Source organism: Corvus cornix, chromosome 2 (genome assembly GCF_000738735.6).
Source record: "Corvus cornix cornix isolate S_Up_H32 chromosome 2, ASM73873v5, whole genome shotgun sequence".
NCBI classification, from domain to species: domain Eukaryota; kingdom Metazoa; phylum Chordata; class Aves; order Passeriformes; family Corvidae; genus Corvus; species Corvus cornix.
In genome coordinates this window covers 85,241,414-85,313,502 of record NC_046333.1, presented here as the reverse complement: position 1 = coordinate 85,313,502, position 72,089 = coordinate 85,241,414, and the positions used below count along the sequence as shown (strand labels likewise).

General features: G+C 37.0%; 1 protein-coding gene across 3 annotated transcripts; it reads right to left on the bottom strand.

The window, feature by feature from the left end:
- Positions 1-36,031: 36,031 nt before the first annotated feature.
- Positions 36,032-67,692, bottom strand: VSTM2A (V-set and transmembrane domain containing 2A). 3 transcript variants are annotated; one of them, XM_039549462.1, is made up of 5 exons: positions 67,148-67,690; positions 64,696-64,862; positions 63,736-63,786; positions 60,036-60,372; positions 36,032-44,666 (listed from the first exon to the last, which is right to left on the bottom strand). In XM_039549462.1, the coding sequence occupies exons 1-5, from the start codon at positions 67,224-67,226 to the stop codon at positions 44,590-44,592; spliced, it is 711 nt and encodes a 236-aa protein (XP_039405396.1). In that variant the 5' UTR covers positions 67,227-67,690; the 3' UTR covers positions 36,032-44,589. The 3 variants fall into 3 exon arrangements, with proteins under 3 accessions (XP_039405396.1, XP_039405395.1, XP_039405397.1); XM_039549461.1 differs by having other exon boundaries at positions 36,032-44,544; positions 67,148-67,689; XM_039549463.1 differs by lacking the exon at positions 36,032-44,666 and adding an exon at positions 44,673-44,804 and having other exon boundaries at positions 67,148-67,692.
- Positions 67,693-72,089: the final 4,397 nt, after the last annotated feature.

Below are 72,089 nucleotides of genomic sequence, written 5' to 3'. Positions count from 1 at the left end.
TTGGAAAGAATGACTGGTCTTATAAAGGGTTTTTCCTTTGATTAAAAGATTTCCTCTCCCTACTCCCTTTTCACTATGCATTTGACTGTTTTCTGATTGTTTATGTTGTGGAAAAAGCAATGGATTTGCTGCACCTACTTTCTCCATTCTCTTTTATGCCCATAGCAGGGAATAACTCACTCAGAAAAGTAACAGGTAATTATATTCCCCTATCGGTCTGGAAGTTAACCAGCTCACAGTGAAGTCCTTAAAGAAAGAGAGCAGTAACCTAAATGAGTTCTGTATTTAATTTTTACTTAGTCAGTCTCCGATTATGAGTGTATGTCAGGTTTTCCACAGCATCAAAGGAATACTGATCCATTTAACAATGCAATAGTCTATAAAGCAGCTGTCACAGCAGTAAAGACAACCATTTTAAAATCTAAGTTTGTGTATGCTGATTTGAGTCATTAGTCTTTCAGCCCATTTTGTATGGTTTAGTAAGTATGACCTCAAGTTATCTTTAATTGGTGAGACTGCAACTGTTCCTTATATTATGCTACCTCTCAAGAGCTTGCACGGATGCTTCATTTAATTGCTGACCTTGCTTTGTTCTCTTTTGGCACTCGTCCTCTCTCAGGAGCCAAGGGAAGGAATTAGAGTTTTCAGGACCTCAGAGGTTTGGGTGGTTCTTTCCATTCCCTGAATTTACCTTTTATTCCCTGGTAATGATGTTAGTGAGTAATGAATAGTCAGTGCAAAGCTGCTCTACCAAGCCAGTCTTACTGTGTTTTCCTTCTTAGTTGAGAAAGTATCAGTAACCAAATACCACACATGGAAAACAGCTGATCAGTCATGCTGTCTTCCTGCAAAAGTACAGCACAAGCTTTAGAGAGAACAGGAAGTTAACATGCATCTGGGAAAAGGTGTTATCCATTTTCACTGATCCAGAAAATATGTGTTGAATGGCTGAAGAAATGACAGAAAACATATCCCAGTGTTGTTTTCTCCCTGGCATCCTCCCTTTTTGCATCCAATTTAGCGAATACTATTTTCCTAAATTCTAATTCTTTGTTTCATTCATTTCATTTTTAGTAAGTACTAATTTGCTAAAAAAAAATTACACAGAATGTATCATCTCTACACATCATTGGGTAACTAGGGAGTTCTGATGTATTCTGGGACATTCTTAGGGAACTAAAAAAATGCTATGGGATTTCATGAAGAGAACATTATTATTAATACATTCATAATTTGGTCCCTGTTTGGTTTTAATCAGGACTGTATAGTTATTGTAGCATATTATATTAAATGAAAATCTCTTAGTTACTTCACATTATACTGCAGTGGGAAAATATTATCAATGTCATTAAATAGATTTTATTTTATTCATTAAACAACTAAGTAGTTTGCTTGGGTTTTTTGGTGTATTGCTTATTTATCAAATTTTCATCAGGACTTCAGGGATATCTTTTCATTACTGCACATTTTATTTAGAACAGAACTCTTTAGTTTTACTCCAGGGTAGGCTATTGCTAAACAGGACCAGATATAATGGGATATGTAATAGCAGGAATATTGCAGGTACTCTCAGGGCCTGGCCTCTTTGAGTAGAGTATCTCAAAATTACGTGTACAAAACAGGTTGAATGAAACCCGTGCACTTGCATGACCATGCGTATATGCAAAAAAAATTTCTTCAAATCACTAACAAGAGCAGGAGAGTTTGTAGCCAAAAAACAGTTTGTCACAAGCAGTACCTTGATATTGTTGCATCTGGTCTCAACAGACAAGCAATACCTGGTTCTGCAAATACTCGGTTGGGAAATCACTAGTACGTTTTGAACAAAATAGGGCTGTGATTGTGACTGAACAATTATTGAACATGGGACTGAACCAAAATTGTTGCATAGCTTTAGAGCTCAATTTGCTGCCTCTGTATCCAATACCCAGAAAACTGCAACAGATACTTATTACCGCAGGCCTGGTTCCTACGGTATATCACCGTGTCCCGCAGCCATAGGGAGGAGGAGGAGAGAAGATCTAGCAGGCAGGAATTGTGCAGCAAGATTGATTTATTTAATTATTTTACAAACTCTTTTATAGACTTTTTTCTTCATAGTCTAATTGGACAAAGGATCAGCCACCCCTTGGGGTGATTGGCTAAAATCCTAAAACATCCATTGTCAAAATATTTTTCTACTGTACCATAAACAAGACTTTTCAAGGTTGCAGGTGGCTTGGTTGTTTACATAACTCTGCTACCTCTTCTGCGAGAGAGAAAAGTCTCTCACGGACTTAGAAAATAGCAAGAAAATACTTGCTAGCAGCATTTTTCTATCTACAGATACTCTGTCTTTATTCAAATGATGTGAGCAGATGTAGTGGTTTGGTCTAAAATACTCATTACTGTTTATCTTTTGTGATATAAGAATTAGGAGAAACGCAAAGCAGGCATTGAAAGAATATAAAGGAGTTTAATAACAAACCTAAAAGAAGGAAAAAAAATCATACCACACCTTCAAAACTCTTCTCCTCCCCCCACCTTCCTCCCTTCTCCCACTGATAATGTCAAAAGACAACCCTCAAGATGTTCAGTCTGTTTACCACATCCATAATAACCTTGTTCTGTCCATTTAGGAAGAGGAGTCTCTCTTGCTCATGCTATGAAAACATTATCACAAGGAGACAGCCACCCACTTCCAAATAACTTTGTTCAGTCCATTTAGGAAGAGGAGTCTCTCTGCTCACATGTGAGTCCCTTCCCCCAACTTGCAGCTTTTCCCACAACTGCTTTCGAGGGTCCACTCTTGAAGTTTTTTGGGGTACAATTTTAAGGTTGAGCCGTTCAGAAACAAAAGTTCTCTTCACCCATCTCTGGGAGCATTTCATCTCTAAGAACAGAGGCTCTTCTCCTTCCCTGGGAGCAAAGGGTCTTCCTCATCTTCATCTTTAGGACTATCTCTGGGAGCATCTCTAGAACTGAGGTTTTCTCCTTTCCCATTTGGAGCAGAAGTCCTCATCGCTTCCATCTCTCCCTGTTCAAACTTCTCATGAAATTACAGCTGCATCAGCATCTGCCTATCTCAGCACAGGTGCTTTTGCTCACAAGTACAAGTTGAACGCTCCACCCCCCATGCCTTCATGAAATTACAACAGGTACTCTGATACATCATAGCTTTACAAGAGAATTTCAGTTTTAAGCATCTCCTCTTTCTCTTCCCTCAGGTTTTCAGCTCTTCACAGCACTAAAAGGGTTAATGTCACCTAGGCCTTGCAGCTTTGCAGCTGGAATGTTGCTTATCGCAGTGGAGGGGGGGAGCCGAGCTGCTCTGGCTGCCCACAGCAGGGCTGGGGGGGGGGGGGGGGGGGGTGGTTCCGCGGGTGGAACAGGGCCCATGGGCTCCAGGATGGCCCGGCCTAGCCTGGCCTGGCCCAAGCAGGGCCTGGGCCAGGCCCGCTGGCCCCTGCACGGGGCCTGCAGCCACCTGTCCCAGCGCCGGAAATGAGATGGAGAGACTCTGCCTTAGGGTTTCTACTCTTAAGTGTGGATCACAGAGGCAGACACAACTTTAAGTGGCTCAAAGAATTGTCCATATTCAAACTGGCCAGCTGATAGGTTCTGTTAGGTCACAGAGGAAACTGTAAGCACCCCTTAGCAAGGACATCCCTTCCGGGACTATGCTTGCTAACCCATGACAGCAGAATATGGTGGCAATAATGGAGATGGGTGCCATCAATTCCAGGTGACTTTCAGAGTTTTTAATTTGGACATTTGTTCTTTTATGTTGATTTGCTGCTTGATTCAGTTCTGTACCATTCTCTCCTTCAGGCTCTTTACACCATCAGCCCTCCATTTTCCCTATTTGCTTTCTTTCCATGTTTTCATAGGCCTTTTATGTCTTTTTCCTCAGTTATTTTCCCCCATTCTGACTTACCCTAATCAAATTCCTTCTACCCTTGTTGTAACTACTAGATTTAGCTTAGCAGGCTGGAGCTTCCTGAGAGCTCAGCGGGGATGCTTAGGGCAATGCAACCTGGTTGCATCCTGGAGTCCATTTTGGACAATTGTGACCTTGCTCTGGCAGATATCAGCGCTACAACCAGTGATGGCGAAGGAGGCGAGAAGGATCTTCCATGAGGGCTTTATTCACATCTTGTCCCCACAATCCCCAGAGGCAGAGAGACCTTGTGAGGTCTGGGCGTGGGGGGTTTTTGTCAGAGAGACCTCATGAGGTCTGGGCATGGGGGGTTTTTGTCAGGGGCTCAGGGGTGGTACATGGGTGGGGTTGGGGTAGAGAAATCAATAGGGAGAGCCTGAGGGAGTGGCCAAGGCTAAGGGCAAGGGAGAGCAAGAGAGGGAGCATGGTGTCACAAAAGCAGTGGGTTAACAGATTGCCACATGCCCTGACCAAATTTTCACCTCAGGAAATAAACACATGTGCACAGCTGCCAAAATAAAAACAAAACAAAAAAAAAGAAATCACACATTTCTGTGAGCATGTCAATCTTTGGCATGATTTATTCATGTGACAATAAAAAACAGGTGGTCATATTTTTTTCTGTGGGAATAGTGTTGTGCTATTGACAACTAAAACTCTGAGAAATGGAAATCCACTTATGATAAAGTGATATGCACAAAATGTGGTAAAGCACATTCTTGCTGAGATAAATTGAGTTCTTGGCAATTGTGTATTTTTTATGTGGTGGCATAGACTTAAATTTATAAGCAGTACCCAACTGCTAAAGAGTTAACATTTTCTACACAGTTTTGTTGCCTCCCAATACTTCCACTGTAGTGGTGGAATGGCAATTGAAAGTTAGCAAAGATTCTAACATACTTTTTCTTCAAGAAGTATACCAGCTGTTGATAAAATCAAATGGGTATCTGTTGGTTAAGTTTTTTTGGGGGAGGTATTCGGCAGATTAAAAGGGAGAGAGAAGACACCTGTATGCCAATAAAGCAATCTTCTGACTTTGAATAGGTTCTGCTGGTTTGGACCAGACAGAATTAGAGTTTTGTTTAATGACAGGAACTAACAGAGGTGGGCTGAGTTGGCTGAAACAATCTGACTCAGGGAACAGGCTTGAGCTCCCAAGTAAGCTCCATTAGCTAAAAAGTGACAAGAGTGAATGATGCAGCACTACGAATCAAGAGTCAATCTCTTTATTGTCAGAGAAGTAACATTCTCCAATGGCATCTTAGCATTCAGAATAACCTCCCAGCTGAGCCTCACTTAACTATAAAAACTTAAAATGTACTACCAAATATAGCTTTGTACATGCAAATAATCAAATGTGTTTCCTGTAATCTGAGAGTCAGATGCACAGCATGCTCTCTCAAGGGCTAGATATGTGTGCATATTTATTATGCATATAAACATTCAAGCATTTATTTTATTTATCTATACATATTCACATTTGTGCATCCATGTACAGAAATTGTTATTGAACAATACAAAAAGAGTGTGAAAAATCTAAGGATAATTCTTCATAAAAGACATATCAAAATAGTGCTATTGCCTTGTTTGATTTGAGTCCAATCCTCTGATCTCCTAATTTATAAATCATTGAATTAGTTTATGATATTTGATAGCAAGTAAATCTTCATAAACTTGTGCTATAGATCTGTGGCACTCAGAACTCCAGAAAATACAAGAATTTAACTCAAAACCATTATGAAGCTTGCATTAGAAAGCAACCTTTACCATGGTGGTGCATAATGACTAAAAAATGGTAGGTCTGGGAATCTGAAAATATACACACAAAACATACGTTCTTTTATATCTTAATCTTAAAGGGAAATAAACAACAACATTCCAGAGCGGAGTCCTTCGAGGGCTGCAAGATGGATATTTATTCCAGTGTGGTCAAGTACATGGGCTGCAGGGAAATAAATTGCTCCAGCAAGGGTTGCAAAGTATGCCATCCTCACACTCCTTGTAGGAGTATGCTTGTAGGATTGTTGCTTGATGCTTGTAGGATTGTTTCTCACACTCTCTCCTTTCTCCGCTCTCTTTAAATATGCTATCCCAGAGGAACTGCACAAATGGCCGACAACGTCCACTTTGCCCAGTTGTGGGTCCTTTGTGGAGAAGGCTGAAACCAGCTGTGTCTGGGACAAGACTCCTTCTGATCTCCTGCCAAAGAAGCCATCCCTGTAGCCCTCATGTTGCTCAAATCTTGCCACCTACACACAATACAAGTGGCATTTCAGAGATGTATTTAGTTTTTCAGGCTTTTTGCAGCCATTAGAATTTGGACATGCAAAGTCTTTGATAATGGAATCATAGAATGCTTTTGTTTGGAAGGGACCTTAAAGATCATCTCCTCCCAACCCCTCTGCTACAGGCAGGGAGAGTTTCCACTAGACCAGGTGTCTCAAATCCCTATCCAAGCTGGCCTTGAACACTTTCAGGAATGGGGCATCCACAGGTTTTCTAGGGAACCTGTTCCAGTACCCTCACAGTAATGTATTTCTTCCTAATATCTATCTAAACCTACTCTCTTTTAGTTTAAAGCCATCACCCCTTGTTTTATCACTACATGTCCTTGTGACAAGTCTCTCCATCCTTCTTGTAGGTTCCCTTTAGGTGCTGGAAGGTGCTGTATGGTCTCCTTGGAGCCTGCTCTTCTCCAGGCTGAACAACCCCAACTCCCTCAGCCTGTCCTCATAGATGAGGGGTTCCAGCCCTCTGATCATCTTTCATGGCCCGCCTCTGAACTCGCTTCAGCAGGTTCACATCCTTCTTTTGCTGGGAAACCCAGATCTGGATGCAGCGCTCCGGGTGGGGTCTCAGGAGAGCAGAGGAGAGGGAGAAGAACACCTCCCTCACCCATGCTAGCCATGCTAGCCATGCTACTGTTGATGCCACCATGAACATGTTTGGCTTTCTGGGCTGAAAACACATATTGCCAGCTCATATTGTGCTTCTCATCAACCAACACCCACAAGTCCTTCTTCTCTGGGCTTCACTCAATCCATCCATTCTCTGCCCAAACTCTATTTGAGCTTGGAATTTCTCCGATCCAAATGCAGCACCTTGCACTTGGCCTTGTTCAACTTCATGTGATTCCCATGGGCCCACCTCTGAAGCCTGTCAAGGCCCATCTGGATGGCAACCCTTCCCCGGTGTCAAACAGACCACACACCTTGGTGTCATCATCAAACTTGCACTCAATCCCACTCTCTGTGTTGCTGAAAAAGGTATTAAACAGCATGGGTCCCAATACTGATACCTGAGGAACAATGACTTCAAATTGCATGAAATTATGATAAGGGGAAGAACTTTGGAGGTATTCTCAGTCTCATCTGCATGGAGTGAGCAGTTTTCTTAAACTGAGTGAAGCTCTACCAGCTTATGCTATTCTATGGATGGATTCAGCGTTTTCAGAGATGGTCCAGTTTGCCCCCAAGTACTTTTCCAATATCCAAAGTTATGAAGACGTTTAAAAATAAGAATCAACTTCTCCTTTATGAGCATTTCAGATGGAGCATTTTCAGATTGAAAAATTGAGCAACTAACTCAGAATTGCTAGAATATGCTGTTGATATGTGGGAAAGTCTGGTACAAGCCCCAGCTCTAATTGCAGCAGGAAGCTGCCACAAGGCTATGGGCTATTTTGCAGTCTATGTCTTTCCTTCCTTTTTGTAGCTGTTCTACTTTTGTTAAAGATATATGCCTGTGTATGTATATAATCAAATAAAAGGAGAGACATATTTTCACAAGGTATTTAGAGAATTTATGCATTTACAGTGCTCTGTTATGATTTTGGGTACATGCCACTATCAGTAAAATGTATTTTAGTTTCTTCTTTATCATGCATACTGGTTTCACATAAATTCTAAGGAGAAAAATTGTCTTGAGCCTGAGGAAAAATCATTTATTGGACTTTGTTCATTTAATATTAAAAAAATGGACAATGGCCAGATCATTACATATAGGGAATGACCATTTTTAATGTCTGTAATTTTCAGAGACTTTGCCAGACTATTGGCAGCAATATAGAATGCTGTGAAGCAAGGCCACTATTAAAAATACAGTTGTTGGAAGCATTGGGTAGTCATTAGATTGTTACCAACGTTTTAAGCCTAAATGAAGGAGAAAATAAAATAATGAGATGAACAACCCTGAGAAAGGATTTCTTCCTAAGCTGAAATCCTTAAACTCTGAAACCTACCTTTTCAAGGTCCTTCATTGTAATCCATTATCTTTCATTCCCCTTTGTACTACAAAATTGTCAGTTTGATGATATATTACACATAACAATGTCATTACATTGGCATAACATGACAACTGGGACTCATTTGAACTTTTAAAAATTTCTAATCCCTAAAGTAAATTATGAACTGAAGACATTTCAGACATAGAAAATAAGTCACTTGTTAGAAAGAATAGGGTTCTCCATACGTTTTGGAGAATTACAATTTTCTGAGCCATTTTCTTTTTCCTTTTTTTCCCTTAATGCATATAATAAACTTACCAGGAAATATAATCCATAGATGTCCTTAGGCTTCTTGTCCTTAGGGTTACTGAAGTACTGAGTCCTCCTGTAGATGAAAACTCATCTACATCAAATCTCACCACATTTTAATTAAATTTCCTGTAACCAAAATTATAATTTTGCCATAATTTTGATCAGAAAAATTGTTAACTGATCTCCTAACTGTTCTTACATTAATTTATTTTCTTACCTTTAATTTTTTTTGGGGTACCCTTCCTCTCTTCCTCCTCTGCTGAACTGTCTTGATTCTTCATTTTGAGTATTCAGTGGAGCTTATAGCAGACAGGAAGTAGTAGACTAAGGGATTTGGGGTCGATTGAGACCAGATGTATGCAGCCTCATTGTTTCCAGCCTGCTCAGCTCTTGAGTATGCAAGCACAACCTTTGACATGTTTCAGCGTAACCATAGTGCCTTCTGGTCAGTCACAGCTTTCGGACCAACTATTTGCAGCAATGGAGGATGCTTATCTTGAATCTTCTAGACATATTTCCCTACTGAAGCAGAGCCTATTCAGGCAACACACAACTTCCAAGAAGAAAAGGCACGGAAGGGTTATCTCTTTGTACATTTAGTGAAGAAGGAATTCTGTGGATCAGCTTTAGGAGGAAGACAGGTCTCTGAATTGTTTTCTGAAGCAGTATCTTCAACCAGGATATCTTGTCTCTGGAGCTGTGCCTGGATGCTCTCTGACATTTAGAAGGCTGAGGGTGTTTATCAGTTTTTTTGCATGTTTTGAATGCTGCAGAACTTCTCTGGAGCCTGCTGGTTGCATGCACTACTCTGTTTTGGAACAGCACTTGAATGTGTTTGTGTAGCTTCTACCCCATTTATCCTCTTGTGAGAAAAGGTGATTGATGGGTTTCAGAAGGGTGGTAATATTTCCTGTTAATGTTCAGGCATTCTGGTTTATAGGAGATTGAAAACTGAATGTGAAGCTGAAAGTGCAATTGTAGATATTTTTAAGGTCCTCTGCAGCTAGAATTCTGATGCAAACAGTATACCTGTTTCTCTTACCTGCTACTTTTTAATGAAACATCTTGTGCATGTGTCTCGTACTGGAACACGAACATAATTAACAGCTCTATCAGGAAATGTGTGCTATCTGCACATTATAATAATGTGATATAAATGAAAGCCAATTCTATTCCAAATAGTTGTGACTGTACCTCATACTAGGTTTGGGTTTTAATTTTAAAGTTTTGATATTAGAATTCTTGCTCTGTAGTGTAAAGTTCAGCCGACATAAGTAATATTCAGATTTTTAGTCTCTTGGCTTTATGAATAAATATAAAATGTGTATTCATTTTGCAGCTAGTATTTTAAAGCTTCTCACAGATTTGCATGATGATTCAGCTCAGTTTTACCATTTTGCTGAATTAGCATAGCTAGTAAGGAAATAGCACTTGTTTCAATCAAACCCCATAGTCTTTCATATTTCCAGATCTGCTTGAAGTAGCTGTGATATGTGTGCGAAAAAGTGAAAATTAGTAGCTTTATGGATACCTTCAGCTTTGATATTTGTTACCTGGTGCTAAAATATCTGCAACCTACTCTGCCTATAGGCTGCTTGTCCTGTAGAAATATTTCCATGGGGAAACCATGTTCTATGTAGTCTCTTCTAATGTTTTTACTTACATGTTGCTGTTTTGCAGGTAGCAGCCCATATGTTCTGGTGATGTGTGGGGTATATACTCCTTTTTTTTTTTTTTTTTTTGGAAAGGGCATCTGCAAAATTTTGGCTAAAGGTATTTTCATTTGAGAAGGGATGATCCTTCTGAAGGATCTCAATATCACTCTGTTGTTGTAGCATGCACTTTGTGCTGATACATTGCCCACTTCACAGTTTAAGAAATATGTGTACAGATGCTCCAGATGGTAGCCTGAAGTATAATGCAGTCTTGTCAGAGCAGGTTGTTATAGAAATAAATGAATTATATCAAATAGTTTTCCCATTCTATGTTAATTGAAGCTGAAATTAAAAATGTTATTCAAATCATATTCTGTTAGGATTAAATATCTTAAAAGTGACAGACAACAAAGCATAAAAATCTTTTTTCTTCAAATGGCTGAACAAATCTATAGACCCCTATGGATTCTTTTTAAATTTAAAGGTTGGTACATACAAACAGGAAAATAGGGTATGTAGAAGGAAAAACAGTTTGTGGAAGACTGTGGGGGAAACTGTTCCAAATGAACATCAGGTTGCATGAGTTTGACTGAACTAGAAGGTTATTTCCTTGTGTTGAGACACTAAAAAAATCTTTCAGTACAATTTTTCAGGAGTCTAAATTTAAGTTTCTGTCTTCCTAAGGGCAAAAAGTAAACAAATCTTACATATGTAAAGCCAATAATTTTTCTTTGTGTAATTGAAATCTTAAATAGCTATTTAAAGAATATTCATTGCTTCAAATTTGTGACAGAAAAATAAAGAAAAAACAAATGCAGAAACCCTCCTGTATTGTAGAAAAATCAGTAATAGTAATAAAGTAAAATTATTAAGCATGGTCTTCTTTTTATCTACTTCTTTCCTTGCATTTATGTTCACCCTTCCACTGCTCCTTGGGTTCTTGCAGTTGACATCTTCAGTTGGATATGCAAGTTTTCAGGATCCTGAGTCCATTGACAAGAGCAATATGATGTTAATGGTAATTGCCTCCTCCTCACTGTAGGAGCTGCTTAGGGTCATTTTTACCTTCTTCTAACACATACTGCAAACTTTGCTCTTTCTTTGCAGGTCTGTAGGTCCACGTTAAAGCTGAATTTGCTATATACAAAGTATTTTGAATATGCTGGATACTTGTTATTGTTTTCCTTGTTACCCTGCATTCCTTTAATTGTCCATAGTTAAGTTTATAGGTCTGGGCTCTCTAGAGCCAATCCTGGGTCACTTCTCTTACCATCCCATGCCAGTGCTCCTCTACATTGCACGCAAAGTTTGCAACATGCTTTTAAAGCCTCCGCTGTCATACCAAGCCTGTGTTTCTCTACATTACACCATCACGCTAGAGCCATTAATATTTTGTTCTACACAGAATAACTACTTGTTGCAAGAGTTTGTACAGGATTACAGTTATACGATACAAAGTTATGCTAAAATAAAGCAAACTAGTCATAGCCACCTAGTCAGGCTGCTATAGCTAAACAAGCTAAAACAAAGTTCCAGGCAGGCCAAGAAAAGTACAGAGTAATCCTGACAAAGCTCAGGTCTGAGGCCTTGCAACATCAGTATAACACTTACGGCCTATTCTTAGCAATACTGTATTTAGTGGGCTATGGGGTAATATGGCCCTCTCTGTAGGGCAGCTGGAGGGAGAGAATGCAATTTCTGAATTCCAGCAAAGGATTCACAGGCTGCTCTTTTTATATTATGAAGAGACAGAACTCTTTTACACATTTTTAAAGCCTGTGGCTTGTTTTTGTTTGTCTGTTTGTTTGTCTTTTTGAAGTTTTCCTGAATTTCTTTTGTTGGGATGAAATAAATTTAGTACCAAGCAGGTTTTGTTTCCTTAGCAGTGGCATTCATATTCCTTACTTGCTTTCTGATAAAGGTGGCTCTTGAATTTATTAAACTGATATTTTTTGATATATTTCACATGTAAAACAGTCTTCTGGGGAATATTTGATACACCATAAAAGCCACAACGATGATTGCTTTTAGAAAATTTTCCTTATTTAAAACATCTTAAAAATAAATAAGGCAAAAACTATGAAGTTTTTCCTTTAAAACATGGAATTGACCAATCTGTATTTACAAGCCTGTGTATTTACTCTTACTGAAGTTTTAGTATTTTAATGATAGAAAAGCAGACACCATTTGGAACTCCTGTAATTAACATGAATTTTTTTTACAGTGTACGCACCAAATCATAATATTTCCAGTATTCTTCAAGTAAAATATATATAGGAAAAAAATTGTGTGTTTCTTATATTTGGCAAAGATTCATGCACAGCTGTAGTGATTTGAAGCTGAAAAGAAGCATTATAATTTTCTAACTCTTTCAATAATCAGTACTGAAATACACACTCTATAATCAGTATTGAAAATTCACTATTTTGCTTGTAATTCTACCCATAAGATTAAGAACGGTTTTAGTGGTCTTGGTCATCTATCTCTCTAAACAAGGTTTAGCCAGAGTAATTGCTGTAAGGGGAGATTGTTCTCAGCCCCAAACAGAAGAGCTGGACCTTTAGATAGAAATACCCCATTATTTATACTTTCAGGTTTATCTCAAAACATATGCTGCAATTAGATAATTAAAGACTAGACAATGTACTTTAAAACACCACAATCAGTACATGAGTTATGCTTGTAAGTAAGAAAGAAATGCCTTAATCTTGAAAGTTCATCTAGATTGCAGTACAGTGATGTGTAACCTGCTGATTCAGAGACTGGCTGTCTCTGCAGCACACCTTCCATACCCACCCAAGTCCTTGAATTGGTTTAAGTCTCTGAACTGGGGGTTGAGGAGAAAAAAATAAACAAATATATATATATATACACTAAAGCAGCAATTATTTCCTTTAATTTTCCTGTCACCTATCAGTAGATGGACGATTTACATGTTTTCCTCAAAAACCATATAAATACGTAGTTAAAGCCTTGAGCAGCCTCACTGAATGTGGGAAATAAATGTGTGTTTGCAAAATTTCTGGGTGCAGCATGAGTATATAGAGACCTTGAGGTTTAAAATCAAATCAGATAAAACAGCATATTGTCTTACTTAGAGCTACTGCCTCCCTTTGAAGGCAATAATTTTAAAGCATTAAATGTTCATATGGTGAAATAGCTTGCTAGCCCTGTTTTTCCGTGACTACATCTCCTTAAAAGAAAGCTTGAAAATAATGTTTAAAATACTGTAAATGGCATTTAATTGTGCACATTTTACTGAATAATTTATTAGCATTTAGCCCCCCCTCTAACTAATTTCAAAGCAGAAACAGCAGGAACTCTTATGTAGGGGTTTTTTTAGAGTGAAAGAGTCTATCACCTCTCCTTCAGCTTCCCCTTGAAATCTGACTTTTTAAATTGAAAACAAGGTGGATGACAATGCTATTAAGTACTGAAAAATATTTGTTCTATAACTGTTTTTATAAAACACATTCAGTTTGCTCTTGCATACCAGCATGATGTTGTATACCACCTGTATGCAATAAAAATATTAAATAGGAAAAAACTTTTTTAAAAAGCATATGATGAAGAAGTGCTGTAACTACTTATTCTGTTTGACTTTGAGGCGATGTTGAGTGGATGGCTTGCATAACTAATTCTGTTTGCCAGATTTACCAGGTGAGCTAAAGACAAACACATATTAAAACCTGAGCCTTTGGATGGTATAACCTTGTATAGCATTTAATCTTACATCAGAACTTCTTGTCTGAAGGCCTAGATTTCTCCTTTATGCTGCTTTTATGAGTGAGTTCAAATCAGTCTTTACTCTGCATGCAGTTAATTCAATTTGTACTGAATGCTTGTGGTCAATTTTTTCTTTTTCTGAATTTTGTTAGCATTCCTTAGATATTCACATTATCCTCCCCCTCCTTTTTTTTTGCTCTATTAGAAAAATCATTAAGTCCCCTATCATCATGCTTTGAAGAGTAGAAGAGTGAAGGAGGTTTTTGGATGCTGGGGGTTTGGTTTGTTTTGATGTGGTTATTTTCTGAAGTGCAAGAAAGCCAGTAGGCTGCAGCCAGTCAGACTGTATTCTATTACACAATTACCCTCAGTCTTAAGTGCCCACTGGGAACTTAAGAGCACTCCATGAAATAATTGTGTTGAGTTGTGCTGTGGCAGCAAAAAGGAATAAAAAATGCTTTGGATGCTGTAAAGTTAAATTGATCCCTACAGTGACAAGTGACAGCCATAGATAAGGTCGCTGAAAATTGTACCCTTTTATGGAGCACTGAATCTTTGACCCAAGGTAAATCACTCTTCTTCCTTATGCAAACTATAGCTAAATTTGATCTGGGTAATGGAGACTCTGACACATCCATCGTGACAGAGGCTAATCTTTTCACCTTTCTGTGTGTGTACTTCTCAAGGAGTATCCAGCTAGAATTGCAAATGCTTCTGAGAATAATGTTTTTTGAATTATGTCCAAAGCATGCTAAAATTTTCTAGGTAACTATCTGTGAACATGTGTTAAAATCCATATTCATTTTAAATAAGGATGAAGGACTTGGTGGACTAAGAACTAGATTTCATAAAAGCTGTCCAGGGAAACTTGAAAGGTGCAAGTATTTTCTCAATATATTTCTTATAAGGAATTCAATAGTACAGGTAATAATTTATATTGTAGAAAACCCCAGATAATGCTCTTCAGGAGCTAATATTTGATTTTTGTTTAGGCTACAACTGATCTCTTGAACACTTTTTGATTTTTCATAGATCAATTTACAAGACATGAACCAAATATTAAAACCGTAGTCTATTGAATGGTTGAACATATTGCAAGGGAAGAAATAAAATTTAAAAGTCTGTGCCATTAAAAACATGTGTGAAAGAAGTTTAGTTAGCTTCAAGCAAAAAATACATTTGATAGATTAGAAACATACTTGATTTTCACTTAATTCTTCATTATGGGCCACACTTGTTAAAATATTTTACAGCTAAACTTTATGCATATTTTGATCTCCTTATTCAGCAAAACACTCTGGCCTTGCCAAATTGAGGCTGTCGGTACCCTGTAGTAAATTCTGTGTCCCCAATCCTGGAAGCTATTTAAATTTTTAATGCTTATTGGTTTCATTGAAGGTTATTCTGTGACTAGAGTATGCTTTAGTGTGCTTACAGAAAAGCCATGTTGTTAAATTTAAATTGCACTCCCCTACATTTTTGTTTAGAAGCAGTGTAGGCAATATTTTATTACAGTTAGTAAGTCCAGAGACAGTTTGTGGAACTCACAGCTGTTCACTAGCAGCTGGATTGCTTCACTTGTTAATGTATTTTGAGATAGGGCTAAAATAAGTATAGGTGAACAGGCACAGTTTGTATCTTGACTCTTCATCTTTCTGTATAAATATGTATTCTACTTTAAGCAAGTGCATTTTCATTTTATGGATTTGAGGAGTCTATCATGCCTTTGTGTCAAAATGTCACATGCTGAACAACTGTAACACTGTGCAAGCTTCTAAAAAGAACCCATGAATAAATATACTAATTATTATTTTATGCTTTGCATTATGATTTTCAAATCTGTATTTAAAAGTAGGCCACTGAACCTTCATTTTTTTGAAGTAGTAGACCATATGATATCATATAAATCGCACAAAGAACAGTTACAAAAACTCACTTATTCTTTAACATGCTCAGCATGCTTCTTCTGCCTGTTTCATGGCTCTGTAAACTCTGTCATTTACCATGGTGGTTTCCACTAGGAAATTAAGTTAAAAAAGCTATATCTGATAGGAAACGAACAATTGATTTGCTGGTATGAATATACATTCTTCTGAAAAGTATCATGACTTAAGGGTAGTATTGTAATCATGTAGAAGTTTCTTACTGTTTACATTGATGGAGGAGATCCAGATCTGACTTTTTTTAACTTTTTCTTGTCATCATTAACAATTTAAAAACTTCCATATTTTATTTTTGAATGCATAAGTAAATAATTAATAAATTTAAACACAATCATAAATTTCAGAACTGCATGCAAATGTTCAAAAAAATTCTGTAAGTTACTTGTGATTTTTGCAGTGGGTTAATCTAATCACTGTTATGAAAAAATCACAATAGCCTGCAGGGATTTACTGAAATTATGTAGAGAATGAAAGTGTTTGTCATGAACATATGTGCTACATGTGAAATAGTAACTATTGGTTCCTCTGTTTTATGCACACATCTATCCTGTTTATGAAAATTTTTGTTTCTTTCTGTTTGTTTGCTTGGTTTTGTTTGTTGTATTTGGTGGTTGTTTTGTTTTGGGGGAGCATGGTGACTATAGATCTGCTTAGTACTTTCTGACTAAGTTGATTGACTATATAGTAGAAAAGCAAAATGATTTTATTTATGAGTTTATATTATTCTGTTAAGACCAAAGGATTAGCAACTAAGACAACATAACACAGGATTTGAACAGAGTTTTAAATTACAGAATTTGGGAAATAAGATGAAAATCCTTCCTTATATAAAATGGCACAAATGTCAGGATCTATCTTGACTTTTTAGGGAAGGCTAATGCAGAACTGATACTGAAATAAGAAAAAATATTTTATTTCTTAGTATAAACCTTATGATGGGGTCACTGAAGAAATGGTGATTCACTTTATGATGGGGTGATTAAATGTGAAATGTAAAAATTGTGTAAAATGTTTTTGAGACAGATATTTTACAGATCTGGTAATTTAAAAGCGATGTTCTGTTTTGTGCATGACAAACAATATGAAGATGGCATAATTCAATGTTGATGCACGTGTGTGCAGAAAGTGTCCTAAATATATGAAACTATCTAAAGAATGATCATTTTTCACTCTTCAAGTAGTGGGAAAAAAAGCCTTGTGAAAGTTAAGCAACAAATTTTTTAAAGATTATTAAATCATGTACTAGGACTACCATGTAGCTGTAACAAGAATCCTTAATAAATTATGTTTGGAGGGTTAAGATAGAAAAAATACTCAAGACCACTAGCAGGAAGACATTACTTAAGCTTTAACCATCTTTTTTCAGTTGCTTCCCAACCCTGCACTTCATTCGTATGCTGACTTCTCTATGTTCTGTTTCTGTCTTTGCATTGCATCTTCTGAAATACCTCAGCTTTGTCCATCTAAAGGTTCACATAGTCTTTTATTCTGATTAATTTCTGCTTACAGTCATCAAAGAGAAATCCTTGCCAGTCATTGGAAGAAATTATCTGTAAAAGGAGTTTTGTCACATGGGAAGCGTTGAGATTTTTTGTCCTCAATCTGTTCAAAAGTGAAAATACAGAACCCCCTTTCTTCTGATGGAAAACTGTTTCAAAAATACCTTTTTATACATTAGAATATTTTTCTTGAGTAAAATTAACATTAAACTGTATGTTTGTCAGGTATTTCTGATGACTACTGAAGGCACTGGTTAACTGTCTCTTTTCTCTCATTTTCCTTTATACTTCCTGCTTTCTTTTGCCCCAGCTAAATGGGTAGATTACACTGAACACATGCCAATTTTTCATTTCACCCTGAATTTCTAGTGGGAAATATTCTGTAGAAAACCCCATCCAAAAAACCTCTTTCAAATAATATGTTTGGATGAAACAGCTTTTCCTTTGAGGGGAACATTCCATGAATGCAATGTAGTTACAGTATATGGAACTCCCTGTGGAGATTAAAAAAGAAAATAGATTCTCAAGTCTGGTTATGGCCCTTTGGCTCCACTGAGACTCTGTAAATGACTTTATCCAACCATAAATAACCAGAGGAACGTTTTCCTGCAGGTACATCTGTGCCACAAATGAGCCATTAGTTTTTCCCCTTCGGGTCCTGTGCTGGTAAGAGGCATGTTGAGAGTGATGTAGCTGACCTTCATCACTCTGTTGAATCCTGTAGCAGCACTGGCTTCATTAAAGACCAGTGTCATTAGCATTACAGTGGCCATGGAGCAGATTGTCAGATGAGGAATATCTGCTCTCTAAAGACCATCATCATTTGCACTGAATGGAAACTGTGTAGTTGAGTTGTAGCTTGATTCTGAATCCTTCTATGTGCAAGAGTTCATGGCCCAGTCTGTAAGTGCAGTTAATTCAGTACTTACTTGCTCAGGACATTCTCAGTAAGGAAATCCACCACTTCAATATTACTCCATGAATACTTGAACAAAATGAGTTACATTTATTAGCAAAGACTGCTGCTTAATGGGGAGAATCAGGTTTTTTTAATGAAGAAATCTTCAGATGAAAATGGCACTTATGCCTTTGGCTGCCTCGTATGAGATTGATTCTGTCCACTTACTTTTCTAAGAGCTTTCTGTCCTTCCAAAACTGTGATGCAAAGCAGCATATGCTGAACCACTGTGCCAAGTGGCTCACAGCCGAATTTGCTGTTGTTCCTTTTTTTCCCCGTCACAGTACTGAAACAGTCCTCTCTCAGACAAATGAAACCATCTATCAGCATGATTGATTGTGAAGTTCCCCAAATAATAATTCTTTTGAAATGTTTTTTGCTAACCAAGGAACCCTCTTAATGGAGTTCTAGGTTAATCTGAAGGAGTCTGCTGTTAGATTTTGCTCAGCAGTCTTCATTCTCCAGCCTTCCTAAACTTTGTCAGCTATACATTTTGCAAGGGTATATCAGAGACTGGATACCTTAGCTATCTTCCTTCTGCTCAAAGTGAGGGAACAAAACAACATGGTTTTTAATGACCAGTTAATAGTTTATTTTGAAAGCTGAATTCCATAATACTGCCTTATCTTTTTGTCATCTGACCACTGACTATCGAAAGTGTTACCTTCTAGGCTGTCAAGACTTTCTCTATTTAAATGAGCATTTTCTCAACCAGGTTGTCTTTGCAGACTCTCAGTGAACCAGGTTAAGTTAGAATATGTATTAGCCCCTCAGCAATAGTGTAGTAATAAATGTTATTTTCACCAAAAGTTAAAAGAGTCTTCAAACTGTTGTCTCTGAGAGTAAATTACCTCAGAACTAAAGATCTGCAACTATAGCAATTTTGGCTGTTCTCTTGGGGGAAAAGGTTAATCAGCCTCATAGCATTCTGAAAATCAATTTTTGTTTGAAGAACAGCAAAATATAAAAGTCAGATGAATCAAGAGTAGCCCTGAGAGATAGTTTTGTACCAAGGCAACGATAAGAGTGTGTGTGAAAGAAAAAGATGGTGCAGACTTCTTTCTGGATCTCAGTAAGAAAGGCCTGACAACAAATGGCTCAATAAAATAGCTATTTTAATAAGATAGAGTGAAAAGAGGAATGCAGATGGCAAGTAAATCTTGTATGACTTCAGAGGCTGGGACCCCTGCTTTCATGCACCTTTGGATTGACCCTAAATGTGTTTTTGCATTACACGCAGTGAAGATCTTGTCTGTGGATGCAAATCCTCTTTTTGGTAATTCAAACAGTTATATAAATCACTAACTATTTGACATACAATGGTCTTCCTGTCAGAATCACTTTGTTGAGATCTAGTCATGTAAGAAACAAACTAGAAGCACCAGAAGGAAGCATATAGCTCAATCCAAACTGGTGAAATCAGTGCTTCTGAAACACAGGTATTCATGTCAAAAGGCTACAGTATACAGGAAAAAAGTGTTTTATAGATTATTGAAGATTTTATGCATGAGGAGAAAAGCAGTTTTGAATTCCCTATGGTCTAATAACTAAGAAGTTGTTAAAGTAGGGTGAGATTTTACTTATTTTAGAGACAATGACAAAACTCCCATGATTTGTATGTAAAATAAAATTTTATAGAAAAGGCTGACTAGCACTTCCAAAAAATATATTTCTTAAGCTTTAAATTCTAATTTAATTCTTAAGCTTAAATGCTTCTAGAATTTCTCAATAAAATCTGTTACAGACTGATTCTTTGCTAATGCCTGTTCTATTAGCAAATATGCAATTATGTCTTAGAAAGCAGGTGGACACAATTTCATACTGTGTTGGTTGTTTTAATATTTATTGTAAATGATACAGCAAATTATTGAACACTAGCTGGGAACAGCTTGTGTTCATAGCAGGTCATGAGGCTTAAGCTTTCATGACCACAGCATATGCTCCACATTGGAGAACTTGCCCAATGACCTTCCATTCCTTGGCACTCTGGCAGTTGTGATTGCTGATCTAGACAGTATCCTACTTATCTTCTGATTTATTTTAAGTGAAGATTGCTTTGAATCATGACACTGAAAACACGTGTGAGGGAATTTTTTAAAAGTTTTTTTTTCAGGATACTTGCTTGGATGTGATAACATATTTCAATGAAGTTGCATAATACTCTAAAACTTTCATTTCTGAGCCAAAACCCTTTTTTTTTTTTTCTGTAACTTATTAACTCCCCATGTTTGTATTGTATTCTGTTTTGATCCACAACTTGTTCTGCTGACTTTGAGGAAATTGTTGTGAGAGTTATACTCCTTCTCAGTATCACTAAGAGTATATTGGGACTGCAGGATATATTTGCTTGTTGACTGATGGCTGTGAGTTCACTTTCATGATTTACACGTGGACCCATCTGTGTTGTTTTCTTCCTATACGTTCAGAGATACGTACTGTCATCTGCACATCCCTCCAATGCTAATTGACATGATGAAGATCTGTCAACTGCAGAGGAATAACACAGTTTTTTTCTGTGCTGTGCAGTATATGAAGCTGATTTTTTTGTGGGCGAAAGGCAAGACATTGCATCTTCTCTTCACAACCCTTAGAGGTGAAGTGATTTTGACTTATATATTCATTTTACCTCATATAAACAATCATCTTGAAAAACTGAAAACTAGTTTTTGCTGCTAGATCATAAGTGTTAATTAAACCATGGAACCATTAGATAGTTGTGGAACAACAGACAGAGAAGCTTTAGAGAACATTTTAGATCTTTCTGCCTTGTGTAAGTATGTTGAACTTTCAAGACAAATGCAGTATATTAATTAATATACCTTGCATATATGTAATAACTATTGATTTTTACCGAGTTTCTGAATGGGAAAACACACCATCATGAGGGGTCCTAAGACATTGCAGTTGCACTGTGATTTATCCCTTATCTGTGCAGAGACAGTTAACTATTTTTTACACAGCCTTTTTCATTTGGTTAGTGGTTGTGATTCATATTCAGGCAGCTGTTAGCAGCAAATTGTGTTGTTTTTCTAAAAGGGAAGCCTATAAGAGTGGTAATAAAAATCTGAAAGGAGTTTATATTTTTTAGTAAAAATTTCCATCTCATATTGCAGTTGTTAATGGAACATCAAGATGGAGTTTTCTCCCTAGAAAAACAGGCAAAATTGTCAACCACAAAATAAATTTTTCCTTCTGTTCTACAGAATTAAGTGGAATACAGTTGAATATGTTGGTGATAACAAGGGGAGTACGGGATCTGGGAAGGAGATACTCATTTAGCTACTTACCCATAACAGAATGCTGTTGACGACCATGAACATATTTAGCGGACTCTGGGTAGGATGGTGCTTCCTGCATACCAGTGTATCCATTCAGACGGGGGTGTCTTCTATAAAATATTGCAAATTCTTCCAAAAGAAGAGAATTACCACGATAAGAATCAGAGTTTGGGGAACCTAACTCTTGAGGGGAAGATTCTTTGAGAGTTCATACTCCCAATTCAAAGAGTTAATTTTTCTTCACAGTAAAAATGCAAAAGTATGTAAAAGAACCTCGTATGAATAGATCATCAGAAGACTGCCAGAGCTTCTTGTCTCTAGAATTAAGAATGTTGTCACATTGAATAGAATGTGTCAGAGCTGTAATTCATAGTCAAATCATTTGCAACAAAGAAAGAGGAAATGTTGTCTATGGATGCAACTGATTAGCAGAAGAGTAGTTTTAAGCAAATATATAAATTACATGCAAAGCTTTTAGAAAAAAAAGTTATGAAAACACTTTGTGCTTCTGCGTCTAAACTTTTTCTTTGTCTGAAGTGTTTTGTTTAAATGTCTTTAAATTCTTGAGATCATGAAGAACTTGGGGAACGGAAAAAGCAATCTAGTGAATTGTTCTATAGCCTCTGCTTTGCATAAAGCTGGATATACATTGGATATTCACTATGACTGTACTGGACATAGCACTACTCCTGAGGGATAATGGTGTGACATACTGGGTACTGGCCTACTACTCAAATAGTAGGATAAATTATTTTATATCCTCTCATGTATTCTTTTTTTTTCTTTAAAGATTAACTGCTCAGCCTTGTGTTCCTATAATTACTATTCAAGAGTGACTGCAATGGATTTGCATGTGACGTCAACAGAAAGTTCACCATACAACAGTTGACCAAGAAAAATTCAATTTCATTTTCTTTCATACTTTCTTTCATTGTTCTGCTAGAATGAGTAGAGTAGATGTGTTAAAATTATAAAACAGTTCTGAATTTTTACAGATTGGGTGCAAATTGATGTCTTTTCCCATTTACAAATTTGAATAATTTCCTATGCAAATTCCATGCCAATATCAAATAACCAAATAATCTCTTTCAAGAAATTTAATCCTTTTTTCACCGTCCACTGTCCATGAGTGAAAATCTCCCACATAGACTCATGTGAGATAGTCAACACTTGCAACTAGATTGAATTTCTTTAGCTATGTCTTACTTCCAGGTTTCTGTGGTTGTAGGTCCACAAACAATAACCTGGTTATCTCTCCCAAGCCCTCCTCCAAAATGGCACTGACAGGTGCCATAGCTTATGTGCCTTTTTTTTTTACATATGATCTGGTTAAGAATTTCTGTGGAGGGTGATTGCTGTATCAAAATATAGAAAAGAGTTGAATATTTTGCTACTTCTGTTGCAATAGAACACAACCTCTTTTAAGTTAAACATATCTATAGATCCCAAACTCCTTATAACTAGTTAAAATAATAAATTTAGAGTTCAGCTAACAGCTAAGCAAATCTCTTGCTTTTTCCATTTATGCTTCTGTTCAGGAAATACCACACTCACTTTTATAACCCAATTGCATTCAATTTCCTTAGAAATTCGAAAGCAATAAAAGTAGAAGTGGGGATATCCTTCTACTATAGTATCTGTAGGCAGTTGCTTCAAATAAATAATTATTCTACTTTACCTGTGGTTCATGGTGCTTCCTTTTTCATAAAGCAGCACAGAAGAGCTCTTCACAGTTTCAGAAGAAAGGCAGAAAGCTTTGGTGAAAATACAGTGGACTTTTTGTCCTAAGAGTCTGTTTGTTGAGTAAAACTCCTGGAATGCTAGCACATTATTAAAAGGCAGCAAGAGAAGCATACTAGCTAACTTGCAGTTGCAGTAGGACTTGTTGAAGTCCAAGAACACCAGGAAAAAAAAGTGAATATTTTTCCTGCTGTGCTTGATTTTAATTGTTCAGATTTAGCAGCAAAATACCAGTTCAATTAATCAAGTTAAAATATTTAAATCCAAGGGAGTAAAAACAAAGCAATACTTTGAGCATGATGTAAGTGAGAGATAAATATCAGACGTAGAAAGGAATGATTAGAGAACACATGTTATAGATCTGGTGGCAGAATATGCAAGATATAGAGTGTCCTAAGGGTTGGGATGGCCTAAGACGAATAATATAACTTCAGTAACATAAAAAATCAAATAGCTGTATTTGTAAACTGACAGAAGAGACATATACTTCATTGTTAAGAAAAAGGATCTGATGGGTTATGTGGAAGGTTGTAAATGCCTGCAACTCAGCAGAACTTGCCCATGGTAACTGCTTTATAATGTACAGTCATAGGTAGGCTCATAAACTGGCTCAGCTAATGCCAGTATATGCAGTCAATGTTATCAAAATCTTGAGTATCTGCAAAATCCAAACTATAAAATCAAAATAGAAGAGGTTTTGCTTATAGTGATGTTGTCAACTGAGCATCTAGGTGTTGTAATCTTTCAAGCCCACAAAAAGACAGAGATGACAGAAGTAAATCAGAACTTTAAATCAACCTGGCCCTTCCAGGAGACAGTCTCACTCTAAACTCTAAATTATTAAAAAAGAATGAGATCCTAAGGTTGTAATTTGATATTGTTAAAATGGATTCAGAGTTTCTCCTGGTTATAGCTGAGAACTAGGCTTGGGACTCACAGACCATAATATCAATTTGACAAACTGCTTTTGTGTAAACCACAGCAAAAAAATAACAAAGTATTACAAACATATTATAAATAAGATGTAGGATATTTTTACGGGTAAAAAGAATTCCACTCATTGCTGTCACATATTGTTACAAATCAGTTATAAGAAAATCCCTTTTGTTTGAATGAGCACTGTTTAACTCCCTTTAATTACAAATGGAGACTTGGCAGAGCTAACTTTGTATATTTCTGGAATTCTGAGTTCTTTAAATGGAATTATATTTTTAATATTAAGCTTTCATAAACATCAGAAGAACCATATTGGTCTATGAATGTTAGCCAAGGTGAAGCAAACTGGTCTTCTCATTAATTAATCTTGATTTTTAATGAATAGCACTGGTGGTGGAGTTCAAGAGTTCATCCCAAAGAAATCAGAACATGGAAACAGAGGAAAACTCTCCTTCTTTCTTTCTTTCTTTCTTGTCAGTATACTGCCTGTGAAAAGCTAATATGATTTCAGTACAGAATTTATCAGTATTATTCAGTACAGAATCACAGTGTTGGGAGTATACATAAGACAGCAAAGAAAGATTTGAAGAGATCAGTAATTCTCCCCTAAATTCACAGCTATTTCTTTTGAGTGCAGTCATCTGAATATGATTTGGATTCTCAAAAAGAATTCTCTGCATATTGTTTTTACCTGTTTCATTTCCTTTAAGGTGATATCCAGTAGAAAAATAGGAAAAAGTAGTGCTGGCTAATAAAATAAATATTATCCTAGTATTTGAAATGTTACTAAGATTGCTCATAGTCAGTAAAAGTCAATAATAACTCATTTGGAGGGTAAGAAAAAATGGCATGACTCTTAAAAATGTTTTTATTAAAGGTAATGTAAAAGCCCTGGAAAATTTTGCTGACATATGCTGTCAGGAATTTATTTAACTGCTATCTTGGCAGATGGAAGAAAATTCTTGAGTCTGTCGAGCCAAATGGCCTATGTGTCTACTTTATTCTCCTCTCTTACCAACCTCTCCAAAGTTTCACTTTTCTCTAAAAGCATGCCCTAATTATTGTAAATTGTTCTATTAAATGTTGGAATTTATGGCCAATAGTACTCAAAGATGAGGTGTAGCAGACAGATACACTATGTGGACAGAAGGGTTTCTCTGGGGATCCTTGGCAGGATGTTACCAGGGGTCTGGAGCAACGGGTGCCAGTCACACAGAGAAATGTTGCAAAAAACGAAAGTTCATTTTGCCTGGGGAAGGAGAGGAGGGGGAAACCACACCTTTACTACATGTGGTTGTGTGAAGCAGACATCTGCAGAGGCTCTCTTCATTTGTGTGTCAAGTAGAAAACCTCACACAGACTTTAAGAGTTCGATTGTTGGTTCCCAAAGTCAGCCTTGCTACTTTACTTTCAGATCTTAAAGTGAATGGTGTGGCACTTCAAATGTCATCAAGTTTTGAAACTAACGAAGATCAGATTTTCTAAATATGAGAGAAAAACTCCAAAAAATTAGAAAGAATGAAAAAAATAATCATTTGCACATGGAAAAGTAGTGGTGTTTAATTGCGCAGCCCAGTAGAAGAAATTCCAGTTGGCTCAACATGCCCTTGTACTTCATGATTCAATAATATGCCATAAATTGGAAAGGACTTTTGAAAGTGACTGATGGGTAAGCAACTGATTAGGTGGAACTTTGTCAATACTACAGGGAAGATAAGAAAATATACTCTATATACCTGAGGTGATTATGAGTTTGTTGGCTTTTTTTTTTCCTTCTTCTTCTTTGATAAAAGTCCAGGAGGCAAGTATGCACTGAAATGAGGAGGTAATTTTCTGAAGTCTCCATAAGAATCAGAAAGGTCAAGGTTTCCTTTAATTTTTGCCCTGACATTATAGAAAGGTTCACAGAAACTTAATCCTATTTTCAAGAGCTTTGTGACCTTTCTTGAAGCAATGTCAAATAAGTAGCAATAAAATATTTCTTTAGAAACACCTCCCTTTTTTAAGATTCTGTTTTCCTCCAAGTGCCTTTTTGTTGCCACTGATAGTGATAACAAGAGATCCATAGCACCGGAATAAATATTACACAAGATCCTTGCAAAACAGATGCCTCTAGAACTTCTTTTCCATCCTCTTGTTATCACAGAAAGAAGGCTTTCAACCCTCTTCAAAGCCCCTCCCAAAAATGTGTTCTGAGCTCATCTACTCATGTCTGTGAGCCACCTGCATGTACATCTGTGTAGGAAATGTTGGTCATATTGGCCATCATTTCCAATTGTTCTTCTGTTTTCCATTTCCAAGCACTTAATTTTGCACTATCTTCTCTTTCTGTTTACATTACATGCAAATATTTTGCTTGGTAATGCTAAAGTGAACAGTGAATACAGCTCCATATGATTAGTGTTGTTCCACATGGTAGCTGGAATCTATTCAATTTAGTGACCTTCACTAGTTTTTCGAGTGGGATTTTTTTTGGTCAGGCTGCCTAATTAGATTTCTGGATTAACATTAGAAATGCCCTTCAGGGTGATAGCTGAGGCATTTTTAGTCCTGCCTTTTGTCTCTGACCTTGGCCGATATCAATGTGTTTGCATTTTAAATTACTGTGCTTGAATATGGGTGGATTAACAAAGGACCCTGGGCACTCTTAAGCAGTATTACACTATATTGAGTTACACTATATAATATGTACACTATGTAATATAGTAATATACTCTATTACAGTATACACTGCTTTGCCTCATATTGTTCTGTACCGTAGCTAGATTTGACATTGCCTGTAAATGTTTAGGCAGCTGTGGGTCTAAGTTTGATAGCTGTTAATGTTCTCAGGATACACAGAGATGAAAAGGTCTTTACTGCCTCTCAATTAAAGAGAAGGAAGTGATAAATTGGCCGTGAAAACCCTGTTAGAAATCTGTTATCAGCAAGACTTTTGATGCCTCTGCAGCCTTTTTTCATTTTGAAACTTCAGGTTTTGAATGTCTTTTGTGGTGTCCTAGCACTTTTTTTCTGATATGTTTAAGGAATATGTACTTGGGAGGAAAAATTCCTATAGTTACTTCAAGTGTTCTACCTTTTATGGTGCATTCAGATCTTTCTCCATTTTGTCTCAGAGTCCTTTGGGTATGGAGAAATGGAGAGGGGAACCAAAATCAAACAATGTGCTAAAGGTTGAAATATCCTTGATAGGATTATAGAATGTGTTGCACACTGTGTCTGAACAAAACAGGATCACAGAACAGAAGACAGGTCAACTTGTTGCTTGCTGCAGAAAATTGAGAGGCAATGGAAAAATGTCTATGTATGTAAGAGAAAGCAAGAGACTCAGATTAAGAAGCTGGCAGAATCAGCAGAGAAAGACGCCAAGAAAAACAGATGCCAGATCTAAATACCAATTCTGTAAGGACTGAATCACTTATTCAGCAGCCATACATTGACTGCCTACAATAATTGACATGGGTACAATGCTGTTGTCTGCTTGGGGAAGAGTTTTTGCATAGTCAGATTGAAATTAGTCAGAGAGGTCAAAAATGGCTGTGAAATCAACTCTCTATTTTTTGTTCATACAGATACCATAATGATCCAGATGTCTGCCCTTCTACAAATCATTGAGCTGCTCTCTGGGATATAAACATAGTGTTCAAAACATATTTGACAACTTAGATTACACATTGCTGTCTGATACTTTTAATATGTGTGTCCAAATACACTTTCAAATGTATTTGCAATATCTATTATAATCATAATTTTTTCAACTTATGTTCTAATGATAAAAGATAATAGAGACTGTAAAAATATGGATTAGAGTTATCAGTGTTGTGTTGCTTAATCCTATATGGTTTGGAACTTATTGAAAAAGCTATCATTGATATGACAAGGCATTTGTTCATGCTCAAAAATGTCAAAGTCTTCTCTCACTTTTGAGTTTGTTGTTAAATTTTGTAAAAGCCTAGCATGTAGGATGAAGGGACATTGAGAGCCACCAAATTCATTTTGCTGTTCCCATTCAGGACAAATTGTACAACAAATTTTCTGATAACTGTTTGTCTAATCTGCTGCTTAAAGCCTCTAATGAAAGAGACTCTCTGGTCACATTCAGTAAATCAGTGATGAACAAAAAGAACACAGTGGAAAATGGGCTTTGAGCTATCAAAGTTCTGAGGGTAAATAATTACTTAGAGAAGCCTTCACTGTATAGTGCACACTCTTTTCATTGAACCATTTCTAGTCTTGCTGTAGATGTAGATAGATACAGTAAGAAAAGATACATTTAGATCAGTCAATGGATATGTGCTATTAAGCCTTAGTATTGCACAAATTAGAAAGCAGAACTAAACTGTGTTGATTGTAGTGTTTCTGGATGATGGGTTTTGAAGTAAGATTTTTTTTCTCTTGGAGCCTGAAATACTAAATAATTTTAATAAATACTCCAATGTTTTGGGTTTATTTTATGTAAAACCTTGTCTGTTTTTTAAGATGGAAGAGCAAATTGTTATAGCTGTTTTTCCATGCAGTAAACCTAACTGATTTCTATTAACAGTATGCTGGTATTACAAATGCTTTGGATTCCTCAATATTTAGAAGTAATCAAGGACGGCAACCCTGAGTTTTCATATATGCAGTAGGATGTTGCTAGTAAAGAGCATGTAGTTTTATACAGCACTGTATAAAGCAAGGCTATAAGTTATTTACTAATTTAATATTAAAGAAATAGGCACTCATCCTGATCTTAGAATTCGGGAGACACTGATGGAAACAAGTCTTGCCTGCCACTGATGTCTTTTCCTGGTCTTAAAATCAAGAGTCATACACAGTTAGAAGGGGAAAAGGGACTTTACCTTGGTATTTATTTAAGGATCCTTAGGTGCACATGTCCAGGTCATACGCATCGAAATGCACCCCACAAAAAAATGCCCACCCCCTAAAGATCTGGTATAACATTATAGGTTTTATTAATTAGCATAGCTATCAAAGATTCCCCAATGAGAGGCTCGAGTGAGCCCCCCTTCCCAAGGAGCCTTCCCCTGGATGGTTCTATCTCAGTTTACAAAATGTGTTCTGGAGAGGACCTTGGGGTCTGGGGCACACTGATCCCTAGCTACGAAGCTTCTAAAATGTTTAGTCTCCTAGCTTGACAGACAAGTCAGAGAATATAGGGGAAAAGCACTAAGAATACAGAAGCTGTAAAAAAAGGTATAACAGGGGTATAAAAGAAAAGGCAAAAAATCTTCATGGCATCACCACTCCAGTGCTTAATGTTGAAAGCTAGGTTTGTTTTGGAACTGGTGCTGTAGCACTATTACCAGAATGAGTAAGTATTTTCAGAGTTACCATAGGGCAGTATCTTAATACCGTAACAATTCTCTAACCTGGAAGAAGAAAATAAGTATGATATCTTATAAATGAGTGGTAAATGTTTGCTCTTAAAAAATGACCTGTTTACTGAATGTTAAGTCATGAAAGTAAAATGTCAAATAAAATTAAGACTTCTGCCTATTATAGATCAATAATTTTTCCTTGGTGCTCTCCTTAAGTGTAAAGATAGTATACTGATCGTTACACTAATTAAACTACTTAGTTTGTGTATATTTGAAAACTTATCCTTGCATTTTCACCTTAATGTGTTGATCTCTTCTGCTTTAAACTGCTGTGAAGGTGTTGCAGAATGTTTCTAGACAGTTATGTTTCAGCTGAGATGTGAATAAAATTCAGTGTAAGATAAAGTGATTCTGATGTACAGTTTATAAAGTACATTAGGACTGCATAAGTGAAAGAACGAGCAAGGTAGCTAGCTTGATTTGTATCTCCAGCAAGAGATTAATCTTGACCAAGGATATATCTTCTAAACAAGCCAGGTACAGCAGACTGCTTGCTGTTGGGAGATAAAATTATGGAAATAAAACTTTTAAAATCGAGATAAAACTTTATTTTTAAAATTTTGCCTGCAGAATTTTTCAGGGGCCATCAAATCTTTAAAATATTTTTCTACTTTTTGCTGTCTTTGTAGAGGCTGACAAGTTTCTCCTCTCAGTTACCTATCTAAAACTTATTCTAAATAATGCCGGGAACAGGATTAAAAAGAGAATTTGAAGCCAAGAAAAACTGTTCACAAATGAAAGCTAATACCTTACTGGAAAAGTACTGCCAATTCTCAGTTTACAGGTAGAAGAAAAAAAAGCAGAACAGAATGTTATTTTGGCTCCATTGTAAAACCCAATGCATATAGATCAGAAACTCTTAGAAACTGAGTGGTAGAAGTGGAAAACTTTGTCAGAAGAAACTGAGGGAGGAAATATGGTCACAATAGAGGTTGTGGATAATACATACAAAATGTGATAAATAAATATGCCTTAAGAAATCAGTAGGAATAGAAGTTAAGCTTGCAGGTTATTAAAAAGGTTTTCAAAATTCACAGATTAGTTATTTAGACTATATTACATTCATGGAGTCAAATAAATTGGAAGACACATATACAGTTTCACTTGAAGGCATCAATGAGTGACAGTAGTTATAGAACCTAATACTTTCTTAACAGCTGTAGTGGCCCAAGCCAAAGGCCAGGTTGTGTTCTGTATCTCTCAACATCCACAAGTGAATGGCTTGAAAAAGGAAGAGCAGGACAAGGTTATAAAATGACACTTCTGTGTAATGCTAATTTCATGCTCCAGCTATTTTCACATTGAAAATCTCCTGAGTCTATGCAGTCCTATTAATTTGCAACCCACCACAAATTTCTCTTCCATAAACCATTTCAGTCTCCCAATCAACCAACTTACATGAACTTCTTGGACCCACATCAGTTTTTACAAGGTCTTTTGCACCTACTTTTGTTTATCTTGAAATGTGTTCCTACTGGCTCAATTTGACACCTCCTGTTTCCTTCATTGGAAAAGAAAGTGAACAATTTCTGTCCATCTTACTGTATGCCACTTGTTGTTTTATTATCCTCTCTCATTTCTCCTTTCATTTTTTTCTTTTCCACGAGGAAAAGCGACAAGTCAGTTCATAGGTCAGTATACAGAAATCAGAGAGACATTTTCTAATGAAATAAAAACATATATATAAAGTGCTAAAGTTTTCTAATGTGTGGTAAAACTTAAAGTAATTAATTGTATGGTGTGATTACCAATTTAGCATTCACCAAATAGAATAACTGGAGAGAGATGTGACATATTCATAGAGGTTTAGCCAGATCAATATACTTCTGTTGATTTTGTTGGTTGTATGTAGAGTTTAACGTGATAATTTCTGTTCCTTTACCATGCAGAATTGAGCAAGTAATCAAGAGTTCTTTCTCTTTTTCTCTCTTTTCCTTTGGTGTTACATAGTTTAACCAGTGCCACAGAACAGAGTTAAGTGCAGAGGCAGTTGATTGTTGAGCTAATCCAATTTCTCATCAGATAAAATGGAATATTTTGTGTTTAATATTCCTGCTCTTCTAAACCATTTGTAATAGGTTTGTTGTAATCAGATTTTTCCTTCTTTTCTGGGTTTTGTCCCTTCACTGCAGACCAGACATTTTCATTCGCTGTTCTACAGCCTCAACACCTTCTTTTCATACATTTTCACCCTTGTTGGTCTGAGGCTGTTTTAGTGATTTCTCCCTATGCTCTTTAAGGCCATCATTATCACTGCTCAGAATGACTCTGAAGAAAAGCTGAACCTCCTGTTATAGCAGTATGGGAGGCAATTTACAATGCCTGCCATTTGTCACCACAAAATCAGCTTTAGAACAAATTCTAAGAGAAGAATTTAACACTGAAAAACCTCCTACCAGCTAAAAATTTTCTTTTATCACTGCTGAAGTCCCTTAGCTAGCCAAGGGAAAACTGTGCCACAAGTAGTCATTCAAAGACATGAGAATTTGTGTTTCAAGGCCAAATTCTAAATGCATTAGTTTCCTATTTCTTCTGAATGCCCTTTCTTGACTAGTGATATTTTTAGGGTTTAGTAATTATTGTTTTAAAGACTAGAAACATTGTTGTTCCTTCTCGTATCTTTCCTCTTCTCATGAAATCTAATGAAGGGATTGTTTTATATTGACAATATTCCCTCACTGATAAAAGGCTCCATCCTCTATCTGGTTTGGAGCCCCCTGCTCACCAAATCTTAGTCCTTGGAAGGCTTCTTTGATACTGCTACTCTCCCATTTTTTAAGTGTTTTAAAGAAAAATAGTCTTAATTTCTCTCGCTGACCTGCCACTGTCTGCCTTCTGATCCCAGCTCCAGATGCAAAGAACCCTACTCATTTCCATCTGGGGCCAAATATTTCTAGTAAAGAGACACATCAAATCTTCTTCTTCCCTTTTCCTTTTCTTCCTTCTTACAAGAGACACAAAAAACTGGAATGAAAAATAAAAGCATGAATAAATAAGCATTCAGAAGATCCAGCAACAAATCACCCAGAAGCAAAGCAATACAGAGAAGGAAGCTGGAAAGAACCATCATGTTTATCAGCAGGCAGTGATCAGGGAAGAAAAAATAACTTGTTTGTGGTAGTCCACTCATGGCGAGTACACGGCAAGGACATCTGGATACACATTGTTAGTTTGCTTCTGTGATTGTTCCTTATGAAGGCTGAGTTTCACAGATGACCAGTTTGTTAACTAACCTTCATTATAGACCTTCTGATATTTAACCTTGTATATTTTAACACCCACAACTCTCTTGAGAAATTACAGAGATGTTGTAGCAGGATGAAAAGAACTATTTTTTTCTCCTCAGGTTGTTGTAACTGAAGGTAAGGAAACAAGAACCCGGAACCTGAGACATCTTCCCTTTGTGTGGTCTAGAGCTGACTGGTCTAAAATTCTGACATTGATGAAGGAGGAGGTTGCCTGTTTTCTTGCTGACAGAATGGGAATTACATAAAACTGAGATTGCATTTGAATGCAAATTCCTGGGCTGCTTAAACAATTCCTACATTTTCCTGGAATCAACCAGGCAAGGAAATACAGCTTATGAAGTGTCTTACACATGCCTTTGAGTCACTTGCCTCTGAGATCCAACAATGCACTCAAGAACCTTAGAAAAAACCAGAAAAGATTTGTTGAAATTAAAGAAAAGTCAGACATGTCATCCCACATATTCTGCAACTAAGAATATGTGAGAAGACTTTAATTTTTTTCTTCTCTTTTTTTACTCTCCTTTTCCAGAAAAATGAAAGGTATGATGGGTTGGTCCCAGCTGGTAGCCGATTTCACACTCAGCTACTCTCTGCCTCCTCCTCCTCAGCAGGACAGGGGAAGAAGAGGAAAAAGCAGGAATGAGAAACATTTTAGATCAATATGGAGTCAGAAAGGTCACTTAATATTATTGTCAGCAAAACAGAATTTATTTGTGATGAATAAATTTATTGTCAATGAAAATAAGTATGGAATTACTTATTTGAGTATTGGAAGGAAAAGGACAATAAACCAAACATTTGCATACTTAGAGAAAAAGGTTTCCTCCCCTTTTTTCCATACTCAACTTCATCCCAAATTCCTCTTTCCTCCTTGTTATTGCCACAGGTTGCACTCCATCCCTACAGCGAGGCAATGCACCATGCAAGGTTGGGGAATGTGTGTATGTGTGTATGTGAGAGTTACAGTCAGCACATAGTGGTTTCCTCCTGCCACTCTTTACTTCTCACTTTTTGTCTCTGCTCTGCTGTAGGTTCTCTGTACCACTGCAGAAGAGGAAAGTACCTGAGTTTGAATTGAGTTAGCTTGACTTATTCAACTTTTTTTTTTAAAAGCAAATATGTCTTACAGTATGTGAATACTTAGAATTCCAGCCTGGTACTTCTGTGATAAAAATCAACAGGATGTGGCTCATACAGGAACCAGCTATTTTTAGGTAAAACTCCTGAAGCGGGATATAATTTTAAGTCTTCTCTGCATTTTTATTTCTGAAGCTGCTTGCCAGGCTTGAATGATACATGATTAATAATTGAGCACATCATATTTATACATTTCTTTACAATAGATGCATGAGAAGAAACCAGAAAATTAAGGGGGCAGGCGAGGAAAAGGGAAAAATATGTTTCTATGGTAGATCCTTCCAGAAAAACATAAGCCAGTAGTGATGGTGATTTTTATGCCTATCTACATGTGTTTAATTTTTATGTATTACTTTCTACACTCCTTCATTTTCATACATGTCCCATTCCCTCTTGCGCATATGAATCAGTAGAAAGATTGTTGTAACTGCATTAAGGCTAGACTGGTTATTTCTCCTAAAATATGTGCTGTTTAATGAGGATAGAAGTCAGTTTACAAATCAATGCAAGGTGTGTTTCTCCTAAATAGGGTTCTATGTAATCAGCAGAATGGCCCAATATCTTAGGCTAAGTTGACACTTTTTCTTGGCATGTGACAATTCTATGCTTGCACCTCCAACCAGAGCAAAATAATATTGTCAATCAACTTCATTACATCTTATGAATTTTAAAATAAAAGTTTCAGTTACTCTGCCTTAAAGTGCTAGTGCTAATGCTCTGCTTGTGATATATTGAAGTAACTACCACATCTACCTTTCTTCCCACTAAGAATTGCTGTCAGTAAATTAATCATAAACCACCAAAGTCTTCCTTTTGAAGCTTAAAAGCTTCTACAGAGTAGGCTGTGAAGAAACATACTGTTTTTCACAGTTCTATTCAAAAGGAAATAGGAGCTAGAGTGTGAAACATTTAAAAATTTTGAAACAAGACTTTGTTGGAAGGGAAGTTTAAAAAGACATAGTACAGCATTACACTCTTAGCAATTGACACTGTCCTTTCTATGTTCCCAGTCAGAAAGTCTCTGAAATCTCTGCAGTGTCCAATTTTGCAGAATGCAATGGGGTCCACCTTATTCAGTATCTAGTGTACAGTGGTAGCCATATTCATATGCTTCTCAGAGATAAGCAGAACTATCCTCCTGGAAAAATTTGCACATGGAATTATATGCCTAAGGGTTATTTTATTCATCACCAGCAGTAGGTGTTTGTTATCTTTAGTTTTGAAACACAGAGATTTTTATTCACAGGATCATAGAATAATTTAGTTTGGAAAGGACCTTTAAGATCATCGAGTCCAGCCACTAACTTAACAAGTCAAATCCACTACTAAATCATATCCCTAGATGAAAAATCTAAATGTCTTTTAAATACCTCTAGGGAGGGTGACTCAACCATTTCTCTATGTGGCCTGTTCCAGTGTTTGATAACCCTTTTGGTAAGATAATTTTTCCTTATATCCAAACTAAACGTCCTCCAGCACAAATTGAGGTAATTTCCTCTCATCTTGTTGCTTGTTGCTTGGTAGAAGAGACTGACCCCCACCTTAATGCAGCCTCTTTTCAGATACCTGTAGAGAGCAATCAGGTCCTTCCTAAGCCTCCTTTTCTCCAGGCTAAACAACCCCAACTCCCTCAGCTGCTCCTCTGGACCTGTGTTCCAGACCCTTCACCAGCTTGGTGGCCCTTCCCTGGACATGTTCGAGCACCTAAATATCTTTCTTGTAGTGAGGGGTCCAAAACTGAACACAGAGATTTGAGGCACAGCCTCACCAGTGCCAAGTACAGGGCGATGAACAGTTCCCCAGTCCTGCTTGCTACACAATCACACCAGCCTTTTAAAAAACTCTTCTGGATCTGTAGGTTTAATTATCAAGTGTCCAGTTTCACTTAGAATTTTACTATTTATCTTTAGTACCCATATAGTTCTTGGGATACAGTGATTTCAGCCATCACAGCTTCATTTTGAGTAAGAGCTTTATCTCACTGCCACATTCTGGTATCAGTGTTGTCAGGAATAATGAGTGTAAACCTGCAGGTAGTTTTCTTCAGCAGCATACAACACAAACATATGTCATGTCATTTTATTACTTTCAGAGTTTATTATGTAGCTTGTTTCATATATGTCATAATATATTTTCTGCTTGTTTACCCATTAACCACTACAATGGTGTTCTCATTGATTCTGACACATTGAGTACATTCGTCTTTCTCCAGAATACCTGCAGTTAGTACAGAAACAAATTATTACAGTGTTAGGAACTTTGTATGCTGGTTCACTAGCAGATCTTGTGTCAGCTTCCTAAATGGTGTTCCTTTGAAATTCCCCCTTGATGGCTGAGTTGCTTTCTTTCTTTTTTTTGGAGGGCCAGAGACAGCTGTGATTATTTTAAAACATTTCTGCCACTCCACTTGTTTGTTACCATCTTACAGCTAGGAAGTCAGAGCCTTCAAAGATGACCTGGTGAAACAGATTGTACAAGTGCTTCTCATCCACTTCAGCAATGTTGTACAGTTTAATATCTTAATTGTTGAAACAGAATACGGACTACCAATAGAACAATCCACAAAAAAGTGAGGAAAAACAGTGTATTTTTAGAATTTTGCAACAGGAATGTTTCAAGTAGATCCTCCTTTCTGGCATATGTGATGGCAAATCTTTCTGAACAGTGTCTCAAACATGACTTGTTTATAACAAACTCATCTTACAGTATAATACTATGTCTTTCTTTTCCTAAGGAAAATCTGATTGTATTTGTCCAGCAAATATACTTGAAGGCCCACATACCTTCATAAAACTGCTGAGGTGTTTTTCTGTGTTACATATTTCCAAGGACTACCAAAAGCCTAGTCTGATGAAAAAAAATGTGGCTAATAAGAAAAAAAATCACTGCAGATATATATTTCCAGAATAGAATTTACATTGTTGCTGACAACTACTGATCAGTAGGAAAAGTGTGAAGAAAACACAGGTCTTCCATCTGCTTCATCCATCTGCTGAGAAAAGGAACTGCATTACCATCAGCAGGTCTGTCTCTATAATTCTGTGTTCTGTGTACATTTTCATGACAAATGGCTTAAATACCTATATTGTTTACCTTTATAAATAACCGTACTAAATAGCATTTAATTTTGCAAGCAGCTCTAAGTTTTCTATTTTTTCAAACAAAATGCATAATAGAGCATAATTCCCAGATTTATCCTTAAATTTCCTGACTATAAATCAGTAACTCTTTAAAGTGTCTAATAAAAGAGTTTGGTTTAATATTAGATATACTTGATAATTCATATTTAATATTTTTTCTGAGGATTTTGGCACAATGTGTTATTTGGCTTCTTTCTATTTACTTATATTCTATTTCAACGTTGACATACTTTTCAAAATTGAAAGAAATAAAGTTGGGATGTAAAGTTCAGGTCAAATAGTATTCTCCAAGTCCATCTGTGGAGTTTATTGTTGAGGAGAGTGGTTTTGTTGGACTTCTATATTAGCAGTGTCAATCACAAACACAGAGAGTAAGGGAGACTTCTGCAGAATTTTGTTCAATATTTGCTATTTTTCAATATTCTATATTTTATTTGTCCTATGGGTTGGGAGCTTTAGAAAGGAAACAACTTATCTAGTTGCACAAATCCTGTCCAGAGGTGGGAGCAGCCTATATCTAGCAGCCCCAGGCACTGGTATTTCTAGAATCCAGACAATGACAGATATTCTGCCCCTGTGCCCAGTGCTCATGTAAACTCAGTAGGTCCTGTGGTTTGTACAAGAATTACAGCAGAATAGCATTCATTATTTCTGCTGCTCCATGTACATCAGAGGTTCTTTCAAAATTTGCTCCCTTGCTACATCCAGGAAGTTTACTAGATAGGTTAAGGATAAAGTTCAGATCACTATCACTGGAATCACTCCAAGAGCTTTCTTCTGGTCACCTCCTTTCCTTAGCATTTTCATTCTTGCCTAGAAGGAGCTCCAGATGAGGAGTTTTGTTTCTGGTTTTTTGGGTTTTTTTCCATTAATGCAAGTAGTTCTGACACATAAAAAGCTTTCGAATACTACTGGGAGACTTTTAAAGCCTGTTCTGTTGTCTTGAATGCTGAGAACTATTTAGAAATAAAACCCCAACAAACTATCCCCAATGCTTATGAATTATGTAAGCATTGCCTTACTTTTTAAAATAGAGTTAACTAAGTGATACAAAAAGATTTTTGTGTTAAAAGTAGCAAAAAAAAAAGGTATAAGTATAGAAACTTATTATTTTGTACTATATATTCCTCCCCTGAGTACCCTCATGATTACTAATCACACGTCAGACAGAGATGGTGAAAGGGAGACAGCTGAGTCTCTTTGGGGTTACCATTGTGCAGTCACAGAAGGTGGACAAAACCTTTCCCCGTTCAAAGTCCTAACTGCAAGACCTTCTTTCGTATCTGTGGGGAGACTAATAGTTTTGGAAGAAAAAGCTTTGCATTTTGCTAAAGAAATTGCATTCCATTTCATTGTGTTTCACCTTGCTGCAAAGTTGAACTATCACTGTCATTTTTTATAGCAGTGATTTTTTTTGTTAGTCCCTGTGAAGGTTCTTCATTGTTGGCTGTTGCAGGGAAAGAGAAAGATTCCTGTTTTCTCTCTTACACAGGATTTCAATTAGTAGGTGGAAAAACTAGGAACCACCTTCCCCTGTCTTTTTTTCAGTGCTTAGCCCCACTGAGCAGATTAAATATATGAACAAAAATAATACATCTTGTGCCCGAATCACCAAATAAAAAGACATTAAGGTGGTTTAGTAAACATGTTGACATTTATTTTTAATAAAGTGTGGATTCCTTCTTTTCTATTATAATGAAAAAACAACATTTTGAAAACCTGAACCAGTGCTGGTTAACATCCAAAAACTAAAGTGTATTGTAGATGATCAGAAAGATTGGAACCTATTTTTTTTAAAAGTATGGTTTCCAGTGATTTAAAGGGTCTTTTAAATAATTTGGTATTGGAGACAATCAGCAGCAATGAACATAATCTTCTATCAGAAGTAGAAAAAGAAGTGATTATTTTCTTCTTTCTCGATTTTATATATAAGGATATTATATATAATATATATAACTTTTCTTAAAAATCTAAACCCCATATATTTTAAAAGGTTATAGTTATACAAGTCATTTTAATAAGGAATTTGCTTCTTCCAAGGTTTAAATGAAATGGTTTATTTTAAGCAGCTTGTTGTCAGATGCAATCTTCTCTCTTGTTTTTCAAGTTCATGGCATATAAAAACAAGTAATTAATAGTCTATTACGTACATTTTGGCTTCCTTATGAGCTGTCACTCAGTAAATAGTCTGATATACACATAAGACCTCTTTCTGTGCTGTAATATCAATGTAAAGGAGCATTTCACTAATTGAAAAATTCATTTGCTCCCATCCGAAGGCCATCTCTACCATCAACATGATAGAGTTGGAAATCAAATTTTATATATATATATATACATATATATATAATCTCAAAATATTTTGAGGTGATAGGACACTGTAAACAGTGAGAGTTTAGATTGCTGCTAAATGAAAAGATTGGTGTTTTCCCCCTAGATTTTTCATAACAAAGGTGACATGATTTTATCCCATCACCTTGTAAGGAGTAATAAGATATACAGCATTGTTTTAGATTGAAATGTTGGCAAAAAAAGAACAGCACAAAAAGGAGAAATTAAATAAGATTGCCATTAAATTTGACTCTCAAAAAAGCACACTTTGGTTTCTTTGCAAGTATCTCCACCAATTGATTGTAATTCATTGTTACAGACAAATTTATCTTTCTTCTTGTATTGTTTGGATGAATAGCACTAGAAAAATTATGTTTAATCTTTCAACTATGTTAATGTATGTGCAAACTTTATGACTGTGAAATCAAATAAATCAACATTTAGGAAGCTCAGAACAAAAGTGAAGGCATTTATGGTGAGTTGCATTAATCAATTTACTATGTGCTTATCATTGTTTAGTTTAGCTAATCATGGAAGATTAACCTTTAAAAATTTATATTACAAAGTATGAAGATCCCATTCTTGGTTCCTAATGCTTTTAGCTCTACAAACAACATTTGACATTTACCAATAGTAATATCATAGACAAATGTTCCCATACCCTGCAAATGACAATTGTTTTCTTTTTTTTTTCCTTTTTTTTTTTTTGGTGGAAGGAATTGAAGATTGACAGCAGTGCTGGTTTTGGGTTTTTTGGGGGGAGAGGTTTTTTTTGTTGGTTTTTTTTTTAATGATGACTTGAATGATGACATCACTTGAGATCATCAGAAGTTAAGATCATTAGAAATTAAAGATCACTAGAAGTTAAATGTTTAACACTGAAAAATATTTGGCAAGCATTCAGATTTTTGCACTGGTCACTGCTTCCTCATTTTATTTGAATGAAGCGAAAGTACTTTAAAGAATGAATGTGAAAAAAACCTGTTCTAGGGTCTGTTCTGATCTTGAATCATAGTAGCACTGAATTACATGAAAAGTATGAACTTCCCAAGTCGTATTGCTTTTGCCATGGTGTCTCATGTTTATACCTACTTCTGATCTTTGCCTTCAGGTAGGTGCTGCAATATAAATATTCAATATTGAGAATGAAAAATAAATAAAAATTACTTCTGATAGATTCAGTGTTTACCATTCAAATTTTCTAGTACCTTTCTTAATAGGAGATCTGGAGGAACTGTCAATCTTAAATTAGTCTGCCAAGCTTTTTTAAATCCATGGTCTGAGCCCTCCTCTTGCTCCACAAATTCCTTTGCAAAGTCTACCAAATACAATTAAGAAAGAGAAGTTCAAACATGTTATGCAGCAACTTCAAGGCATGAAGTTCCAGAGCTTAAAAGGGTATTGGTAACCCATTGAAAAGGAGAATTTTTGAGACAGGCTCTATTGCAGTACTAATCCCTGATAGTTGCACCAACATGCCATGGATCTTTTTTCCATGTAATACAAAGGATGTCATTGACATCTCATGGGACTGGAACATGTCTCTTTTAGCCTGATGATACATCGGATCTCAAAGTGTGTGAGTGTAGTTGGCATATACCTTGAAATACAAAAGTGTTTCGTACTCACCCATGCTTATTCTTCTATTAAAAACAAAACCTGTTGGAACGATCTGAAGAAAGTCACATATGCAATGGGGCTTTGGGGACACAATTTGAGAAGCACGAGTCATGTAAAAGACCACCTCAAAACTGGACTCTTTTTGTAAAAAAGGTTAAGGACATTGAGTTGAGAGATGTTACCACTGCTAGATGCAAATTGCCCTTCTAGATACCCAACTCAACATGGAGCTTTTCAGGATTTAATTAAGCCACTTTTTTTTTTTTAATCTATTTGTGTTAAATACAAACTAGAACTTCACATGACAGAAAATGGTAGTAGTTCCATTCCTAAGCCAAATATTATTCATAACAAAATTCTTAGAAAAAATGGGGGCTACTGTATCTTAACTTCCATTTTAAGAAATTCTAGGAGGTCCAGGCAGATTCTCAATTTGAAGAACAGCTGTTAAGACCCAGTATAGAATTTAGAAATGCAATACTTGCTCCTGTTAGGAGATGTTGCTGCTGCATCCACACAGATTGGCAGAAACTAAAGCTGAGTTCTAGATCTGCAACCAGAAGGGCTAGATTAGCCTCATCTGAAGAATTTCGGAGTGTTGTCCTGACAGGGGAAGGAGGACAATTTCTGTGTCCCCTTAGCATCTCATGGAAAATGTAAAGGTTTTTCAAAAGCCCCACAGATTTCTTTTGTCCTTTTTTTTTTGCTGACACAGTTGAACAATAGCAGTTCACAATATGGTAATGTCTTCTGGCTTGCATCACACTAATCCAAGTGGTCTAGAATTCTGCTTTTAATTTCAGCTCATTCTTTAATCTGAATTCCTAGTACATGGTGATTTATATCCAAGCAGCTAACAGCATAAAGCAAAACACAGTATCAGTTTAACATAGTAACAACTTTAGCAATGTGAGGCTAAACTGCTTTGTCAAATGCCACATGTCATGATGGGTAGTCTTTATGACTGTGCATACATGGAATATTCATACAAGATATATGGATACAGTAAACAAACAAAACACATGTGACATTAAGCATTTGGTTCCAGCTAAGACCAATGGAAACTGAAGTTTCCAAGCTCCAGGCAGGAGATTCTCACATCATCCAGTAATAGATGTCCATTTCACAGGGAAAATGTAGCTTTTTCTCCAGAGCTCTCAAAGTCTGGTTCCACAGGTGTGTTCAGAAAGTGAGACTTCAAAAAAGCTCTGACCCTTGACTGGTTTTTTTCCTCTTTGTGTCCTCTCTGATCCACAATATTAAGTTTGATTCAGAACATTTTAATGGGGACAGTTTTTTATTTTTTTGACAGTAGGCTGATAAACTGTTATAACTGTGGAGAAAAACCTTCTCAATACACAACATTCTGAGTGGGTCATAAATTTTATGTTGAAATAAAAGAAATTTTGACCTTTTTCTCCTGATGGTTACTCCTGATTTGTTTGTATAATGCCAAACTTCTACTCTCTTTATTCCTGCTAAGACTTTTCTAAAACCAAGGAAAGACTGACTATTTTCAGTCAAGCTTATACTACAGAATGTATGGGAAATTTGATCTGCACAAATATGTTAACCCCTTCCAAAGCATTAGGTTTACAAAACGTTGATTTTATGCCTTTATTTGTTCTTTATCCTTTGAAAGTAATGGGGGAAGACATCAGACTTACGAGCATTTTGAAATAAAATGTTAGGCCTGTAGACCACATACTGGTGAGATATTAAACATACTTTTAAAATTTCTTCTGCAGTACTTACAAAGTGAGGAGAAATCACACAGCTGACCACACTGCAGCTACTTAATGCTGCTATAAATAGATCATAATAAGCATGTGGTGTATGTGATTGTCTGTGCTGATAAATGAAAGGGTGTGAATTTTTCAGCATCAGTGGAAAGACGGGAAAAAGAAAAAAACCTTCCTGATTGCAGCTGCAAATGGTAGCAATTTTTCCTTCCTGCATTAATGAATGTAATTCATGTAATGCATATTACATCATTCAACAGCAAAATTCTCACATTCAGTTCACAGACAAAAAGTATTTTAATTAAGAATATCAATGACTAATGACAATCCACTTCCAGAAAAAGCAAAGAAAGACACTTCTTTGGCCATGTAGAAGGAACTGGGATGCAAATATATTTTATCAGTGTAATAAATTCACTTTCCTAAAACTCTTTACCAAAAGAACATCCTTAAAGACATGTTCTGGTTTATTTGTCTGTTTCTAACCTTCCTTTATGTGCAGTATTTGACTGCAAACCTGCATTTTACAGTCTCTAGTGATTGAATCACTTATCTTCAATAAACATCACAAGTTCAAAGAGCTTTCAGCATCATGAACTTCAACACAACATACAAACTAAAATAATTCATTGTCTAGAGACCATAACAAATTTTAATGTGCATTTACAGAGTAAACAGAGGGCTGAAGGGGGTCAAACCAGTCAAAGTGAAAATATGCATTACAAAATCCACACATTACTGAATTACAAACTAAAAAGTGATGTTTTGTCAAAAAAGGAAATGAAGATGTTTCTTGGTGGCACGACATATAGATAATATTAAAAACTGCTCGCATGAGGACCAAAGTATGTCTACTCTGAAGTTATATCACACAGACTGTAAGCAATTTACAGAATTTAAGTAGTTTTGCATATACAGGAATTGCAAAATTAGAGAAAACACACTGAAATATAGAACGCACGCACAAAAAAAGGATGTATATATATAAACCTCCACACAGTTATCAGGGGTTGGCCTAAGTTGGTACTTGCCACCATTGAACAAGAAACAAACAGAAAGACAGGAAAAAACCTCACAGGGAAAAAAGAATAATATATTAAAAAGAAAAAAGCAAAAAAAAACTCAAAAGAAAAATATCCTCATATGTTTTTCAGAAACAACATCCCCTAGTCTGCTGAGCTGCTTTGTAGAATATATTTTCTCCTCCCTATTCCTCATGCAAAAAAAAGGAAAAAAATAAAATAAAAAAAAAGGCTTTTTTATAAAGTTTGTGTGTATTTTATTTATGTTAAATCACTATGGTTTGTTTCATTATTTGGCCTCTTTTTGCTTCCAGGCTGGAACGGTTCTTTCAGCGTAGGAAACCAAATGTCATCCATGGTTAATTCTGTAATAGTGAGGACTCGCAGGCCAACCCCTGAGAAGTCAAGGATGAGGCTTCTCCTTGCCGAAAGAAAAGGAAACTAGGTCTTGCTGTTACAAAACGTTTGATTACATCACACCAGTTCTCTTCAAATAAAATATCAGTGATACGCCAAAGAAAATAAGATATATCAAGAAAACATGTGGTATCCTCTTCTTTTTTATAATATTTATTTTATTTTATTTTATTTATTTAGTAATTTTGTTTGTACTTCCTGAAGAAGGTGCTCCTTGTGTAGAGATTTAGAGTACATTGGGTGCAGAGTGGTGGTTGGAGGTTAGGGTCAACTTTGCTGTCCGCTCCGTGGATTTTACAGGCGATTTGCTCTTTGCTTTAAGAAGAGAAAGTGATATTGGAAAAAGTCAGCACTTTTAGATTAAAGCAAAGCACCCTTCACAAAGCCACAAACAAGAAGCAGGACAGAAAGTCCATGGCTTGTAGCTATCCTCGCACCTGCGGAAGAAGTTATAAGATATTCGCTCATCTTGCAGATTTCCAATGCTCCTTATAAGGCTGTTTTAAACATATACATTTATTTATTTAATTAGCTCGCCAGGTTGGCTCTGGTGCCCATGAATGTCTTGGCATGCACTGCAAATAACAACACATACAAAGTATTTCAGTCCCAGGGAGGTTTTTTTGTTTTGCTTTGCTTTTTTTCTTGTCTGTCTTTTTAAACAATATTACCCAGTGAAACCATAAAACAAGAGGAACAAAGCCAAACACTTTCCACCTCAAAGTGTTCTTTACAAAATCATTTCCAGCATCACATCATTGACTGCTAAAAAAATAAAGTCATCTGGTGGCTAAAGAGTGTTTTCTTGTAAACTGGAAGAGATACAGGCAAATGGCTGTGCTATTTACAAGGGGGAAACAGAATGTGAAAAGGTTTGGACTATTTATTTTTGAGAATTTGTATTTTCCCAAACTTTGTTTTCTTTCTAAAAAGCTATTAAAACAATAGTCCAAATAATTATTTCTAAACCCATGACTTCATATTTAGTATCCAACAGAATAAAACCATTTGGGGCTAGACTAATTAAACTGAAATGTTCACACACAAAGGACAGAAGTATTTAGATGTCTTACATGCCAAGCCTCAGTGCTTGATAACTCCCTGTATCATCTAGAAATACATTCAGAATTTGAAACTAATTACTTGAGGTCAAAACTGTAAATGTAATTTGGTAGCAGTATAAGTAGAGGTTCAGATTATAACAGGTTGATGCATGATTAATAAAGTTTATATTTGTGTTGTATATTTGAAAAGGATAAATATTATCGATGGTTAGAGCCATCAGTCCTATAACAAGGTAACAATGGTGTTATAAGCAGTCCATGACAATGCTGAACTTGTAATAAATGTTTATTTTTTTAAAAATCTATTAATCATGCATAAGATATTTTTGTAAAGAACTTAATATTAAACTGAATGACAGCTTTCACTGCAGCCCCTAAAAGCACATTTTTCTTATCATAAAGAATAGACACAATGAAAGCAAAAAGAACTCCAGGCAAGTGTTGGTTTTTTAAAATTTTCAGATGTAACACCGTTCTCTGTATCTGCCAACTATAAATGCAGCAAGAAGTACTTCTGTTCCTGTCTTTAGTAATTTTTTTCCCTCTTGAAATGGGGATTAAACTAAATCTCAGATTCTAGATAAACACTTCTTACTGTGGTAAATATGTGGCGTGAGATGTTACATATATAGTGGTTGCCATAAAACACTCTTAGTCCTCTGTCACATACACAAGACCGTCTAGGCAATAGTGATATTTCAATTACACACGTGTGAACTGAGTTGCTAAACAAATATTAACTTTTACATGAAAACTTGTCTCAAAGATATTAGTAATATCTTTCCAAGAGAAGTCCAAGGGAACTCTGAGCTTAGTTTCTACTGAAAGAAGACAGGAGTGGGAAGCCTACTTTTCTCTTGCCCGTCTGATAATGTTACTTGTACTACACTGCTGTAGTTTGGGGTGCTTCTCAGGACACTTGTTCTGTATTACAAACAAGCAAACACACAAGCAAATTTGCTGCAACTTTTTCCTGTGGATTTTTCTCACACATATAATATTTACAGCCTTGAACCCGAGTTCAATTTCTGGTTTTGGTTTTACTGTAGCATGACTTTGTTTTCTCTCTTTTTTTCATTGAACAGATTTTTATGAAGGCTTTTCCTTCCCTAATGAGGTTAGCAAAACTTAGTTAGAATCTTTGTTAGTGTTCAATCATTTCCTGTTGTATTGAATTATTTTCACTTGTTTTATTCCATTTAAAAGTTTTTCTTTTTGATTGAACCAAGGAAATATGTCTCACTACAACTCTAATGAAGTCTTTGGAGATATATTTTATCTGCAAAAAATATCTATAATGCAACTTGGAAGAATGTCATTAATGTATTTTAAAAGAGTTTTTACAACAATTAATGATGTTACAATTTGAGAATTTTAAAGCTGTAATGTGCAGAAGAGAAAAAAGTATGACATAAGTTTAACTTAAAATATGTCACAGTGGAAAAAGCAGCACCATATTTGCAGACCAAATATTCTCTGATTTTTGTTTCCATTTTGCTTTTTTCAATAAGAAAATCTGCAGATCCTCAAATTAAGGGGTAATATATAATGCATAAACAGAACCTTTGTATTTATAATGTTCAGTTTCTGCATAAATCATGACTTCCCTACAATTCACTTCACATGTTCTACATGCATGTTCTCAAAAGAGCAAGACTGTTTATCTTGCAGGGGATTTAGGTTAGAGTACATGCAGTTACCGCAAGGTAAAGCAATTCTGAACACATCGGAAAAAATTAGGGGAAATAACAACTAAAACAATTTCAGTTTCTATGTGAAGAAAGAGGCTATTAGGATTTTTGGAAAAAAACTGTATAGACAGTGTCCACTTCAAGGTTTTGGGAACTGGTTAGTAGATCTTAATCTGGTATAATAGTTTTCAAAATGCTGTCTAATCAAAACAGAGAAATTTTTGGTAATATATCAGCCCACGTACAATTGACTTGCAATATACAGTGACATATATGGCTATTAGGTGTGCTCTCATCTTTTCAGTGATGCTTTATGAAATGAAATTGAAGTTTAAGTATGCTCAGGGCTCATTTTTCTTTTTGAGACATGTGAAAAAGAACTGCATTTTTTCTTTTATGAACCCAAGTATTTGTTTAGATTTTGAGAGAGTGAAAGCTACAAAGATAGAATAAGAAAATAGCAAAATTGAAAGCAGCATTTTCAGATTTTTTTTCCTATTTCTGTTCTTTCATTTTGGTCATATTTTATTATTTTGTTTTTCATCTTGAAAAAAAAAGTGACAAAAACTATTCATAAATGTCTATTTTGACTTAGAATCTGGAAGTCATAGGGTGCATAAATCAGAGACTCAATTCCACCATATCCAAATTCAGACTTTCCATACAGATGTGTTTTTAGTATACCATTATGACTAGGACTTGAATAATATCACCTGAACCGTGAGCAAAGCAATATAGGTTAAAGCCTGTCTATCTGGCTGTGGATTTCCTAAATCGATTACTCATTATCCCACCATTTCAAGCATTATTTTCTAATTAACATAATGAGAGCTAAAAGAAATTTTATTGCAGGTCAACAACACTGGACCGCAATTATGTAATCCTCAAAGACAGTCACTCAAAAGAAGAACTGCAGTGTAATGTATGCTTATATTATTTCTACATTATTAGTTAAACTCCTCTTGATGTGTGGGTCAGACATTCTCACAGTTTCACCTGTCAGACACTGGGAACCAGTTAAATTTTTCTGTTGTCATATAACTCCCCATTAGTAGTCTTTCATTTCCTGCTACTAACAAATATCCAAAAGGGCAAATGTCCCTGAAATACTTAGCCTTATCCTGTAAACAAATGCTGTATTGCCAAAGGCATGTGATGATAAGTTTTTGTGCAACAGCATGAAAGATTTGTTCATGCCATTAAAGTGTTTGAAACTGTGTTTTATTCAAATTTATGGTTTACTTAAATGTTAGGAACACAAAGAAAAAAAAAATACTGATAAATAAATATGACCCTAGTGTTTAAAATTTAAAAAAAGAAGTCTGTCCCAAATGCTTGTATTTCATGGCTCATAGTGTATGGACCCCACAGCTGAACATCAATTTTGTTCTGTTAATGAAATTACTTATAGAGCATCTAAGTATAAAATAAAGCCATCAGAAGTCATAAATTCTTAGTAAAATGCAACTGGTCAAAAAGGTAGTTACTCATTGCATGCCTGAATGACTATGATCCCTTGCCTTCACTAAGATATTGACAAAATTTGTGTCTGATACATGGGATTTGGGGATGCAAGCAGGGATGGTTGAATGACTTTGCCCATTTATTTTTCACAGCTGGATGAAACACTGAACTGTAAACTAAGCAGCTGCCTCAGGAATTAAAATTTTAGCATCTTCTATTTCTAAGAGTACCTTACATGGTAAACCACTCTGGGTCTCAAACAGTTTATATCTGCCAGAATTGAAGTTTAGCAAGTTTGGCATTCCTTGTGCTTTCTAAGGTTTAGGATTTCTCTGGGATGTAATAGCTTCCAGCATTCTGAGCCTCAGTACCTGTCAGAGCCTCTGAAAACTGTCTCCTTACAGTTATGTGTACAATGCACAGTGTATTCTCATACAAATAACAGAAGGAATATGAAAATTCAACAGCATTTCTTTGGTGTTTTACTAGACATATAAGTTTATTTAGGGTATTCTTGATTTTCTTTTAGGTAGTAACCCACTCATCACAGGAAAGACTAATGCCTTAATGGAGTCCTGGTTTTGTTCTGACCAGTACAAGTCAAATACAGCCAGTCACACAAAAGTTCATCCCAGATTCTCTGTATGTATTACATTAGGCCAAAATATCAATACATATATTTCAGAGACATATATTTAGGCTGTGCTGGGTATGAGTTAATTTGGTTTTTCTACTGATTTCTGAAATCACAGAGGTGTTGAAACCCTAGAAGTTTCATTTTTCAGGAATTTTTGCTGAGGTTTTCCATCTTTTAAGTGCCTGGTCTGCTGTTTTGTAACACTTAGCTTTGCTTATACTGTTAGATTTGAAATATTCTTCTCGTCAGCCCCAGTTGAACCACAGCTGAACCCATATGAAATCATAATTTTGCACTATTTCCATATAAAGTAAGTAAAAGTTCACGTGATATCTGGCTTAATTTTACTGGGGACATAAATTAACCATAAGATTACATGGAGGATATTTGCAGTTTTTATGTCCATAAAGATAGGTAAAACCAAGTATGGCTGATTTTATTTGAAGTTTTATTTGAATATGTCTCACACAGGTTTTCAATAAATAGATTCTTCCCCTCTGGCCTACCAATTGCTATCATTCTTATTCCTCTGAATTGCATAAATCACAATTGTGTTATCTCTTTTATACTGATGGGGTAAATATACCCACACACAGGAAGAAATTTTCTTACCCACAAATGTAAGGTCCCCCTTTCCCTCTTTGGGGGAATGACTTCTCAAGTGCGTTTTAGGGCTCAGTCATCTGTGTTTGATTTTGGGGAACTGAATGACTGAATGAAGATGAGCAGTAGGTATCATTCATTTTCAATGAAGATCCTTTTGCCTAGGCTTTCACTCCATCTTTCTCCATTGGCTGTACAGTAATCAGCTTAAAATAGTGTGATTTCACATCACATACTGCAGAGGGCAAATGAATTTATCTTACACACCAGAAGAAATTTAGAACAGGTTAAGTATTGAATTTCCCTGAAGTCTACCTAGAATTTGCATTCAGCATGTAGCTCTGTTCATCTATGTCTGTTACTTTTCTCTTAGTGATGCCCAGAAGAGCAGATGAGAAAGAGAGATGGAATTCTAGATGGATGGCTAATCCTTAGCTTTTACTAGGTAAGGCACCCAGAGGTGTTCAATCTTGTCATAGGGCAAGAAAAGTCACAACTTTCCAACCCTGAATAGAGGAGAGAATTCTTCCAGAAATATGAGCCATAATAACTTCCAGAACTCTTTCTGGGTTACAGCAGGTCACAGACTTTTACCCTGCTGCCAGCTACACCTCGAGTCATGTTCTAGTACAAACTTGAGATGGAAATACTTGGAAGATAAAAAACTAGAGGAGACTTCAAGTATTGGTAGCACGTAGGAAAAATGATACTTGGCTTCAGGCAGTGGTCCAGAACAAGCCATATTAAAACCATGAGGACAACAGATAGTATGAAAGGAGAAAGGAAGAAGAGTGGGACTTTGAACGACCTCTGCATTTGCACAATGCCAAGATGGACAAAAGTAGAATTAAGGGTATACTGGTGTGAGCAAACCTGGGATTTATATTCAGATCACTCTCTACATCATTCCTGACATTAACTCCTACCTAGAGAAACATTTAATTCTTGTCATTTTTGTCTTTCTACTAGACATATCTGAGACTCATCATTCCATGTTTAATTCTTTAAAAAGTGCTCTTGTTCATATCTCATTCTTTAACCTCATGAGTAGAGCCAGGCTTCCTAATTGGGCCATCACGCACTCTGAAGAAGCAAAGATAATCTCTAATGTCATTCTCAAAGATGAAAATGAGATCATCAAAATGATTCACCCCTGTCATCTTTTTCCCTTGAACAGACAGGAGGGAGGTGAGAGATCCTTAAACATATAATTAAAATGGGCAGTTCATCTACATTTATAGATGTTTGTAGTTTTCTGATGAAAATAGCCAAAACTGAGTGTTGAGTTTGAACACAGCTATTCAGAAAGAGTAACTAGATAGTGTACTTGATTTAGCCCATTTCTCAAACTTCCCTGACTTTCTCAGGAGGATGACAGTCTGGCTACCTGGGACTCCCAGTCACAAATGTCCAATCATCAGCCATTTGTAGCAGATATCCTAATTCTCTTCCTTTCTTTAGCTGGTGTTTGAACTTGCAAAGTTTTAAAATCTCTTCACATGTATAAGCAATGCATTGACTTCAGCTGTTTCTATTTCAGTGAGAGAGTGCTTATTGGAAAAATGGTTGCTAAAAGAGGTGTTTGCACATAGTCTATGAAATTTCAGTGTTCGCTATTTAAATAAAACTTGTGTGAGAAGCAGTCCAGGAAGCAGTGCCTATTGCAGTAGTTCAAAGCTGAGGGTGCAAGCTCAAGCAAATGCAGTCAATAATTGGTATTGTTTCAGAACTGGAAGCAGGTTTTTTAACTGCTCTTATCAGCACTGGGCACCTTTCTCTCTCATCCTTCTCTTTCATCCTATCTCTCAAAACCATGGATAAAACATATCTTAGACCTTTTTTAATGCATGACAGAAAAAATATAAACTGGTGCATTTGTATTTATCTGTATGAAATGGCTGTTCTAAAGCAGAAGAATGCAGTTTGTTCTGACTCTCCTGTGGTAACTCATCTTCATTCTATGCTTTCATATAGTTATACCCTATACTGAATGAAGGTGGAATTTAGGCTGTTAACAAAAATGATTCAATTGACTCTTTTTTTAGTAACTGGCTTGTGCTGTTGTAATTAAACATGATTCCAACACAAATTGCTCAGCATTTTTATAATGCATCTATAAATGTGTGCATATTTGATATATGCTACATTTAAATAACCTGTAATGGAGCAATTTTTGAAAGATACCATCAAGTAACAGTAGGAGTTTGAAGAAGAAGAGAATTGCACTTGTCTTTTTTCCCCTTTGCTTTTTGCTTCTCGTTAATTCTTTCATCTATTGTAAAGAAAATTTAGGTGGGTGATACTTAATATTACACTATCTTCTTCAACAGCACTGTCATGATAAATATATACAAAAAGGGTTATTAGAACACAGACAGAATGAAAATTATCATTTTTTGTAAATATTTCAATATGTGACATGCAATCCCTTTTCTCGTTTTTCACACCTGACACTTAGGCTCATGCCTGACATACAGTCAACCTGGTCTCCTTCTGTTTATATCATTTATATAAGACCTATTTTCATGGAATTCAGCTAAGTTTCCACTGGATGAGTGTGCTTTCTTCTGATTCCTAGATGGTAAGAGTTTTGAGGCAGGGACCATTCCTCTGATCCTTTGTTTGCCTGGTGGATAGTGCAGTTGTTATAGAGATTAGAACAATGCCTCTGACTAACAGAAGGTGCCTCTGTCTAAGAGCTATGACTCACAAGTTCTTAATGGGTTTAGCTGGAGCAGTTTAAATGATCCTGCCTCCATCTCTCTGCCTCCCCCTCTTATGGAAATTAAACCCCCAACAGTAGGAGTGATACAAGCAAACCCATGCTATCTCTTCATCTATCTCAATTTAAGAGCTCTGTTTTAGTTTATCAGCTGTCATCAATGCCTTTATGACAGTATAGAGGCTTGACACTGTGAACTGGGAAAGCTGAGCAGCAGACATCTATTTCCTCCTGCCATCCAGATTTGGGGCAATAGCTTTTGATTGGAGCAAGACAAATACTTTTAGTGGCAGCATTTTAAACTGCAAGAGCTAAATCAGTGTTCATAATCCAAAGACTTCACCCTTGTTATTTCTGTGCTGCAAATAAAAAAACAATATGGTATCACCCCTACAACCACAGCACACTAGTTTGAAAATGGTGGATTTTAAGAATGAAGCTCAAAGTATTTGCGCCAAATACATCTGAGATGTGGAATCAATCATAACCATGAAATATCATTAATCAATATTCAAAGCCTCTTCAGGTAAAAGATGGTCACTGAATAGTAGATATTGAATGTGTGGTAATACTTCAGGAAAGTATAAAATAGGTAGCTGACCTGTTATTTTGGCAGTCTTTCAGACAGGCACAAACCTATGTAGTCATATTTTCTAATATTATAATTCTACTAAAGGGCCTTGCACACTCTGAATTTATAGCTCCCTGTGAGACCTACAGCTAGTTCTTGGCTTTATGACTGATTTATTGCTCCTCCTTGACAAAACGTCTTTTCAACTCTTTCTTTCAGTGTCACAGAATGAACTGGAGATGGATACACCATCTTCTGTAGTCTTCTTGAGGTCATTTTTATAATCCTTATAGCCCTGTGGCTGTGATTTGGTGGCCAAAATCCTCAGTCAGTGCCACAGGAAACAACAGCAGCAGAGGTAATAACAGCAGTAGAAATAGGAATGGCAGCAGAAGTAGCATCCAGATTTATTCTTTGTGCTTTTGTTGGTTGATGAACATACAGATTGAATGTTTGAAGCACTGCAAATGCAGCTGTGCAACTAACTTTCACATTTTTATTCACAGAAAATTAGTCAGTTTTTTTCCAAGATAGTAGCATTCATGAGTAGGTGGGGGAACAAACTTCAGTGAGGCGGATCTGACTAGAACACCCACACACAGACAGGATAACAATTTGCACTGCCAAAAAGTACAGTGGCAACTTCCTTATGATAGGGTAAAACAGAGTTTGAAGCAGTTTTCTCTTCTCAAGGCAGGCAGCAACATCATTAGTTGCTCTTCAAATACCATCCAGCTTTATCATCAACAAAGAAGGATAAATTGATTATTACTGTAGTATAAAGATAGTAACAGTTTCTGGAATATCTTTGAAGCTTTTGAATTGTCTAATCAAATATAAAATCCGTCTCCAGAAAATAAGAAGATACTGAAATTGTTGAGCTTTCTAGCTAGTCCAGGCTAAGGTTTCAAAGAGAAACACTAGAAAAAAGTTGATCAGAGGTGAAGAAAAACCACATAGAAAAAAAATGGACCAACAAAACCCACCATCAAGAATGCCCTTTCCCCTGAATCTGTGAGCTGAAAAGAGCAGTTTTCAGGTGTTTTCCTTCCCTTCCTTCAGTTCCCAGAAACCTTCACTGTCCTAAACTTCTTCAGGTGGCACAAGCAGGGCAAAGCTTCAATTCTTCATATAATTCACTCTCACATTATGAGTAGAAGAGAATTCCTCTTCATCCTCATCCTTTAGCCAAATTTTTTGCTATTTTAGATGAATTACATCCTTTAGACTTCAGCAGAGTTGTATCCCTTCCAGCCAGCAGATAATTGCACCCATTCTTTTCCATTTTTTGTGATGCAAAGGATTTTCATAATGAAGCAGGGCACCATAGATGGGAAACTTTTGCTTCTCATCAGAAAAAAGTGAAAATATCCTCTGCTTTGCTGTATATCTGTCAAGTAACAAATGGGTTGTATTCTGAAGCAAGGAAATCCCATCAGTTATTTCAAGAGCAGACCCTGTCACATATGCTGCAATCTCTGATGACCAGAATTCACAGAATTCACAGAATTCACAGATGACCAAGTGCAATCTGTCTGATTGTGAAGCAATGGAAAGCAATTTGAGTGAGCTGACAAACAAATCATACACATCTTTTCCCCACCCTTTTTTTTTTTTTCTCTTCTTCCTTTATTTTCTTCTCTTTGTTTACTGAATGTGTGTCCCACCTGCAATCTTTCTAGTGGCTTTTTACCAAAGAAATTTGTATCAGGCATGTAGAACAGAACTACTGTGATTCTGCCACTCAGGGAACTCTTGAGTGGTCTCCTACCAGACCTTTGCATCTGAATTTTGTTCTAAAGGTGAGGTTAGTCTGAAAGGTTTACTTTTAAGCAGCTAAAAGAAAGGAAGACATATGATTAAGTGCATATGTAGCAAAGACAGACAGTGACACACACCAGTAATGTTACAAAAAGAATAGGAAAGATCTCGGTGCACATGTGCATTATATAAATTACAATGTAGATGGGTAAAGGGCAAAATTATTTTCTTAGACTTTGTACATTTAGTTTCAGCTGTGTCTGTTCTCACTGTTTCTTGACTAGCTTCATAAGAGACAAAGAATTAATGCAGCATACAAACACCATCATTTTTATAGAAATATGAGTTTCAGTGAAGCTGTTCTGGGTCTAGGTGAACTAAGCACTAGGAACAGGAGTTTAAGTACTCATATGCATTTTGTTCTATCAATAAATATGCACATACAAGAAATTAAGATCTGGGGTTTTTAAAAGAAACATAAGGCATTAGTGAGTTGATTCTGCACTGGAAATCCTGGCCTTAAAAAACAAAAAGGTGGGGGGTTAGCTGCTGTAAAGACCTTGCTTTGTCAATGAATTCATTTGGAACATATTGACACTTCTCAGAAGATGATTACAGTATCAAGGTCAGGAACTAACTAGTTATTAGGGCTACATCAACTAACATGGTTTGAATTGATTACATTATTTCAAGAAGCTGAAAAAAGTAGAACAGCATCTTTTAATGAAGAGGGAATCAAAGTGTCAATTTCAAGTAAAAACAGAGATTGCAATTTTTGCAAGTATTCCTGACAACAGCAGAATAAGGTTCAGAACAAGAAGAACAAAATGGTCGCTTGGCTTTTGCTTTCATGAAGTCCAAAGGAAACAGAAACTTGACTTATTGCTATGCCACAATCAAAGTAATGGTTGGTGCCTCCCGACATTATGGGTATTCAGTTTCTAAAACAGCAACTATGAAAGCCAAAGAGTCTCTCAGTGAAGAAAGCACTAATGGTGGCTGTCACCTTAGTGGAGGCTAGAGCAGACATTTTGTTCCATTGCTTTAAGAGGAGATGGAACATAAATTAAAAAGAATTTAAAAACCCAACACAGAAGCTGGTTTATATCCTAAAAGATTCCAAACTGGACATAAAATTTGTGTTTAAAATAGGTTGATGGTAAAAGATTCCTAGATTCTCTAGATAAAAATGGAGACGGGGTAATGTCCTCAGTTTATCAGTATCAACAGACTGAAGAAAAAAGTTTTCATCCTTTTTTTTGCATTCATGCCTGATGATCAGCTTCTCAGTGTGATTTATGAAGCCAAGAATCCAGGTCATTGGGCCCACATAAGTACCACCTTCGCCTTTGAGCTCCTTTTCAAGTCACTCGCTGGAACTCTGCCATCATCATAGGAATTTCTGGCATGTAGATAGCTTAATAGATGGATCTGTTACTTCATGAAAGAATGAAAAGTTGCTAGAAATGTGCAAAGCCTGTATATAAGCAGTGAGAAAATTGACCTAATTGTCACTTCTTCATTTGTAATTCTCTGAGACTGATCTTCTTGAGTCTGAAAAGCAACTAATGGCTTTGAGCGATTTAACAGAGCATTGGCAGAACAGGAGGAGTTTGGGGGATATAGTCATTCTCAGTGCAACAAATGCTTCAGCTGATTTTGTTGCTATAAATGTTGAGTGATTTGAATGCAGACAGCAGAGTTTAGATTTGTATCCATGAAACAATGACATTTGCTGCAGCTTGGAGATTATTTAGCTTCCTTTCACCTGAATTCATTTTTGTTCTTGGACCCCATTTAATTGAAGCATTCCTTAGAATTACAAAGCTTTGTCATAACTCTGTGATTTTACCTTTGGACTAAGGTTGTTATGAATTATGCAGGAAAAAAAAATGTCTGTCACTCCACCTACATAGGACATTTTCTGGATATATGCAGATTACTCTGTCAAATTACTTAGATTCCCTTTAAGCTGTGATGGGTTACCTCATTTGCTGCAGCCCGTAATTATGAAATGAAAGGGTCAAGCTGTGTTGGCTTGGACTTCTGCTGTCCTGACTTTTTTGACTTTGGGGTAGTCATGTAGTGCTTCTTAGTACATTATATGAAGATTCTCTGTGGGAGATGTTCTCATTAGCTATTTCTTCCTATATTGAATCTCCATTTTGCTTACAGTAATAAATATTTTTTTTTTTACACTCACATAATATTTTTCAGAGCAGTGCAAAATACTAAATGGACCTCATAGCACTTTGTCAGCCATGGCTATATAGCTCCCTGACAGTTATCACAGATATTCTTACTTTTGAGCAAAGTAGGAGAATAGCAGAAATATCTATTCAGCTGGGAAGTGCTGATGTTTTAGAATGGTACTGACTGTAAACTGCTTTTATAGAGCTACATAGTAAATATCTATTGTCAAGAAATAAAAGAAATTCTGCAGTGTACTCCAGGATAGAAGGAGCCAAGTAGAATGCTACCTACCTTTTAAAAATAAAATTTGGGTAGAAATATTTATATAATCAGAATCAATTTTTCATATATTAGTAGCTGAGTCCTTCAGCAGTAGCTGAATACAGAATTCCCAATAATTTCACAGTGTCATGTTTCCCATTGTTGTAGATGTACTTCACAATAATCTGTGAGCATGGCAGTAAATACGGCCAACAACCACGTACCAGCTCTCTAATACTAGAGAATATTTAATACAATTACCTATGGTTAATAGTACTTTTCTCTTCAAGCAGCATTGCTGCAGTCAATGTTTTACTCAACATGAACAAACATCACAACCTGTACCTCCTTCAAGTAAAAATATGTACTTAATCATGATACATTTGTATTCAAACATGTTTCTATGTTCTAGGCTGGATGGATACATTGCTTACACATAATGAAATCACACAGCAGTCTTGTGCACGCATAAATATGGCTAGCACCTTGTTACAGAGGGGAAGACCTTCTCATTTGATAAAGTAAGGAGGATGTGTTGATTTTGTGTCATAAAAAGGTACACTATTAATGTCTGTGACACCTCCTTTCTGCTTTCTTTGAGGTCTCAGAACTGACATCTCCCCTCCCTCAGCTGACGTTGCTCCTCTAAGTTAGATAAAGCTAAAACTCCCCACTTGTCCTCCTGTGAGTATTTCTATTACTGTAGAACAACTGTAAAATGGAATGAAAATCTGAATCTCACTATAGCTGGAAGAGTCAGGCCAAGATATTCTCAAGTTAAGAAAGCAAATCTTGGATCTCAACAGCTGAACTGATGTTTAAAATATCGGATATGTTTAAAATAACTGATGTTAAAAATATCACCAATAATTTGTGTAGCAAGTGACCATTAAATTGAAATTAAGCATTAAGTGTGATTCCTGGTACACTTTTATTTCTTCAGTAGATAAGCTACACCTCTGATGAATGCAGCATTTGTCTGTGCTTTGTCATAAAAAAAATGAACTGATAAACTAACTTACATTTTATCTGTTCAATTTTTAAATTATTCAGGATTGGGATTGTCTGTACTTGATCTGAATTAATCTTTGCTCAAGTAAAAAATTAAAGATTCATTTTTCTTTTTTTTCTTTTTTTTTTTTTTAAACAGGGACCTTTCTGTGTAATAACCTACAAGCTCTCAAGTAACAAATACCCAGTAATCAGTCAAGACATTGCTTGGACTAAAGACATAAACAATACTATAAAGTCAATTATATATCCAAAATGATTTAGTGGATTAGCTGTTTTGTTCACACTTTGGCCGCAATGCAGTATAGTCTGTTGCTACATATTTCATAAACCTCTGACTATTTTAATAAATTTCACATAGGATGGAAAAAAACACAGAATTTTCACTTTATGAAAAAGTCTGCTGCTTTGAAATGTATGAGTCCAATGGAAAATAAGAAGTATATGCATTTATCTGAAAGGAAAGCCATGGTGGAATGGTGGTTTTAAATCAAGTGAAATATTTCTTTTCTTCTAACAGCTTAGACATTTTTTGGAAGAGCTAAAAAATGAAAGTGGCTCAATTTCAGGGAAAAAAACTGAATGTAACTTTTACATAAATATTAAAAAGTGTATACAGAGGCAAAATAATGATAGTAGATGCACCAACATTTTAACAGCAATAAGAAATTTTATATGAATAATCATATTGTTCCAATCTGTAAGGAAATGTATTTTCCTTATAAAAAAGTCTTTCTAACCTTTCTTGCCTGTAACTTGAAAGTGATTTCACAATAGGTGTGCTATGAAACTTGCTGTATTCACAGTTTTTGATTTAATAACACACTAGCAGAAAAATGATGCATCAAAGCTAATTAGCTTCCCTTACATATTTTAAGGTGGTTGTGATTTTGTGCCTTACATTGGCCCTTGGTGTAAATAGAAGTAACTCAGAAACCCTTAAACTTGCACAGTTTGTTTTTCAGAGGATATTTAATCATTTACAACATCTCAAATTTTTATCCTGTCCATCCTCTTTTGCCATCATATAGAACTGCACCTCCTGTATATTTGTGTACCTTTCCATAACTGTGAATTTTACAGTATCAATGTAGAAGATGAAGACTGATATTGATTATAGGTTATATATACAGTGCTGAAAAAAATCCCCCCAATAAAATGTATAGAATTTTAATTTCTACATGACAGACAATGGAGACATTGCCATTTTAACCCTTGATTCAAAGCCAATGATCAAGCACCTGAAGATGATAAACACACATTCTCTGACACACCCATGGTCTTTCTAAAGCCTACACAACAAAGAAACTATCTGGTGTGTCTAAGGTCTGCTAAGATTTAGAAGTCAAGGTCCTTATGAAAATAGAATTGACAGTAAAAGTAGATTAATTTTAACAAATGTTGAAGATATGAGTTAGGTGACTGGTGTAAAATAACTTGGGAAGGATCACATCTGGATGATGTTTTATTTAATTTATCATGCACAGACATCTTAAAATGGATGAGTCATTCACTGACATGCCCCTGTCTCTTCACACACACTACAGGGAAAGCTAAGCTTTGATTTGAGAGCTAGCCTTAGGTGGGTAAAACCAGCAGAGATAAAATCCACATACAGAAGTTAAAGGATTTTTGCTTCTTCTGCTCAAAAATTTATTCTTCAGATTTTAGGAAGTAAAGAGATAGCACGAAGAAGAGAACCAGAGAGAAGGAGGAATAAATGAGCACCACACTCTTCCTAGTCACAATTCCTGGTTACCTTGTTGATTTAGCCTCCTTTTACATGCTGGTAAGCAATCAAATGAAAGCTCAAAATGCTTTACCATACCTGATTGTGGACTTTGTTTGGGGATTTTGGCTGCTGCTTCGGGGCTGGAGGTGGTACGCACACGCTGATTGGCAGAATTGTGGATGCTACTTGGGACAGCTGCTGAGATGTTTTTACGAGGTTTCATGTCTTGCAACCACATTGGGGATGCCTCAAAGGCTTGCATTCGCCGAGAGTGGCTGTTAGCATTCACTTTGAGAAATGCCTGGGCCTTGTATTCCTGAAGGTCTCCATAGTTGGCATCGGTCACCCTGCACTCATACAAGCCTTCATCCTTTTTCCTCACTTTTGAAATCTGCAGCTTGTGGGAGATATCATTCCCTTGTACTTTCACTGTCTGCAAATTTTCCAGGGAAAAAAAAGAACAAAGGAAAGAACGTTGTCATGAATTCTTCTTCCTTTGGGAAAACTCTGTGGACATAGAACCCAATTACTCAATGGTGTGATTGTGCTTACTGCAGGGAAGTTACATCAAGGATGAATATGGCTAATTGTATCTATGAGGATGCCTGACGTCTTGTTTCCAAATCTGCTTAGATGGTTTGCTCTGAAATCTAATTAGCCTCAGACAAAAAAACCAAACTACCATGCACATTCCAATTAATTGCTTAAGATCATGAACATTCTTAATGAGCTTTCTTATGTAAACCTAGTATCTGTGCACTTTATTGGTTAAACCTTTCCAGTTAGTGGGCTTTACTGAATAATTCAGTTTCTGAACTAGTGCATTAACAATTTTGCTGGAGATGTTTGCCAAGATTTAAACTATGTTAATAACTATTTATTAGATTAACTTGTACTATTCACTACATTGAAACTGTATATTTTACATTCAGTTTGTCTCCTTCAAGTGTGTCTAAACTCTTGGTATCTTTTTGTGTTAATGGTAACAAGACGTCTTGTGTCAGGTTGTTTGTTTTGTCTTGTTTATCTGTGTACTTATTAGAAGCACATATTCAGAATCGTTTTAAGAGCTGTCAGCTAAAATAAGGCTCCTGATTTATTTTTAATTATTTTTAATGTCTGAGGGCAACATAATATATTTTTATTTTAGATAATTAAAATACACATGAGTAAATTATACATTCAGAAATGTGTGATAGGTATTAAGATGCATTGGGAAAAGTTAACATAGATTCCTTTCTGTATGTTCATCACTTTAGAGAATTTATATTTAATTAATTTTCTATTACTCTCTCTCTGAATTAATATCTGTTGCCTCACAGGAAGCCAGTTAAAAGGTATTCAGTGGGATATAAATCTTCAGCTTTGAAGAACTTCTGAACCTGGTTAACTTCCAAAGTTACATAAACATGGATGCAAAGGTTGCTTTTGTGTCATCAATGACAGCCAATAAGGAGACATCAAGATGATGAATACATGGTGGATCACAAAAATAGAGAACTGTTAGATTGAAGCTAGACACGTTAGTGGGGATTGTACGACATATTACTTCTGATAGCTTGGCCTGCTGTAGTCACCGGTGTTGGCAAGGCACCTATTCTGCCTTCTTGATAAATTGAAGAGCAATACTTGTGAATATGTTATTGCTTTAAGATACTGGATGGACTTAATAGCCTGTTGTGTTGTACCCAGCTCTGAATTTATACTTGGCAAACTGAGTTGAAAGTATGGATTACATACTTACAGGCATAATGTATGCAATATTAATTGCACAGAAAGTGCTGCATAGTTATTTAAATCAAATTCAATAATAATAATATATCTCTACTGAACAATTCATGTTCAGCAAAAGGATTAAAGAAGATTCATATGAACAGAAAGAGGATTCATAGGTCATATTGTGCCTTCATTTGCTCCTATGCAAAAGCCACAAAGTTAACAGTGTTGCAGAGCCCTGATGAAAAACAGAATTTGTTTTGACTTTTGCATTTGAAATTTAGAAATTGTTGCAGTCAGCACAGATGCATGTTTTCTGTTTGTGCTGGTTTATCATTTAGAACAGATAGAAACAGTGTATTTCAGCACACATTTAGCATTTTTGAATATATTTCCTAAATGCTCTTAAACGTTTTCTCTTCATGATGATAATTTACAGTAGTACTAATGGAGCTGTGTATGCTTTAAAAAAAAAAAGGCTACGTTTGTAAAAAGTAGATTTAGACATCTACATAATGTTGACTTTTTAAATTACAAATATAAAATAAGTGTTTTATGCAAGCTTACAGGAACACTATAAATACCCCATCATCAATTATTATTATTATATATCATGAAAGAGATTTGTAACTTCAAAGATGAGACAAGCTTTACAACCTATATTGTGTCTCAGTTCTTATGGATTACTACAGGGATTCCAAAGGAGCCAGTATTGATAAGGAATGAATTATCTGCTAGCCCTATGTCTAGTGGAATAGTATCCAAGGGCCACATGTGAGCCTCATTTGTAAGATAGTCTACAAATGCAACTGAAGATATGGTCCATGACACAAATAGTTTCTAGTCGATGGTGAGAAGTATCACAGAAAACATAAATATGGCCAGAATATGTATTGTATTGAACACAGCGTATATGAGTTCTCATTTATAAATGCCCTTCAGCTATACTTAGCTGCACTTTGACCTGATGCAATTACTTGGTTTGTTATTTGTAGGCATCAAAAAGCAGCAGAGTAAAGGATTTGTCAGAAATCATTCCCCTTTATTTGTTGCTGGTTTTAAGCTTTGCTGCTACTTAAAGCCTTGTCTGCAGCTAAAAATCACTTCCAAAGCGATTGTGCCAGGCAAAGGGAAAACCCCTCTGGGCTCAAAGGGAATATTCATGCTGCAGTATCTGCTAAGTATCTGTGTCTTTCCACTGCAGTGAGCACCACACCATCATCCCACCACCAGACATTTCTTGGGATGCTGAGGGAGGAGGGTCTGAGCTTTCTGAGGTCAAAAGCAGCCTTCTGGCTGTCCCTGACTCAGGACATGGGGCTGCTGTGGAAGGCATCCTTTCCCTGCAGGGAACAACTGGAGGGGGAATGGAGCAATGCTGTTTATAATTCTGTTGAGATAAGATCCTGGTTTAATCTCCAAGCAGCAGATTGGTAACTCCGGTGTCAGAATCTCCCTTTTGTAAAACAGAGTCTCAGCGGCCAGGATTTGAGATTACTCCCAATGGGGAGGTTTTGTCCAAAGCCTTTCTGAGCTTTTTTTCTGCCTGGGGGTATGGACCTGAGACAACACCCATTTAAGCAGTTGCACACACCGCTAAAGGAAAGTGCAGCTTCATGGACAAAATTCAACCTTAAAACCAACTTTGGAGTGCTAAGGTAGACTCAGCAGTTACCCAGAGTAAATGAAAACACGAAATACAAGGATGGGTGCAGACTGAATTCTTCACAGGGTGCAAACAGGGTGTGCCAATGGTCTTTGCCTCGGCCACGCCGGTAGATGCCTCCATGTCCAGGGGTGTGGGGGGCTGCATGGGGCAAGGCTGTCCTGACTCCCTCTGCCAGGGGCGTCAAAGAAGCAGTAACAGATTTATAGAATCAACTATTTAGGTTGGAAAAGACCTCTAAGATCCTCGAGTCCAACCACTGAGCTGCGGGATGCCAGCTTCCCGCAGTCTGCCGTGCGGGTGGGGAGAGGATGAGGGGCAGGACGGACTCGGCGATCCGAGGCTGGGTGGGCCCTGACGGGGGAAGGAACCCCAGGCCGGCGGGGGCTGCCCGCGCCCTGCGGCGACACTTACGCTGATCTTCGTGCCGTCGCTGTCCAGGTCCCGCTCGGGCAGGAGCTCCACCTGCAGGGAAAGGAGCGCCGCCGTGGGTCTCTGGCCCCGCGCCCCACTCCGCGCCCCCTCCCGCCCCGCCGCCGAGCCCGTGGAGCGGCGCGCCGCGCCTGCCACCTGCGGGCCGCGCCGGGGACAGCCAGGGAACAGCCGGGGACACCCGGGAACAGCCGGGGACAGCCGGGGACAGCCGGGGACAGCCGGCACGGGCGCCCGAGGGGCACGGACCAGCGGACCCACCACCCTCCCGCCTTGCTTGGGCGTCTCTTCGAAGCGGCTGAATGCCGAGCCCGGTGACGACGTGACTGCGGCCACAGGAAGGAGCGTCCCCGGATGGCAGTGTGAGTGGCCCCTCCTGTCCCGCTCAGAAGGATGAAATCACGCTGTTGACTGATTTTGGTTTTTTACTTCTTTAGGGGCATTGGTTCCCCCCTGCCTCCCCCTCCCCCTCCAAGCGTGTGCCCTCCTGTGGCAGCTGCGTACGGAGTTAGGACTGCCAACTCGACTGAGCTAACTGGAAATTGGGAGGCACGTGTAGGATCTTGCCTCTTGGGAAATACAAAATTCCCACAAGGAGCAATCTTTGAACAGCTGCTTTCCAAAGGAAAATGAAATAGGGAAAAATAATAATAATAAAAAAGAAAAGTGTGGGGAGGAATAGACTTTGGAAAACCTGTGTGGTTTTATGAACAACCCTAGCTGCATCATGGAAGTGACAGCACCAAAGGCACCAACCCCTGAGATGGGCATTTTCCTCTGCAGGTCCCTGTTCTGTTATTTCATAGTCAAAATTAAGTTCCTAGGGAGGTACAGAACCTCTCTCAGCTCCTTTCCTCTGGTCTCCCCTTCTCTCCTTTCCTCTCCATCCTTTCTGTAGCATTCTCCAGATGGTTTTAGGACCCCATGGCAGAGGATCAGTACCTGAGTGCCTGTCACCTCAGCTCCAGCCTCTTGGTCCTCAGCCGCCCGCAGAAACCACCACTGGATCTCAAGGTACACCGAAGTAGAGCCACTTTGGAAAGCACAAGACATCTCCACGTTCTGCCCTTCAGTGGCCGTGACATTTCGGGGAAACTCTGTGAATTTTGCTGTAAAACAAATGCATAACATAGTGGGATCTCCTGCTACCTACTGATCGTTTATGGTCTGCTTCTTGTGTTGCCTTTTTTATTCTTTCCTCTCTCCCACCCCCTTTTTGAATTCTGTTTTCTTTTCTTATTCCCCCCCTTTTCAATTTTTTCCCCCCGAGTTTCCCACACATTATCTCCCCTGGGTATTCTCACACCCAGGTATGTTTTTCCTCCCTTATGCACAAATCCACCCTCTTTACACTCTCAGTTCTGCTCATGGGAAATGCTATAGATCCCCCTGCTTGCTCCCATGAGCTAGTGAAGTTTCACATAATTAGGTCCAAATACCCTTGGGCAGAATGCAGTATTTCACCAGACTCACTGAGGGACTTTGTACAAGACCAATTTAGGAGAGGAAAAAAATCGGACTGATTTATTGTATTATGTAGGGCTGAGCTGTAGACCTGTAAATTGTTAAACGTTGCACAGCCAGCCAAAGCAGCTGTTGGCACAGGCACCTCTGGGTACTCTTCTGAGTGAGTGTTACAATCACTTGTCAAATGTCCTTTTCAAAGGCTTTACCTGAGTTCCTTACTCAGATTCTCAGAACCTCTGCTTGCATAATCAGACCAAAAATCAATTCACCTTCTGTTTCTCAGTCCCAGCAGACACTTTCTAGAACCAACCTTCATGTTTGTATCTCAGTCCTTCAACAAACAGGATCTACCCATTTCAGTTTACCACTTCTAGGTATAAAAGCTAATGCTGATAGGCATAGTCCAAGACATCAGTAATTCTTTAAGTCTCAGGCTTTACTTCCTTCTCATCCTTTCTTATAACTTACTTGAAAATTGTACAACGTAATGAATCATGATAGTCAAGTGAGGGGGACTGCAGACAAACAATCTAATAAATAAATGCCATGTTTCAAGAAGAGGAAAATTTGGAAAGACTCTGCAATGTCGCTTTCTGTTATGAATTGTTAGAGATTGACTAGAGCATATTATTATGTGAAGGAAATGTGATGCGAAAGAAATATTGCTCATTGTCTCCTCCCCTCTCCCCCTCTCTTTATCCAGTCTTCCTAGCCAGCCTGGAATTGTTGGGATAATTTGGTAAGCAGTGTTACTTCTCTTTCCCCTTACATTTGTGCCTGGCAACAAATACTTTCGAAGCTGCTAGCTTTATATTCCACGGTGCCCCTTTTTCTGACCCCCACCCCCACCAGCCAGCGATTGCTAGTCACCGAGTTAAACTGGCAAAAGGACCGTGCATTTTTGTGTGTGTTCGGGGCTAGTAAGTTTGTTTTGTTTTGGTTTGGTTTTTTTCTCGGTTTGTTCCACATCTGCCCTCCTGGTCAGTACGCGTGAGCGGCGTGGGGACACGGAGGGGAATACTGCCGGCATTCCCTCGGTGGCACCGTCAAGCGCAAAGCCGCGGGGAGTTGCGGGAAGGGGAGGGCGAGCAGGGAGCAGCGGGCAGGGGGCGGTGGGAGGGGGCAGCCGGCGCAGGACCAGGATGGGGCAGCGGGCGCGGGGGTGGCCCGGCGCGATCTGTCCGTGGTGCTGACGGCGGCGCCGCAGCCTCGGGGTCCCAAACAACCGGCTCCTGCAGCGCCGGGGCTGCTTGAAATGCAAGGCGCGCCTTTCGGCGGAGAGGAGGGAGGAGGGCGACGGGGGTGGGGGGAGGTATTCAAAGAAGTCGATTTTGGTTTTTTCTCCCTTTTTTTTTTTTTTTTTTTTTTTTTTGGTGGAGGGAGAGTGGTAGAAATGCACATAGTCACGAAATAGGAATGAAGGTCTGACTGAAGACTGCAGGATAATGAGAGGAAGGGGAACGCAGCACGGAAGGAGACTGCAATATTTTAAGAGAAGCAGTAGGTTTAGCCAGCCGGTACTTGGTCTGAATGCAATAATTATGCATGCACGGGTAGGTGCTTATTGTATGCAAACATGCCTATATAACAACATGCACAACCCAAACACATGCATGTCCATTCCCCAGCACCCCTTCACTCTTCTGCAAGGTGCCTGTTATTCCCCTCTTTGCATTCAAGTAAAGCAAGCCTGTTATATTTCTACTTTGGGGAAACTTCTCACTTCTTTTCCTATTTACAGACAATTTTGTCTGTACAAACCAAGTGTAAACCTGATGCTCGGTGTCCTCATCTCTTACACATTTTGGTTGTTTTCCTTCTTTTCCCCTTTCTTCCTTTCCTTCCCCCCCTCCCCACCCCAATTCTGTACTCAGTCTGTTTTAGCATAGCAAACCACACACTCGTATTTGACAATAAGTGATCTTACCTTGGGTAGAAAGTCCTTGTTGAATATACATAACTGAAAAGAAAATGAATCCAATATAAGCTAGAAAGATCCCCATCATTCCAAGATGAAGAAGTCACATCAGGGTAAAAAAAAAAAAAAAAAAAAAAAAGCCAAAGGTGCCCTCAAAAGAGAAAGAACTGATATATAAGTGTATGTATGTATTTCAAATATATGAACAGAAAGAAATTTGCAATGTTACAAAAAGGCTCTGTATTGTAGCCCTAGCTGCGACACTGGCAGCATTCTGCTGCTCAGTGGAGTCTTTTTCTTTGAGAAGAGCGAGTATTGCAATACAGTGTGGTTCAGATGAGCTGTCTCAGGCGCTGTGTTGCTTGAAGTCCAGATACAGACTAAAAAAAACACAAACCGTTGAAAAGTGGGTATCAGCTGCCTTCTGTGCCTTTTTTCAGCTACCTGGCAGCTTCGTCCAACGTCAGCTCTTGCTGCTTAGGATGGCGTGATGACTGCCCTCCCTACTCACTGATCCAGCTTGGGAAGAGAGGAGTAGGGGAAAGAAAAGGAGGGAGGGAGGGGGGGAAGAAGAGAAGTCTACTGTGCTTGTATTGCTTCAACTTTTCCTTCTAATGGCTGCGATAATGCCTTTAACCCTTCCCTCTCCCTCCCCATACTCTACACCCTCTACCTGTTCTAACTTCTACTGGTTCTGATGCTGGGGTAAATCTGCAGGGTTTTGGTGTGCTTTTCTGTTTTTTGGGGGGTTTTTTGTTTCTTTGGGTATTTTGGGGATTTTTTGGCTTTTTTTTTTTTTTTTGAATAGTGTACAGCTTATGACAGAGCAGGGAGCTTTTATTGTACTGATGTAATCTTCAATCTTACATCCCAAAACACTCAGTGGCTAAGAGGGCAATGCAGTGGTTTGATTTTTGGTGAGTTAAGCTGTTTCTGTTTTCTCCTTTTTCTTTCCCTCTTACAGGGTCTGAGGGGAAAATAGTTACTCAGTAATCAGTAATCCTGTCGCACTTGCTATTGCTTGCTCCAAATAACTATGCTTCTAGCATCTTACATTAAAATTACTTCATTTTGTCATCAAAGACAGATAAAGAGGATGATACTTAGAGTGTGCTTAGGTTACATTATACACGTTTCTACAGAAAAATATTTAGCTAGATAAAAATGGATTTTCATACCTTACGGATTACTCACATTAATATATGTATGTATGCACACCAGAGAAGCTGTTTATAGTATATTAAAGAATGCTTCCTCCTGCAGTGAATGCTTCCTTCCTTGTTCCCTGTTTTCTGCCTATGTATATTAAGAATGTTCAGATAAGAGACTAATCTTGACAGTGTTAGGTATTCAAAATACCCTGAAACACATCTGCACTGAGAGAAGTTCTCTGGCTGAAATCGCCCTGCTGCTTGTAGTAGGAAGCCATCTAGAAAGTGCTTGTTGCACTAAGCAGTCACCAAATACCTTCTGAAGGCTGAGACAAAGACTAAATACAAATTGAAAAGAGCACCTGATAGTCACTCAGCCTGCCAAACAGCTGAACTTAACTGCTAATCACAAACTAAAAAAAGCAACAAGCCAGTAGCAAATTAAGAGTATTTTATCTGCACAGGCAGTACGTTTTTCTGGAACAGGACAGGTTCTGTCATTCTTGGCAATGGGAGTGCAGCAGTTGCACAATGGTACAAGATGCAACTTTCACCTTACTCACTGCATTAGCCAAATTATTGCATGTATACAAGACATCTGACATAGCTGCAGAGATCTCTTTCACAGAACTGATGATATCTGACTGGAGAACAATCTTTTTTTCTACCATTTTAGCTTCCTTTTTTTTTTTTTTTCATAATTGCATGAGTTCCCATTTTTATTTATGAAAAGAAGGAGCCATTTCTCCATGGCAATAGCCTATTCCAGTCATGTCATAACTTAAGCTTAGCAAAAATTCTGAGTGAAAAATTAATACAATAAATCAAATATAATTTAAATTATTAAAATGATCCCCCAAATGGGAAAACATTTGTGTTACTTGAAAGATTTCCTATTAGCACAGAGTTTTAATTACTTAAAGGAGGTCATGATGGATATACTCAAAACCAAAGAAAGGCTGTTAAACAAAAGAAAAGCACCAGTCTTTTAAGGTGGTAGACATAAATTATCTGAAATAGCCAAGGTTTGTTGGTGATTCAATGATTACACACACACTGTAGAGGTCTTTACAGGTTCAGATGGTGAATGTTTCAATAATTTCTATAAAAGAAATCAGTTCCTTTTCAGATGGGTAGCCAAAATCCTAAGTCACTCCTGAAAATGAAGGCTGATTATAGGATTCACTTCAAACCCATGTACGTCATCAGTAATCAGTTGAAATTACAAATTAGAGACATTTTATCAGCAGCCAAGTTAAATGTAAATTAGACATGAGGAAAAAGAATCTAAGCAGTATCACCTGGTTTAGAAGGAAAGCAGAAAACGGAAATAGATCACTTTTTTCTCTTTTATTTGCCTATTCCAATTTGAGACATTTGATAAGTAAATTTAATTTTTTCAATTTGTAATTTAGAAGCAAGAATAATTCTCCCAAATACCTTGTAGTCAATGGAACTAATGAAATCTTAAATTACTGTCCCAGGGACATACAAAAAATATATATGGTAATTAAAATATCAGAACAGAGTATGTATCAGGAAATTTATTTAATGGAAAGAATCCTAACACTTGGTTACATGTTTATTGTTTTTATTTTATTCATGTGCTGCAACAAGCCATATGATTCTGTGAAATACTTCAAACGGAAAGCACAAATTATCCACCTTGTGTTATCAATGTTAAATTTCACTCTGGTGGGTGTGACTTCTCCACAATCAACCATGCTGTATGAATCTGGGCACTGAATGTGTCTGGTTACCTTGTGTGAAATTTCTGCCTTTTGTGCTCTTAAAAGAGTTTTCATGTAGTCTAATTTAAGTGAGAAGTATCAGTTATGCTTTATGACACGAATTATATGGACCATGTGATCTTCCTGATGCCTTTTTCCTCCCTCTCAATTATTCTAACAGATGAGACATCACTGGACATCCTCTCAAGTCAGAAAGAAAACGTCCATGCACAGGGGAATGACTTTTCAAACATGCCAATGAAATGTAATAATGGAAGACCCATTTATGATATCTTGGAGCTGAATTATGTGGATCTCTCTGTATCTTATTACTAGTTCAGTACATGTTCCAGTTCAAAAGCTCCTTCAAAATCATGAATGGCTCTGCATGTTTATCACTCTGCCCACTCTTACAGGTCCCAGGTCCATGTATCTGTTCTAACTATTAAGCAAAAAAAGGATTATGGAGGTTGTAATGCCAAGCTCAATAAAGGTTAGAAATGAAAGTTATTGTTCTGCTAATCAGCAATAAGGTTGGAGTGCTTAAAGACATGGACTAGTATGGGCTACCTTGCCCTGCAGGAAATGGATCAGCTGATGATTGAGACCATGACTGTGTTGCTATCCAACAAACTAAATTAAAAATTAAATCAAAAAATTACTTTTTTATACTTTTTAATGTTATTTTGAATGTTTGATATTTTCAGCTTTTCTTTTCCATCATTATTTCAAAGATTTCTTTACCATTTCAAGGGAAATTTTGTATTTTTTGATGAAATCTGTGATTTATAAAAGTTGAAATGGAGTTTGATTCTCTTCACTGAGGATCGTTCTTTGGATTTTTTAACCCAAGTGCTCATATGAGCCTTTTCCAGCATGTCACTGTTGTCTCTTTTCAATAGTATGTCATTATATATCAGAAGAAGCAGCATAACTCAATAGTAATTATTTCGGTAATAATTTGGAAAAGAACTTGTGCAGGGTTGACTTTCAAACCTGAGAGTATCAGGGACTTCTTACACAATTGCATATCTATTCAGTTTAAGGAGACAGCACACACATAGACTTATGAGTACCCAAACCAATGAGAGCCTTGTCTATGCTCAGAGAATTTCTGATCTTTAAAGAGAGAAAATCTAAACAAATTTTTATGTCTTAAGTACTTTGGGACAAGAATTTCTCTCATCTGTATATGATGTCACTGTGGGCTCCCCGATATTTTAATGCAATTGACAGCTATTTCACAATGAAAGCAACATCATAACCTTATTCATGACAGCGAATAAATGTAGAATCCTTCAAAACTAGTAACATTTGAGACACTTGCCAGTCTGAAGAATACTTGCCAAGTGATGCTTTTTGTTACCACCATAAGATTGCTTGTTCTGATTACTGCTCTGCATAAACACAAGCCATACTCATAGTTCATAGAGCCATACTTTGTGAAACTGTACATTTGGACTGTAATGTTTCTATGCTAGCTCTGTCTTTCAGGTTTTCAAGTGGTGGTGGTCGCCTTTGGGTTTTCTGCTCTTATTCAAATGTATATCAACAATCTATGAAACCAGCAGTGGAAGAGGAGAGGATTATAATAAAGGTTAGAAATAAGTTCTCCTTTACTTCTAAGATTTTTTATTTGGAATACTGTTACACTCTTCCTGTTCAGATGAGAAACATCATATTTTATAGAGGTATCATTTGTGTTTGGAAATTTCACTCTTGTGAAAATTCCTGCACATTTGGCCATATTCAAAGATGTGAATAAATATGGGTTGCATATGCTCAATAGCAGCTCACATCCTTTAGAAGTCTGTGCTCATTCATTGTGCCTAAATTCCTCAGAGCCCTGTGCTGACTTAGCACATATATGACATTTTCACAGAGAGAACAGATATGCAAAGGGACTAGCTGCATAACCCCCCATGCAATTAGTATCTGGAGAAACAGGAGAAAAGCAAGAGAAAAGAAAGATCCTACAACAGGATGAGGCATCAATGAAAGGGTTGAAAGTTAGAAAATGTCATAATGAAGTTTGTCCATTATCTTAATGCATTCCTTTCATTCCCAGGC

Coding starts and splice junctions, on each gene's coding strand:
- VSTM2A (XM_039549461.1), bottom strand. CDS start 67,226: ATGATGGGGATCTTTCTAGCTTATATTGGATTCATTTTCTTTTCAGTT. Junction 64,863..67,147: donor ACAAGGACTTTCTACCCAAG/GTAAGATCACTT, acceptor TTTGTTTTACAG/CAAAATTCACAGAGTTTCCC. Junction 44,545..60,035: donor CAAACAAAGTCCACAATCAG/GTATGGTAAAGC, acceptor CTCTTCTTAAAG/CAAAGAGCAAATCGCCTGTA.